Source organism: Nestor notabilis, unplaced genomic scaffold (assembly GCF_000696875.1).
Source record: "Nestor notabilis isolate BGI_N333 unplaced genomic scaffold, ASM69687v1 scaffold1663, whole genome shotgun sequence".
NCBI classification, from domain to species: Eukaryota; Metazoa; Chordata; class Aves; order Psittaciformes; family Psittacidae; genus Nestor; species Nestor notabilis.
The window spans coordinates 1-52,532 of record NW_009921293.1 but is presented as its reverse complement, the minus strand read 5'-3'; the positions used below and the strand labels follow the sequence as shown (position 1 = coordinate 52,532).

General features: G+C 39.6%; 1 protein-coding gene across 1 annotated transcript; it reads right to left on the bottom strand.

The window, feature by feature from the left end:
• Positions 1-17,140: 17,140 nt before the first annotated feature.
• Positions 17,141-48,218, bottom strand: HAAO (3-hydroxyanthranilate 3,4-dioxygenase). The gene is made up of 10 exons (XM_010011077.1): positions 48,121-48,218; positions 44,192-44,270; positions 35,575-35,658; positions 34,421-34,527; positions 31,540-31,629; positions 30,853-30,896; positions 21,060-21,205; positions 19,859-19,927; positions 18,606-18,688; positions 17,141-17,348 (listed from the first exon to the last, which is right to left on the bottom strand). The coding sequence occupies exons 1-10, from the start codon at positions 48,198-48,200 to the stop codon at positions 17,270-17,272; spliced, it is 861 nt and encodes a 286-aa protein (XP_010009379.1). The 5' UTR covers positions 48,201-48,218; the 3' UTR covers positions 17,141-17,269.
• Positions 48,219-52,532: the final 4,314 nt, after the last annotated feature.

Below are 52,532 nucleotides of genomic sequence, written 5' to 3'. Positions count from 1 at the left end.
TTCCTGCTATTCGCTGGACATTAGCAATAATGAATGTCTTGCTATGAAAGCCAAAGAAAGTGATGATGGATGGGGCAACAGTACAAAAAGTGAGCCCACCTCTGTGTGATTAGTAGAATGAGCCCCTTCCAGAAAATGAATGGAGTTAAGGAGAACTTTCCAGAGCTTGTGGAATGTGCCTGGTTTAGCATTACACAGAGGTGCAGGAAGGCTAAGAATTCATGTAGCTCTTGATGTTACCTGGGAAATATCAACAAGAAAGTGCTGGGTGATTGAACAAGTGATCTAATCCATGCATCTTTGTCATGAACAAAACTAAAAGCCAAAGGATCCACCAAGTCCAGCCTCTTTGTAGAGGAACGAGAGGGAAAGAAAGTTATTGGTAAACTACCTGGTAAAATGTTCTGTATAAAGAATGAATCATTCCGTTTCCAGTTAACCAATGTAATTACACAGTTATTATATATAAATAAATAAATATAACTTGCCTGGACATGAGTGAGGAGGCAGATGAGTAGTTTTGCAAATAGTCCATGTCTCAAATAATATTTATAAATGAATTATACTCTGAAGCCAGAGCCCTGCCCCCCCAACCTGATTATCTGCCATGACCATTCAACAACCGCTTACCCTGAAAAATGTTCCTGCTTACAAATATGGGAACATTCTTGAGCTGTTTTAATCTGGTCTTTGTTCAGTGGCACTGAGACACTTTCCCCAGAGATCTCCATGGAAATGAAGTACCTTGCTTTTTTTGCCCCTTTCCAATATCTGTTTTGTTTTATTACTATGACAGAGGCCACCACCAAGATGAAATCAGTGATCCTTTTCCAATGACAATACTGGTAGACCTTGTATCCAAAGCTCTCTTTCAGTGTGTAGTGCACATACTTTGGGGGCAAAGGACACCCATCCCAGCCTCCTCCAGGCTGAATCACAAGTTCTCTTGCTTTGCCATTCCTCCCTGAGCACAAAACACTTTATCAAAACCAAAATCCTTCCTCATTCAAATCTGTAATCCTGAGCAACAGGCGAAATGCTGTATTTATTATCATGTTTCCCTGGCGCATGGTATTGAACAACTGTTTCTATGTTTTTTAGGAGACTCTTTAGTTTTAGATGATTTTAAAATACAGATATATTTGGCTGCATTTTAGTATCATGTTGTCAACTCAGTTTCTGAAACTTCCCTAGAACACTGTAGAGGAAATGCGTGCTCTATGATTTGTTAATGTGTTCTCTATGATGCTGTTAATTTGGGTACCTGCTGAATGTGATTTCCAAAACAGCATTGTCACTTGCTTCCTAGAATGCCACTAGGGCATCCCATACTAGGGTCTAGGGCTTGGAAACTTACATCTCTTTTAACCATTTAGCTGCTGTTACTGGAAAGGCAACACCTATTCATATTTATGGCAGTATGATATTCTTCCATGTTTACCAGTAATAATTGCTTTCTTCAGTGTTAAACCTTTCAGCCCTGTAGCAACCAGTAGAAAAGGCTCTTGTGAAAGCCACTGTTGTGATGATGCAGTCATTTTCAGTGGGGTTTCTTTTTGCCCTTTCTTCTTCATCCCTGTTGCCTGATTTTATTCCCCTCTTCAAACATGATCTTCAGTCTGTGCTTGTTCTTTTTCTTCTGTTTGACCTGGAGGATCATGAACTATTCCCACTGAAACTGTTTCTGTTTACCTTTCACAAGTGAGTGACAAGCATGAATACAGGACTGTTGAGTGTCCTTCAGTATCTTCACTGGTCCTGAGAAAGACAAGACTTGTCTCACACTGACCTCAGTGATCTCTCCTACTCCTCTGCCTGAGACTGAAGAGCATTTGTGTGACCTGAAGAAACAGGGCTGTTGAGAGAGGTAGTTCATCATGATATTTTAGGAATTTTGGTCTGGCCTTGAAGGATGCCTAGTCACTATCATAGAATCATAGAATCAACTAAATTGGAAAAGACCTTTAAGATCATCAAGTCCAACCTTTACCCCAGCACTGCCAAGTCCACCGCTAACCCATTATTATGCTGTCTTTCATCAACAGAGACTGTGGTAACAAACATATTACATGGTTATGAATTTTATTTGAATGAGAGAGGGGAAAAAAAGTCTCTCTAGAAATCCTAAAGAAAACTTAGGTAATTTTCATGTATTTTAAGGTTTGGTTTGAAAACTTCTGGCCCTCTACACTCTAATATCTTCCATTGAGGAACTGCACACATTCTGCTGCTCACACTAATTATTGATAAGGAAAAGGCAGGAGAGCTTAATGATGAAATGTTTCATGCGTTTGTATTTCTTTTACTAAGCCAAGTTCGGCAAAGCTGGCAGCAGTTAGAAAGAGTGCCTTCTGCAATCAGCCCCCTCACTGCAACCTGAAAAGTCCTTCTCTTCTTTCCATCAAAAATACCAAGGTCGAGGCTCGTGACTTGTCAAAAGGGACTTCACATGCTCGTGTACCAAGTGGCAGGCAGACAGTTAGGCAAGAGTTAGGCAAGTAAGTAAAGAAAAGGAAAATTGACTAATTTCTTCAGCTTTGCTACTCACTGTGAAGATTGAGGGAACAGATGCTTTTATAATATGAGGAAAGGGAAGAAGAGACAGCTTGGCTGGATTATGGTCTTGAACCCTAGACACCCAGTTTGTCATTTTAATTCTTATAACCAGGATTGCCAGCTCTTCTTCAGTCATATAATACTTGGCAGTGAGACAGGGACGAATAAATTCCAGCATATTTCCTGCTTCCTAGACATCTCCAGCTCTTGAGAAAATGCTATAAAGTTTGGAAATGAGATGTAAAGTAGATGGGTAAAATTGGAAATATTAAATACTTCTTTGTTTTTACAAAATATGATTTTAAAATCAGTTTATGGATTAGGGTTTTTAGTATCTGAAGTACCAATATTGACCATTAAGGGCTGAACTCCGAAATTCTTGCAGAAGGCAACCTGTTCCATCTGAGATAATAGACATTATACCAGATACAATGAAACCTTTGTAAATGTGTACTCTGTTTAGGAACTGTATTCTGATACAACTTCCTCCTGTGGAAATCAGAACTAAGTCCCTTAACTTTACCTGGTCTTACTTTAGATTTACTTTACTAATAAACTGGGCCAAATAGTGAGGCCAAATTTAGGTAATTTCCATCTTTCTGTATGTCAAATCAACGTGCCTATAAATATTTAAAAATCTAGACAAGCTTAATACGTACATAGCAGCAGCTGAATGTGAAGAGTCTTGCCTGGAGTTTACCAGGATTTAGATTCCTTTAAAAAGAAGGCTAAATTGCCCTCTGGGGAACGAACCAGTAATTTATGTCCTCTTGAGCTGCAGTGGCAGAATTAGAAAACTTGAGTGGAGACTTTGTTATACTTCAGCATTAACACTGGCTGCCCCTTGGCCACTTTGAGGTCATTTTCATTTAAGATTCTTGTTTTTTTCTTGGGTAATGTTGGGTAGAAACAGCTTTCTTCTTGTCTGTTATGACTTAGATGGTATCCGTATGGGGGGATGAATAGGTCAAGTCTTTCTAATTCGAAGGCTCCATTTGAAGAATGGCAGAAAGAATAAGCACCTGATACAGAGACACTGCTTCACTAATCTTAACTTTGCAGATTTTATCAGCATTAAAATCAATATTCATGTGGAGAATTGGCTGTGATTTGTACAGCATTGAATGCATGGCAATTTTGCCAATCAACGGCTAACAGTTTTATTCACTATCTTATTCAAATAGTTTTAAGTATTGCTTGAAATTCAACTGAGAGTATTTTCACCTCGACATTACTTTCTTGACTCTCTCCTATATGAACCAGTTTCTACAGCCTCGACATTACTTTCTTGACTCTCTCCTATGTGAACCAGTTTCTAGGGCCTTAGTGCGGTCAAAATGAGACATTTGCTATTTCTCCTTCATTTGTCTTGTTTCTAGAGGGAAATTAGATTGGCTCAACCCAATGGTAGTTGTTACTAAGCTGTTCAAGCAATTGTAGACTTATGCATCATATGTATTTTAGTAGGAAAATTACTGGTTTGGTCCACTGCTCTGTGCTGAGCAATGAGAAGACTAATGAGGTATAAAAGGATTCTTTAGGAAAAATGGAGATCTCCATATACCATACATTGCATCAGTAAGACCTGAAGATCAAACAAGGGGGACCATTCCTGCTCACACTAGGGGGAAGTCAAAGATATTTATTAGATATATAAAACATCTGGATAATTTTCTTTGCTTCTATTGAAATACTCTTTAGAATAGTTGATGGACCTAACAAGAATTAAAAAGAAGATGTTTTCAGGAAGCTCAATGGATGTTTTTCACAATCACATAGTATCTGGATGCTGCAAATTTTAAGTGTGGTGAAACAACCCCATATTTACTTATGTGGATTCAGTAGCCAAGACTGGACTATAGAAGTGTTGTAATATAGTGTGATGGGTGCATATGGAGTTATAATATCAAAATGTACTGCCAAACCTAAACATATCATGTTACTTTAGCAGTGCAAAGAAAGACAAGACCATAAAGAGACAGGTAGCAAACTATCTGTATAGCATTATTAAAGAGACCATAATGTGGTATTGATCATTCAAAAGGTTGTCCAGTGAATCAAACTGAAACACTTTTAAAGTAAAGGCATAAATAATAAGGGAAATAAAAAATCCAGCATTTAAGGGTAACAGACCAAGAAGCAATAAGCAGCATGAGCTGATGATGGAGGAAAAATCATATCAGGTAAACTTGGTTAGTATTTTGGAGATTGAATTACTGATGGCTGCAATGGAACATGTGTAATTTGTGTGGTTGTCAGATCCTGCTCCTATTTATACAGATGAAAATCCCAACTGACTCTGTTGACATCCATTGAGTTTTTGCTGACTGAAATCAGAGAACAGGGAACACATCCTTCACCTTCACTGAAGCGTTATCATTGTAAATATTCTTTCAGACATATGGCTGTTCATATTAGCATAGTCTGGCAAAGTTATATGTCATAGAGAAACAACAAATGGATAGATCTGTGGTTCTGGGGGAAGTGGGAAATGAGCTGTGGATAATAACAAAGCCAGCTTGTTTTGACTTGAAAATAAGATGGTCTGTATGAGAACTGCCTAAAAGACAGTGTGTTTAGTGAGAGGACATGGTGCGTTTCAGGAGCTTGTGCACATGTTTTTTGGTCTGGGATGTCGTGTGAGGGTGTGCCAGGAGTGATGGAGAATGCAAACCATGGTGGGGTAATGTCAGATGACTGCAAAGGCTGGAGGGAGAAGAACCTGTAACTTCAGTCATCCTGCAGGGAGTGGCCTTTAGGAGTGCTCTTCCTTCAATGCACTCGCTAATTTTGAAGGGCATCATCTGGAAAGCCCTAGAACAGAGCTGCAGGTTGAGACTGGGAACAGCTCTTCGTCTTGCTTCCAGCATTTCCCTGTTCAGTCAGAGAGATGCATCCTGAATCACAGGGTAATCCAAGACAATTTACTGAATGAACTTGTGCTATGCTCACAGTGACAAAATGTGCATAGTTTCCTTTTGCAATGGGAATTAAGATCCCCATGACAATGTCTAAACAGCTGATAAAGTATGTACTCAGATTATGAAGGATATTAAGGTGTGAGGTGGTGGCAGAACAGTAATATTGGAGAAACTGATCTGATTGAGGTAGAAATATGGGTAAAAAAGGACAATTACATAAAAGTTAAGTTTTAATGAGAAGAAATATTAAGATTATTTTGAAACTGATTGGATAATGCTGGGTTTCAAATTCCCTGTAGCAGCTTCCTGTGGAACGTGTGAGAGAGCAGCAGTGTATAAACACAGGTCTTGACGTACCATTTTGGCTCACTAACTCCCTGCTACTGCCACCAGGCATGGCATACTGTTCTCTCTATAAAATGGAAACACAAGTGCTGATAAGCTTCACAGTTATGACGTTAGTACAAAGGGATAGAATAATTGGAATTTAATAGTGTCTACAGCATAGGGGTATTTTTAAGTATCCTCAATGCGGAGTGTGCTAAATACTGAGGAAAAGATAGGCCAGGAGAGCACATAGTTGTTCTTATATAGCTGGAAGGAACAATTTGATTGCTATATTACTGCTCACCCTGAGAATATTGCTAATTCGATGTTTACACACCAAGAGGTAATATGCTTGCTACAAAAGCAGTTAAAGTGGCAGGAATCTTTCTCATAGTTATTTCTGTTCTACTCTAGATGTCTTTTTCTCAGTCAGCACCTCAATTTTCACAACACAGCAATTAGAGAAGCAAAGTTTTAACACGCTGTTTAACTCAGAGCACTGTTTCTCACTGAGTCTTTGTTTCTCACTGCTGGATACTGAGAATACAGACCTGAAATGCCAGCTCTGAGAAGAAGCAAACATATGCTGTGGGTGAAGGCAATGGGAGTGCTAATGAGGCTTTTGTCAGACGACTTTGCTTGTTGCGTAGCTCCTTTTTGCTAGCTTTCTATTCAGCCTACAAGCCTCGGGAAAATAGATTGTCTCAATCTAAGTTTTTACAGTGCCTTGCTGAGCATAGGAGCCTTAAATCAGTATTTGCTTTATTGATCACTCAAATATAGCCAGATGTGCTTTCTGTGCGGCTTTTCTTTTCCTTCCTCGTCTCTAGCAATAGCACAAGCCTAAGCAGAGAGAGGGCAGGGAATCCTCCTCTGAGCATGCAACAATAGCAATCTATCCAAGCCACATAGAACCATGCTTTGTCTTATCCACATGCTTTGTAGCTGTATGTGGTAGTGAAAAACCCACACATAGCATGTTCAGGATCTCAGTATTTTCATCCCTGGTGAAGAAAAGCGCTTAATGTTCTCAGTGGGAACGAATAAAGACAAGGACGATGTGCAATACTCCAGCGCTCAGCTTGAGAGGAAGTGACAGCTCTGGGAGACAGCAAGAATAAATATCCCCTCCCCACTCAGCTCTGGCAGTGGAGTTGTTTCTGTGCCCAGCCCCTGCTCTCAGGACACTGGCTGATGAGTAGGTACTGGAACTTGTGCATTAACTCTGCCTTTGTTCTTCTCTAGCGTGGCTCATCCTTTCCTTTGTCCTGGTGGAAGGGCACCCGTAGTAAAGGCTCTGCTGCCTGTCACTGCCATCCTGCCACAAGGCCCTTCAAACTTTGCAATCTTCCTTTTTCCCAAGAGAGTAAAAGTTAATGTATTTTTCAGTGCTAAGAATAGGCAGAGTAGAATTATTCAGGGAGTTCATGTGCAGCTTGGATGTGTGTGGCTTCCTCGAGCTGACGTGGCTGCCGACAGTCTGACTCATTGCTCTTCCTTGATATGTTTCTCTACCACTATTATGTCTTTCATGAATGAGTCCTTAAATGTCCTTTAAAAAGAACAATATGGTTTTGTCATTGTTTGACCAGTCAAAGGATAAGAAAATGAGATGGTATATCACAGAGAACATTTATTTCCAGTCACTTTTGCTGTAAGAAACTGCCTCTGAGAGCGTAGCTCTGAATAATAACCCTTATAGAAAAAAAAGGACATCTGTTCAGGCCTTCCATGAAGTGACAGTAATATCAGCTTAATGGAGAAAACTTTCAACAGGAGACTATTAAGCTTTCCTGGATAAATTAATGTTATGCAGTTTTAATGGAGGTCTAAAATAGATGTAAGAATTAAACAGAACATAAAACCTAGGTATTCTGTGGAACTTTACTTGACTTGAAAAAAAATTCTTTCTTTCAGATGATTGTGTAAAAGTAAACTATTTTTCAAGCTGGCTTCAATGATCTGTATCAACTGCACTACATTGCAGGAGAGCTTTTAAAGTATGACTTTAGCTGATGAGTAAAGGTATTGGCCATCAGCTCTGTGAGGTGAATACGTTCAACTGGATAGAGCAATCACCATGAAGACCAGATCAGCTGGGGCCAAGTGTTTTTAGGACTTTTTTCCTATCAGCCTCACCCCATCCTAAATTAACCTTGGATTGAGTTTATGCTGCTTGGTTGTGATCTCTGAATAGTCTGCAGGTTGGAATTGGCAGTGTACTTAATTCCTGCCCCAAACATATGCCTTGTAAATCAAGACCATGTCTGGAGGGAAGGGAAATAGATGTAAAGTATCTGACTGCTTCAGATTTGTTTTTGCTAAGACAGGTATTAGACTGTTTTTAATTCTTCTTCTTTGCTCTGGTGCAATGCTTACTAATTTAGGTTCCACTCTTTACTGCTATATCATGCCAGAAGCTTCAATATACTGGTGAGTACTTATTTTTTAAGGTATTTTAATGACCATTAAGCACTCTGAATTTCAATAGACTTGGGAATGTTCTGTGAAAGCTGGCTTTGTGCCTCTTTGGGTTGACTGTGATATAATCTTCTTCATGTAGGCTTTCTATAGGCTACCTGGATTAGTACTGTATACTAGGTAATTTAACGAACTCATTATTTCAGCTGTATGTGTCTGCATATACATATGTATAAATGCTTTATTGTTTCTTCTAAGAAATTTGATAAAAACCATCAGTGTTTTGAGGTTCTTAGTGTTGTTTTTATTTGTTTGGGGTTTTTTTTGGTTTTTTTTTTTTGGTAAACTTCATGACCAATTCTGAAGTTGGTTCCCACAGAAGAAAAGGGAAGTTAGTTTACTTGGCCCTGAACAAAAGATCCAATTCCTGTACATGTGGTTTACGTGGTATTATTACTGTAACTAATGATGTCCCTGGGCTCTCAATTTCAAAAACGAACACATACATTCCTCTAAGTAGTTGCCATGGAAATCCTCAGCATGAACCTTTTCAGTGAAGGCCTTATGGCAGATAACTTATGTCTATTATTTCCCTAAACACGAGGCACTACTGTGAAAGGGGTTTTGTGAGCCTTTACAACACATGCACAAGGACCGCTACTCGTTCTAGAATGCTGTCGTGGTTTCAGCCCAGCAGCTGCTCACTCATTCCCCGCTTTTTCCTCCCCCTGCTCCCGGAGGGATGGGGAGGAGAATTGGAGGAATGTAACTCCCATGGATTGAGATAACAGCACTCCAGTAACTAAGGTATAATACAAACCACTGCTGCTACCAATAATAATGGTAATGATGAGGGAAATAACAAGGGAAAAGGACACAACCGCTCACCACCCGCCGACCGATACCCAGCCCGACCCGAGCAGCGATCTGGGCCTTCCGGGTCACTCCCCCCAGTTTCCATACTGGCCATGACGTGCTGTGGTGTGGAATAGCCCTTTGGCCAGTTTGGGTCAGGTGTCCTGTCTCTGCTTCCTCCTGGCTTCCCCTCCTCCCTGGCAGAGCATGAGACTGAGAAAGTCCTTGGTCAGAGTGAACATCACTGAGCAACAACTAAAAACATCGGTGTTATCAGCGTTGTTCCCAGGCTGGAAGTCAAACACACAGCCCTGCACCAGCTACTAAAGAGGACTAAAAATGACCACTGCAGCTGAACCCGGGACACATGCGTTTCCTAACCTTGATTCTTCAAATCGGATAAACGAATGTCAGGTTCTAATACTGTGCACTTATTTGAGAAAGCAATACAATGAATTACAGAAATACGTTTTAGCTTCCAGTCCCCTAAAGTATTTCAGATGAACCTCTTTGTTTTTTAAAGACTTCTTTATGCTGACCTTTTAGGCATACAAATATGGGAGAATTACAGGCATTTGAATGTGTTCCATTGCTGTGCGGCAGAGCAGATGTAACCTTTGCTAGGGCAGGGTCAAATGTGAGAAATGAAAATAGGAATAGTCTTTCAGTTGATAACTCTTCTTTGCTTAATGATCAACAGACTCATTTTAGAGAATGCTTTACATTACTTAGTTTTCAGTTGAATTCCAAAATAATGAGAAAGAAGTTGGTTAACTGGCTTTTTTGAGATGTTCTCCCGTGTTGTCTTTTCCATGTATCTGGATGTTAACACTGACATCTGGAAGCTGTTCCTTTTCAACAGAATGCAGCTAATAATTTCTGAGTTCTTCACTTTCCTGTAAAGACTCACTCTGCTGTAATAAGGGTGTTAAATCACTGAACGCTTTATTCTGATATCTTGAATCACTATTAGACTGAAGCTATAAACTGCAGATTAGATGTGTTATATCAGAGTGTACCATTTGGTAAGCAACCTTCATGTGCTGATGCAGCTTCACCATTTTCAGGCTTTAGCTACAATCCCTGTGTAGACAGAGAGCCAAATTGTCCTCTGTTGCAGTGCTGTGAGCCCAGGGTAATTCCATTAGCTACATATTTACACAAATACAGCTGAGAATAGCATTTGTCCCAGTACAGACATATGAGGAAATTGATAAAATGGGTTCAGTGCAAAATGTTACAAAATAAATATGGAAAATAGCAGTTTAATGACAAAACACACGGGCTGCATAAAATAAGCCATAACATGGGTTTTCATAATATTTTCTATTGTTTCTATGCATCTTGTTTTTAACCAAGATGAATATTAATTCCTTTCACAAAGATGATTTTATTAGCCCTGCAGGGTAAGGAACTTGCGGATGACTGTTCGTGTGATCATGCAAACTGTATTTATCTCTGTCCAGCTCCCACTGCACTGATTTGGATGTCCTGGAAATAGCAGCTGTGCCTAACTTGGTGCCAATTGCAGCAAAGGCCAGTCTCAAATACGGGTGGAGAAGGCACTTGTGGTGGGTTAAAGCACACAGATGAACAAGGACAGGAAAGAAGTTTGCTCTGCCACCTAGCAGCTCCCCCCGTTGTAGATAAAAGGAGTACTTCATTCTCCTGAGCTTTCAGTCTGTTTCTCTCCATTCACTATGTTCCCTTTAAAAACTGAGTCTGTTTAGCTTCCCCTGCCAGACACTCTGGCACGGTTCCTCAGGCACTTAAATATCATTGTGGATTTGGGCTTCCGAGCCTACATCTTATTTCCCGCTGAGGGGGAGGAAGCTTTGCAAGTAGAGTTAATTTTGCTATAGAGGAAATAAATGCCATGAAACCTTTCTATTAGATTATAGCTGATAATAAAATAACAACCCTTGGCCATCCATGAGGAATGTCTGTGAGCTGCATGGCACTGCTGCCTGGGATGCTGTGAAAAGGCTGGGTTAGGTGGAGCATTTAGTGTAGTCAGCTTCCAGTGAAACCCAGGATAGTGCTTCCCTCTTGTATGATCTGCTTTTTCTGTCCTCCAGCAGTATGCATGGAGTGAATCCAACCCGCAGAGAGCACAGATGTAGCTGCTTCATAAAAGCTTCTGAAACATCCTGTGTCTGACATAAATACAAATGACCTTTCGTTTCTGTCTCTCTTACTGCCAATAACGGGCTAGTCATGTAACAAAACGCCAAGCACACACGGTATGCTTGGCACAAACTTCACCAGTATGGGCAAGATAGATACAACTAATTACTGCATAAAAATACCCACAAGTTATATATATAGGTGTGTTTGTGTGTATATGTATGTTTGTGTGTATACACACAATATAAATAAACTCTATGCAACCATGCATAGGGGTGCTTTGGGGGATGCAGAACACAGCAAAGCAACATTTGCATTATTGTAGTGTTGCAGCTTGATTCTGTTAACATGGTGGCATGAATCAAGGCAGCTGCATCTAAAGTGGCAAAGATGCAAGTAGTGGCAAATTGCTTTAAGTGACAAACTGGGTGTGAATTTCCTAGCTTATATCCAAAAGATGGAAGAAATAGCTTTAGATAGCTGAACATTGTTGTCCATATCGGAAATAGAAGCCAGAGGAATTACCCTCTAGCTCACTAACAACACTGTTGTGCTTCCTGCGTGGCTCAGTTGCTCTTGCTGCAGTACTGTGGAGCTGTACCAAAGTGGGAGGAAATGCCTCTAACAGCAGACCCTGTGACTGTGATGTTCTTGCAGGACAGCAAAGATGTGAGCTTGATTTCCTTCTCCTGCGGGAGTTGTTTCTGGGGCTTCTGGTCCTTGCAAGACTGCTCTTCTCCTGGAAGTATTGGGTCAAAATGAGGTTATAGATCTCTGGCTGTGATTTGCAGGAAGAGAATGAGCTTTGCTTCATTCTTGGAAAAATAAAGTATGGGGCCCTGTGGCTCTTCAAGGTGGCTGGCTCCCTGAGAGCAAAGTGTGCAGGGTGGTATATAAATGACCCTGAAGGCATTTCTTTGTGGTTCAGCCATGGACAGCCCTGTGCTGTGTGTGCAGCTCTCTGCTCAGCCTAGCAGTTATGTGGAGTCTATCTGGAGGTGCCCAAATGTGCCTTCTGCACATAGTCCAGGTACTGCCCTGCGGCTTTCAGAGGAAGAGCAAGACACCAGAAAGCTAGGTAAGGTGCAATGACTATATTCCAGGATGAGACCCCAGTGGTGTTGGAAGTTCCAGCTTCAGTTCTAGACATTGTCATGTGTTAGTTTCTTTTCTCAATTGGATCATCAAATCTATTTTCAAACCATAAAAGCATACAGTTTGAGATTATGGGAAACACAATATAGAAGGCTTTAAGTCTGCTATGGGTAAAGGACAAGCTTCATCACCTACATGCTTTAGCATTGCCTTCTAAGCAAACTAGTTCCCTTCAAGGGGAAAAACATTAAAACATGTTTAAATATTTTTGCTCTGGTTTTTCTCTGATGTAGTAAAGATGTACCCGAATTCCTTGCTGAGCTGCAAATGTGCTTATGCTTAGAGTACTTGGTCATAGCCGTGACATCTTTCTGAGTGGCTGATAAGGTTATATGGCATAGAGTTTTTAGAACCCAAATAATTTTTCTCCAATTTCAGTGTATTTTATCTCCCAAACCAGGGACATAATTTTTCATGTAGCTGTTCAGTCACCATGTACATGCACCTATTTATCAACTCTAAGAATACAAAGCAGTGTTCAAATCTTCTAGCATGTGGTTCTGATGCAACTTACAATGAATTACCAGGCCAAAGATCTTGGAGATGTACTTAACCTAGAGCAACAGCAATTCAGAAAGAGTTGTTCTGCCATTTATATTACATTAAAAGGGAGACTTTTTATGCACTTCCACACTTTCTGGATGATCACTGAAAATACTGCTGACTGGATCCAGCATAAAATCTTTCTGCACCAGATAGTGCTAAGACCTGAAGGTCAGGCATTTACTCTGAGTGGCAAGGCAGATATTAACTTCGATGTCTTCATTATTATTTTAAAATCAACAGGTTTTCTTTGGGTCTAAACAGCTATTATTCTGCATACTTTGATGTTGAAGAGTAGCTCTACAAGTACTTGTGTATTCAATCAGAAATGGACCAGGAGGTGATGACCTTCATTAGCCTGAAGTGCCCATTCAAGCACACTCTGGATTATTAACTCAAAAGACAGCCCGAAGCCCTGAACACTCTGCATTATGAACACGAGCTGGTTTTGCAGGAATTTGTCAAATAGCTTAAGTAGTTTTTCTTCTTTTACTCATATGCAGTGATGGTGGGAGGGTTGCTTTCTGTGCATCTGTTCTATAAAATAAATGTGGCTGGAGAGCTGAAATTGGAGTACAATGAATATTTTGAACAACAGAATGAAAGCATTTACATTTTTGTGCAACAAGATACTATTGTTTTGCAGGGGTAAATGCTGTGAGGAAAGTAATGACTACAACACACCTGATTCTACCAGTTTACTGATCTACCTAGTCTAGTTCTCTGCCTCTGGTAGGGTTTGTTACTTCAAAGGAACAAGCAAGATCTAAAATTAAAGCAAGCATGGAGGAAGAAGAGTTCCTCTCTTGACTTTTACAAGCTGTCAATTTATGCATTGCAAGATGAAATGTAGTTGGCATTAGATCATTGTCTTGTCTTAACTGTTCTGTGGGGGGTTCTTTTTTGTTTGGTTGTTGTTTTTAAATTGGACAATCTTGACCTCAGCTGTTGATCTCTGGTATGTTCACTACATGATCTGTGAAAGTCATTGTTTTCCTTGTAGTTCTCTCAGACCCACAAACATACATGTTTTGCATGAAGTTGGTTTTTGTGGGCCTTGTTGCAGTATTACAGAAGCAGCTGGTGAAGACTCAGGCTTTATATACTGTAGCAGGATTATTTCTTTGTTCAGTATTATGGTTCCTTCAAGCAATACTAGTTGATTTGAACCAGTGCTGATGTATAATGTAACCATGCCAATCAACCTCGTTTTGTTATGGTCTCATACTTCAGGGCTTAATAAGGAGGAATATAGTGAGACGCTCTCAATTCGTTTCCATAATACATGTAAGGCAGCATAGCTCAAAATAAGAACAGAAGTGCCCTGTCAGGTCAGACCTGTCAGCCTAGTGGCAATAGGAGACAGTAATTGCTTTAAATATTTTTGATCTATATTGCTAACTTACATGAACTGAAAGAGTGACTGTAAGATGTAAATTACTTGCTCAATTTGTAGTAATATAATAATGCTTATATTGCTCATTATATGATTTAAATGCTATAATAATAGAAAACAAAATATATCAATAGATAAAGAGGGGTGATTTATATTTCTCTTTACAAAGTTTAACAGTTCTCTCATAGGGATTAAACACTTTAAAGGCACTGAGCAACCACAGCCTTCCCTGATACTTTACTCAACTGGCAGGATTGGGCCACGTCACCTTTTCCCATTTGAAGTGAAGGGGAAAGCTCCTGCTGACTTCCAGGTTAGGTGAGATTTAGGCTTGGAATACCTCTCTGCAGATAACTGTAGGTAGATTCAAACTCTTTTTCATGTCTTTCTGAGCTCTCCAGGTCACCTCCAGCTTGTGATTCTGGATAATCCTGCATGTGTTTGAAGGTAATAATTAATTTCTGAAATATGGTGTAGGTATGGCTTCTGGTATGTGTAGGTTTTATGGCAATACTGCTTAGAATATATATTTGTATAAAGCCTTTGCTTTTGAGTCTTGGCAAATCAGTGAGCAACAGATGGACTGTCTGTGCAATACTGTACTAATGAGGTTAACACAATCTGCCAAAATGTAGTAAGTTTATTAAGTATGAACTGACACTATAATTCTGATAGAAAATGGATGCCCAAATCAGGGTATAGGTGCACTTTGTATAGAAAGAGCTCTAAAGAAAATGTCTTGTGTATGCATAGGACATACTTTTGTGCTCATGTGTTGTCATGGACATGCATGAACAAGCATGTTGTCAACAGGACTGCATTAGGAAATGTTGCAGACAACATACCTAACTAAGCTTTTGCCACTAACCTAAGTCTGAAATCCATCTTTGTGAGCAAGATTAGCAGTGAAGTCCCCACAGTGTGATTCCAACAGCTCTGGTGACAAAGTACCTACTGAGGTAACCACACAGACAGAAACAGCTCCTAACAGCTAAAAGCACTCCAGGAACCAAAATTCCATCTGGCCAACTTCCTCATAAGCAGAGGAGCAGGAGTCCATCTATTTTAAAGGTGCCATTGTTGGGGCAGTTTACAATATGTGTAATACAGAGGAAGAACAAAACACCTGATAAAGATTCACTGACAGATCAGGAGCCCCTGCAACTATTTGAAGACTTGGAAAAAGAGAAGTTGTAGGTTTCTAAATCACAGTGGTTTAGCACCTTGGAAGAAGTAAAAGGCACATTCTCTCTGTGCTCTCATTTGTGCTCTGGTCTGGTTCTTGCTCAGATTTGAAGCACACAGCATAGGAAGTGGGTAGAATTCAGGTGTTCAAGCACAGGCTGTCATAAAAAGGCTTCATCATAAATGTAGTTTTAGTGGGGCCTTAATTGAAAATCCTGGGAAGTATCTAATCCAGAGGTGCCTTAATTTTTATTTCTGCTTCTGGATGGGTAAAGAGCTATTGATTATTCTGGACATTGTTCTACACGTTCCTGTGGTTTATGCACTTATTATTTGGTGTGAAAGACAGAAATATTTCTGTGGTTACCCTCTAACTGAAGATATAACATCTTGGTACCCTAAATTCCTCAATGATAGCTGTTTGCTGAAGGAGAAAGCAATTCTGCACATGTGCCACTAGCAAAGGTAATCAGATAAATGAGTCCCTTTTTCAAAAGGAACGTTGTAGCTCCTTTTCATGCATGACACCCCTAATAGCCTTAAGGACTAGGCTCACTTTCTCAAATTAGGTCCCCTGTTGTTAGGAGGATGTAGCAAAATTCTACTGTATGCTTTACTAGAAAAACCACTGAGCTTACATGTAAGTTATAGATTAAAGCCAAGCACCTGAGTGTTTCCCATCAGAAGAATGAACACTTGAACATGACATCTCAATTTAATGAGCTTTGTAGGTGATAGATGTATTTTCTGAACTTCATTAGAATTACAAAAAGAAAATCAAGGAGTGGTAACTTTTTGCTCTTTTTGACATATAATTGGTAATATCTGCAGACGTTTAAGCAACCTCTTTGCTGATGTTAATGTGAAGGACAAGTGAAAACAAACATGCAACCCAAACCCAACCAACCAGAACCATCTGCTCTCTTGTTCCCCAGCACACTGCTTGGGCTACTTTGACTTGAGATTTCTGCTGCACAGGAATGCTCATGACCCGGGTACTCCTGTGTTAGTTATATTGCAGTGCTATGTTCTTGATAGTGCAGTGCAGAGGCAGCAGCCAGCATGGGATGTGTGGCATGTCACTGTGATTGATACTGCATTGCTGGAGCTGGTAAACTGATGCTACCTGAAGCCAGTATACCAGTGATCCAGGTAACACTTAATGTTGCTGCAGGTACTGCTTCCCCCTTTACTAGTGCACCTTCCTCTCATTCACAAAGTGCTGAGATCCTCAAGCAGTGTTTTGGTTTTTATAGGGCCTTTTAGCCAAATATCTCAGCAAATCTGCAAGCTACTGCCCACTAAAGCTTCCCCACTGTGGGCTGGGTAACTAATGTTATACCCTATCTATTAGAAATTACAAGACTGAGACAAAGAAATGAAGACTGTTACTTAAGCAAGCATAAAAGTACATGTCCTATCTCCTTTTCTACATCTTATGGCAAAGACTTGCATTTGAAAAGCCTTTAGCTTATTCTAGACAGCATCGTATATATTATTACATAAATAATCTTGATACTTGGATCTGTTTTCATTTCCTGTCAGATAAGAATTATTGTTCTGTTTGGTTTTTTAAACAAAATTACTGATTTTAGATTTTGCTGAAACTTTAACTACTTGGGGGGAAAACAAGTTTTAACTGGGCACAGGACTTGACTCCACTTAATTCAGTGTAATCATTGGCTTAGACTAGTCACATTTCCACGCGTTCTGACTAACAGATCATTAAGATAAGACAAGTAGATTAAAACTTAGTTATCATCAAAGTTGGCTGACACAGGAGCTAGGGATAAGGCTGCTTGCGTTTTGGATCCTGAGCAATGCAGAGAGCAACACATTCTTCTGTTCTTTTCCAGCAGTACCTAGAAAAATAAGGAGATGATCCAGTGTGTATGGGGGGAACCACATGCTCAAACCAGTAACTAGACCATTGATGCTACTGAAAAGCAGAGGAAAACAAACAGGTGGTGTTCTCTTTGCATATTGGCCGATCTTTTGATATTTAAGGGAATTATTCTGTACCATCACCAACCTAAGCCAAACATCATGATGTGGTGGGGAAGAATGTATAGCTATTTATAGATCAACCAAGGAGGAAGGTATCTATTCTGATCTTGGTGACATGAGGATCAGAACAGAATCACCTCAGTACAGGTATTATCCTACAAATTCAGTAGTATTTGCCTTGTGGTCATCTCTCTCATATTAGCTGTTTCAAATGACCAGAGATCAGTCAGTGTGGAAGCGATGCATACAAAAGATGCCTGCTGCAAACATCTGATAAATGCCTTAATGGTGGCAGATCTCTGCACGTGCAGCTTGCCATGGCTTAGAAAACACATGTTCCTCCATTGGACTGGAGGACTAGGGATTAATTTAAGTGATTTCACAAAAGTGATGGCAGTAATGGTGAAGGGAGGAGGTGGCTACATGTTGGAATCGCAGGTGCAGTTTCAGCTCTTTTAGCAACTGTTTTCAGTGCTGGGCAAAAGATGCAAACTGCTACTTATGAGATTTTTCCTGTAGGAAAGAAGGCCATTTTTGTCACCTGCCTATAATCTCCTGCACTGCATTAGCAGTGAGTATACATCACCCCTCATCTTCATGGTGGGCATTTTATCACTTACAGCACTCATCATAAGAGCTGGCATGTCCTATCCCTTTCCATTTTCTCTGGAAATGATTTTTTTTTCCCTTTTCATATATCATGTGTGTCATGATTATGGAACAGCCACATGCATGCTGCTCCAGGAAGAGAGCTGCATTCTTAGTCTGAACCCCGAATCTTGCTGCATTGAGATTGATTGAGCCTGGCCTGAAGCTTAGAGGATCTGCTGTGACTGCCAATGGGTGAATTTGTGAAGTCCACCTTTATGCATGGTCTTTTGCATGCTGCTTTTTCTTGGTAATGCATATCTAGGTGAACTAGAATCTAGCTTTGTTTCCTCCTGAAGACACTTCTGCCCTGAGGAATAATGGAGGCTATTGCAGATCCATAGCCTTCACAGGTACTGTGTTTCTGCACCAGCTGATGTGCAGCCTAGTGTGGACCAAATACACAGCATTTATTTTGTTGGAAGCTGGGAAATCATGCATTGAACCACTTAATCTCTACTCACATAGACTGGGCACGGACAAGCAGGCTGTCACCAGCAGATAGAGTTAGAGTTTTGCCATCCATGGTAACAGTTGATGTGCCCTCCTGAAGGGAAAGAATAGATAATCAGCTTTTAATTTTCCATGTCCTGTCACTAGCAGAAAGAAGATGCTGCAGGTAAGTAAATCTTTCCCACTGAAAGAGCAATTTAAATCTGCTCTGTTTCATGAGGCTTAGCTAAATATTCAGCTGCTCCTCCCTGTCTGGCACTATTAGCATCAATAAAAATACAGTTCATTGTTCCCCATCATAAAGCAGCTACTCACTGCCTGGCTCTTGGGGGTACACTGCTACCAATCTAACCTAGCAGCCTGCAAGCTCTGGAAATAACAACCTCCTGGCACAGCTCAAGCTCCTCTTCTACTTTTCTGATTCCTAGTGTCTTGTTAAGTCTTGAGAAGCAGTTCACAAATCAGCAGGGAGCTGACAGAAATCACTCATAGGAGCCCATCCACACCGGAATGGACTCGTCATTATCTTGTCTAGGAGAGGAGCCAGGTTCATGCCAGCAACAAGATCTTGATTGCAGAGATGCTGTCTGCTGCGGTGTAAATAAATGTCTTTCAATATTTTTATGTCTTTAATTAGTATTTGATGGTCCCTGTGAATTTCAACAGAGCAGGAACTGATAGAAATATCCCCGCCCCCCCACCCCCCCCAAGCTAGGCTGACTGTGAATGATAACTAACTCTTCCCTGTTTTCCCCTTGGGCTGCAAATCTTTCCTAGAAGCCAGCTGAACGAAGGGCGTGTGGATCACCTCCCACTGTGCTTCAGTATAAACATGTTCTCAGCTAGACTTTTTAATTGGTGTATTTTACCTGCTTTCAGTTTGACTTCAATATGAGGACAAATGCTTTAAGGCAGAAGTAATAGGTGATGCTTTTTCATCACTTGAAAGCATTCTGATATATTTACAGGATATCCCTGGGGGTGTATGTGTGTATATATTAAAATCCCCACCAAGACCTGATGGTGGATGCCAGTATCTCTGTCCTCAATGTAGAAGATGAGGAAACAGACTGTTTTTATGGTGGCAGTGGTTTACAGTTATTTTTCATGATAGTTTAAAGCTGAAGGCTGGTGCTTGTTGATGATCTTTTCTATGAGAAGGTAATCATCTTAATTTCTGTTGCTGGTGCTAGAAGTCTTTACTACTGTTCAGTCTGAAATGAAATGTGAACTCAGTGGTTAACAAATGTTAATTGCCACATACCAGCTGCCATATCCAGATATCTGAATTCTTTTTACTTTTCTCAGTTGTTCCCGGTCCATAAGCTATAACCTTGAAAGAAAATAGGGAATAAAAGTAAGGGATTCATCCCAGTGACCAGTGTGTACATATTCATCTTCCAACAGGATCTAAAACATTCTATTTTTAAAGAAAAATATTCATAGAAGATGACATTATTTTTACAGACATTAAAATTCACATTATGTTTGGTTATCTTGTATTGATTCCTACTGATAAAAAGGGAACTGATCACACCTGCCACTCCTTATGCTCCTCTGCATCCTCACTTATCTATTCCTTCTGCCTCCTCCCACTCTCAGCTTTGCATCTCTAGCCTTCCTGCTTCTGTTCTTGGAACAGGCACTTCCTCCTCATGAACTCTGGGCCCTGTCAAGAGCCTGTTGAAGTAGGAAAGATTCTTCTTTAAGCATTAAAAAAGCTGCAGACTGGACCTTATTTTTCTCATTATCTGCCCTTTCTGTGTTCTTCCTGACAGCCCCGCACTGTCACTATGCTGTCAAATGTATTGCATTCTTCAGAGTGTGACTCCAAATAACCCTGGGAAAGAACATGTTTTGCAAGCTATTGTGCATACAGCACCGATATCAAATGGTGACAGCTTCATTTACTACCAGACTTAGACTGTGTTTGGCTAAACTGAGAAGCGCAATGCTTATCGCAGCCCAGGCTCTCTGGTGCTGTCCAGTCTTCCTTATTTCTGCTTTCTGTAGATTGAAGGGGATCAAAACAAAAATGTATTGACACCCCCAGCTTAGACTTGGCTACGTTATGCTGTTCCAAACACACAAGGAAACCAAGCACGCTTGAGTAGTATTTGCATCATGCTGGGTATTTCTGATTTGGGAACTATGGAGGGGTTGGGGGTGGAGTGAGCAAGCTGTTTCAATCCCGGAGGAAATGAACAGAAATAAGGTTCAGGTTAATTCTGTGAATGGAACTATCTGAGTTAGGAAGCCTCTACCCTAAGCTAGTCAAATCAGTGGATGAAGACAGGCACTTCCAAAGGGCAGGGCAGGCTAAGACTGAGTTGTTCCGTAGGGGTGTGTGACTTGGCTGACCGCGTGTTGTTCCTAGGCTTGGATTCACACAGTCTGGAGAGTAGGCACCTACTATCTCTCTTTAAAAACACCACTCTCTTTCAGAGAAATTAGATCCCCCCTACCTCTGTTTCAAAGTTATCTCCAAACATACTCAAGGATTTCTTCTGCTGTATTTCACCACGATGATCATTTAGCCAGCCTGGGAAGGAAAATGGCTCCATAACAGAGGTGGAATTTAGAGGGAAAGGTGTTTCTTTCAGGAGTTCCTCTGTAAGGAAGGTGGAGGGTGATCAGTGACACTGGCTTCCCTTGATCTTTGCAAACATTTTACTGTTGCTTACAGCTTGAAGGGTTCAATTTACAGATGTTATCTAATCAAAAGTCAGTTGTAACAGTAAACGGTGCTACGGTCATCAGGTTGTAAGATGTCATGTATTATGTGTGTATCTTTCATGGAGTTACTTCTTCCAAGATGTTGTCAGAACTACTGTGTATCCACACTTGTTAAAAATGCATTCAAACACAATGCAATAGACTACATAGTTCTTGCTGGCATAGTCTTAATTTTCTTTCAGACCAGCTTTTGCACAGATAAAAGTGGGCCTTTGCTAAGTGACCCTTGTATATCCCCATATATGGGGAATTAGACCTATAGAACCAGCTTACTTTACGTCATTTACACAGTTAGTACTGGGTTTTATGTTTCTTCTCCCCTCTGTGTTTTTAAATACACTGACCACAGTGAAGCAAACAGGTTATCACAACCTTAGATTTCATAGAATGCCTTTTTTGTGCTGTTTCTGGAGTTACAGCTGGCTTTAATTTCCAGTAATTCTCCTTCATAACTGATTTGATTTTAAATAGCTGGATGACTGAATGCACTTCCAGAGTAGCTGGCAAAATGCAAGATTTGTGAGGTGTGTTATTGGTAGATGAAATTAGCTTTAGTTATTTACCAGCTCACAGTGAAGCGCAGAGGCAGTGCAATTGCCTTAGCGATCCCAAGTAGATTGTTCTGAGATGCCACAGGGGAACACCCTTGGAGTAATTTCAAGTAGTAAGGCCAACTAGATGCCAGAAAAACTCACTTAGATGGCTGTCTCCCAAGTGTATTGAGGTAATAAACTCTCAGCCAAATCTTAGTCTTGGTACTAGTAATAGAGTAGGTCTTTTTAAAGTATTCACTATGCAGTGTTCTTCTGGTTCTTTTCTCAAGTTTTCTTTCACTGCTCTGCAGTGCTCTGAACGTATTATTTCAGTTTTCCATGGAAGGCCATTTTGTGTGCAATATATAGTCATTTTTTGAACAATATGTGAGGCAGTCAGTGCCTCCAAGGGATAGCAGCGTACTGAATAAGCTACTGCTGTTTAATAGATCAGAATAAGCACTGGCTGTCTATATCCATCTCCAGACAATCTGGATGGGATGAATCCTTTTGTTGCAGAAACAGGTTTTTGTTATTCAAATGTCTTCTCTCTTCTATTAAATGGAAGAAGTCAACATGTTTCTGCAAATGATTTGTCTCAGCAATGCCTCCTTCAGGACAAACTGAAAGCAATCTGAAGAAATCTGCAGCAAAAGAAGACATTTTTTGTTTGAAAGCTTTTTTCTTCAGGGTTTTTGTTTTAAAGAAAACTTCCTGCTTTTCCATTATTTCACTCCAGTACTTAGCACACTTTTATTGAGAACCAGACTCCTCCAGAAAAATGAAGAAGGACCAGAAGGAAAATGAAAATCTTTACATTAGGTTTATTCTAATCTGGGCTTTGAAATCTTAACAGGATCTAGTCTGAGCATTCTGTATTTCATGATTTGATAGTACTAGAAAGCAGTTTTAAGGTCATTGGTGATTTATTTTCACCCTGCAATATGTCTGTCACTTTTTGGTTTTTCTTAATTTTTACAGGTTTATCACATTTGCTTTGGAGGTAATTGGGAATCTTGTACGCTTAGTCCTGAAGTTATGGATATGCTTAACTACAGCTGTATTGGAACATTGTTCTTTGGCTAGGGTCAGACAGAAATTAAAGGTCTAAAATGTTATGACATATCTTCACACACAGAAGAGGAGAAGAAAAAATGAAGACATTTTATCAGGAGGTGCTCAGTGAATTAGTATTCCAATAGATTATATTTTTCATTAATAGTAGCACTCCTTACCTCCTGAAGTAATACAAAGATGACAGAGTTCTGGGTTTTTTTGGTATCAGAATAAAACAGGTTACTCCTGAATTCAGAAAAGCCTTTTTGAATACAAGAAAATTACCCTTGGTAAGGCTTTCTACTAAAATGTGTGCCCTAGGTGAGGTAGTTACCCTGTGGGGCAAGAGAGAAGTACCAAATGCCATGAGTATCCTGCTCAGCTCCAGGGGATACATCTCCACAGGTCAAAAGAATTCCAGGATCAAGCTTTAGATATTGTTGCATGTATTTCTGCTTAGCCTGTACATTAGCTTTGAACAATATCTCAGGTTATGTACAACTGATGTGTTTCCAGAGTTCTTATGTTTTAGTAGTACTGCGAGACAACATGTTTAATTATGGTACAGGTGAAAATATGCCAGCAAAATGCAAGAAGACAGCAGTTGTAAGCTAGTTAGCTGAAGGTCTCATGTATCTCCAAGTAATGCATCACTGCGTGGAACATCAAATCTAGTATTTCCTCACATGTTCAGGAGATCCAAGTAAATAGTTCAATAGTAAAATCTGGTTTTTGTAGATCATTACTATTAAATATTCATATCACGCAATCTATTCTTTATGGTGTTTACAGCTCTTTTCAGCTTTCAATTAGAATGTGATGATACCATGTTAAGCTGAAAAAGACAGGTTCACTGAATGAGTTTGTAAATATTTTAAAAAAGGAAATGACAGGTCTTAAAGGCAGTTGATTTCAGTGAATAGAGACTGTACTGAGGCTGAGAGTATGAAGCTGTGCAAAACTGGAGTGAGCACCTTGCAGGAGAACAGCCACTGAGCATACAGGTAGTTAGTTCAGCCTCACCAGAGGACATCTAAGGAAGAGTTTGAACTTGTTGGGAATACTGTACTTCTGATAGCAATAAAGAGGACTGCCACTGGCCTACCAGGTAGATGTGAGTGTATTTGCTTACCACAAACATTCACGTTTCATGGAAGTTCCCTCTTCCCTACCCCTGTGACGTGCCTAAGCTTTCTTCCCAAGAAAGGAGACCACGTCATTCTCCCAGAGTGTTTCTTGAGACCTACTATCCCCAAGCTCTTCCCATAGCTCTTTCACAAACCTTGTTTCTTCGAGATTTATTGCAAAGGAAGAGAGCAATAAAGCACATGAAATACAATATATTGAAATAGTGTCAACTATCAAACTGATCTCATGCTGGTTTTATGAAATGCTATGTTTTTCAGTGATGTGCCATCTTTCACTTATAGGCAGCACATTCTAGGTGGAAGAATCTTTATATCACCTTATATGTTCTCACTAATTCTGAAAGCCCTTCCATTCTAAGTCACTGTACTGCCTCAGAAAAGGTCTGTCCTTGCATGCTGTGGCCTCATCTCCATGCAGGGATGCGAGAAAGTCCCTTACAAATGGTGCCTCCCTCTGCCAAAGCAGAAGACATCCTTATCCAAACTGAGCAGCTAGATCCTCTTTACCTTTTTATCCTTTTAACTGAGTGTAAAATGGTCCAGGCTGGGGATAAAGAGCTCACAAGTTATTTTAGCATTATGTATTCATTTATTTCTGTCTGCTTTTTAATCATCCCTTCTATCTCTTAAAGAATACTATATCATAATGAATAGTTCTGATGTGGCAGTTTTGCAGCAGCTCACATTTAATTGCCAATGCCAGCAGTAATGTATACCGAGGTGTTTTTCTCATATGTACCTACCTAATTCCTAGGAAAAGTCTGCTTTATTCTCCATGTTAACAGAAATGTCAGTGAGACCAGTAGGAATTTAATACCTCTGCAAATAAAACCTGTGGACTGAGGGATGTAATTTCAGGTTTGCAAAACCAAGTAGTTAGTTCATTCCATACCACAATCCAGTGTGAAAGCAGTGATGGTGACTGATTACTTTGGGGGTAGTTTGTTCATTTTGCTGATGTTGAGGATAGATGCAGAAACATTTAGCTGAAAACGCAGCACTCATTTGGTGTAATCATACATTTCCCTGTGTAATTGTATTTGTTTTTGGAGCATGCCCTGAGAATTGGCATGACTGGTAATTTATGACTTGTCCCTGGTAATTATTTCTAGGCACGTTTCTCTGTGTCATTAAATCTATGCTGGAAACAAAAGAGCAATCTTTCTTTTTCTAATTGAAACAAAGAAGTTTGAGGGAAGCTTTGAAAAATACTTTTGCAGTAAAGAAATACAGCCCCTTCAGAAGGAGATCTCACCAGCCAGAGGAAAGGGAATAAATTAGAACAACAACATTGCAAGTCTTATGCTGTAATTCTGTTTAAAGGCTTTTCATATCTAGCTAGGTCAATGTGATTAAGAATGATACATAATGACAACGTTCCAATCCTAAAATCAAGAGTATTAATTTTTGTTTCTGAACCTGTCTTTTATATAACTGCGGGCACTTCATTATTCGTCTCTGCATAACTTCTGCTTCCATAGGAGAGGAATGTGATATTTCATTTTAAAAAGTGTTCAGACCTCGCTACATTTGTGCAACAAGGATTTGTACAGCACATGTGAGCTATTCCTACCAAACAGTCTTAGAAACACTAGTGAAAATGTCAGACTGACTCCATTAGTGAGTTTTCTGTTTCAGATGTTGCTGTCTGGGGAGCATTTAAGAGCGTAAGGAAGAAAAAAGCTGTCTTATTAGAGAAGACATACCTGCTGTGAAACTGCTCTGAGCTTCATAGCTCTTAAAAATATTAGGGTTTTCTTTCCACTAAAGTCTGAACAGAAAGGAAAACAACTTTATAAGGCATTTTTTCCAATTTCCCTGATAGGATTATTATATACATTATCTACTAAAGGTCAGTAGTGACTTGGTTCCCATGGTGAAGCATTACGAGAGCCCCTGAAGATTACAGTTTATGTTCTGCCTTTCTTTGAGGAGGCTCAGCTGAGAATACTGTGGGAGAAGCAGGCTTCTTCCTGGAGATTTTTGGGCCTGTTTTTGTTTGACTGTTGCAATTTGCAGTTCTGGGGTCTGGGAGCCTGAAGTTCATTAGGCTCCCAGAGAACATGCAACCTGCAGTTTTGGTTTTGGGATGATGCGTTGTAGTTTGGGTTTAAAAAGTTTGGGATTAGAAGTTTTGATATGGCAAATTGTAGCAGCCATACTCCAGATGTTGTAATTCTACTTTATTTGTGCATTAAATGTTGGTGATAGGTTGGTTTGTCCAAGCTTTTCATATCCAGTGCTGGCTCACTGGAGACCAGTGCAGTGAGGAAAATTGTTAATATGATGGGAGATGAAATAGATGAAGCCAGTGAGAGATTATATGGATATGCAGAATTGGAGGTGTACATTAGATGATTATGTTCCCTTCTACTCTTTGCAGTCCAAGTGGGCTTCAGGAGAGATATGAAAATGACTTGGGAGTTACTTAAAGCATTTAGGTATGACGGGATAAAGATGAACGGTGTAGTTATGTTGGCATTTTTGCCAGAATAGAGACCATAAGGATGATGTGAAGAAGGAGTATATTCGAGTTGTTGATAAGTTATCAGGACAGTGCTTCAGAGAACTGTACAATGATGGTGTGTCTAGACAGTTTAAAACAAGTGTTGCTCTTTGTCAGTTTGAATACTGTCCTACCCTGGAGACCTCCTGGTGGTTGTTTGCCAGATAAATTCCCTAGAGGAACACTCAATATCTAAATGATTATTTGCTTTTAATACAAGTATTCAAAGCAGAAACAAGTAATATAGAAGGAGCAATCTATCTAGATACGTTGGAAGTCCTTAAAAGATGAGAAGAGAATCAAAAAGAATCAAACATTCGGTTTTCTAAACAGCTTCATAGCAAATAAAACTTTAGGTTTTTCTTATTTTCAGCTATTAACACTCTTCTCTTTTGATCTGCTTGTTTTTACACACCAATGAAATGAGACTACAGAGGTTGCACTGGATTAGCTACAGAGGATTAACAGCACAGAAGCTGATTGTTACAGTGCTGAGTTCACCCTTGTGACTTGTTTAATAGCACTTCTGAAACCAGAAAACATTTGTTTATAGACCATGCCCTTGGCTATATGGTATTTCTACTCCAACTGACTGAAGAAAGCAGCCGGTTTTTCGTACTCTTTCAGACCCTTAGGTTTTGTCTGCTCTGAATCACAAGCATCAAACTGTGCTGTATTCGAGCAGTACTAACCAGATTTTAAGTTGAGCCTATAAATTACCCTAGATACACCTCTAATTGAGGAAAGCTTTGCTAGTGAAGTCACTACAGGACTGGTTCTTTTTTGTATTGTAGATCTGTATGTCCACTGACAATAAAGCTTTCATGGGAATTCAAATTTCATTCATAATTAGAAGTAGACTAATTTGGATAAACAAACCCTGCCATTCTGCCTACACCACTAATGTTCTTGAGGATAATTTTTAAACGGGCTTAACCTAGGAAATGTCTTTTCTTGCACTTTTCCCGATCCAATTTCAGATGAAAGAAGCCTGGATTAGTTCAGTGAGCATGGCAGAATAAGCTTTTGAACTTCTGGATACTTCTGTGAACAATATTCAGCCATCACTGTTTATTAGAATGAGGGTTTGTCTGTCTGAACTGTCTTTGTCCTCTTGAGTGTAAAACTGGGATGAAATAGAAATCATGAGAGGACCTTGCTTCCAGCCAGATTCAGCAGAAAGTTACTCTACAAGAGTTGCTTTGATAGTCTGACTCTTCATGTCAAAAACTGTGTAAACCAACCCAACCTATATCCTGAATATATTCACCCTTATTTATAATAGGAGGGTGAGCTTTCTCAGGCTTTGTTTCTACATGTGGCAACAAAAGAAGTGAGTAATTCAGTACAAACCAGTGCCAGAGAAGATGCCTCAAGTAAGGATTGCATGCAATACATGCTTCTGATTATATTTCATCTCATGGTATTTGAGTTGCTCTTCTAAAAACATATGTTTTTAATAGCTACTGCTTTCTCTTCATATCTTCTGAGTACCCTGCTTTCTGAGGGACTTGCTCTGTTGTTGGCTGAGTCAGAAACCATAAATAAATCAAGAAAAGCTCAGGACTTGGGTGTTCGGTGGTTTTTTAAAAGCAATTGGAGCTTGATTGATTCCATTTATAACTTTGCTCTATGAGTGAGGTGCAATCAAGGGTTTCGTTTGAAATGTTTTCCTCCAGTTTTGTTCCATCTCCCTTAAAAAGGTGAGGCCCTTGTTCAGGCTTATATAGAGATGAACCTGAGAGTGTTTCAGTTGGCACTTTTAAATGGATGGGATTCTGGGGTTTCAGAGGAGAAACTGAAAGAAGAGGCTGAATGCCAGCCCCCTGCACAGGCCAGCTCACATCTTGTTAAGATATATCTGAAGCGAAACATCAGGAGAAACTGTTGGTAGCTTGTTATGCGTTACAAGCATCATGCTGGTAGTTGAATTCTAGTTCTTAAAGACAACAGGAGCTGCTGAGGGAATAAATCCAGAGCATGATTTCTCTGTCAGTTGAGTATACCTTCAGAAGGAACATATCACCAGCTTACTCACATCTCAGTTTGCTGGTCTGGGTTTTTTTAAACGAAAGTCTCACTGACAGGAGCTGCTAGCTGAAAGTTCTGTAACCAAAAAATGTGGAGTATTTTCCTGGTGTATAAGATATCATCGAGACTTTGAGCTTCTTATTATCCATAAGAACTGAAAATTGGGGAACTGGAGCTGTTCCCCAGGCTGAAAGCCTGCCATGTAGCTTCGTTTTGCTTACAGCAGGAGTTAAGCCAGGAGTGTTTCAAATATTTCTTGTCTTGACTTGGTGGTTAATCCAAGAGGAGAATCCATTCAGGGGTGAAAGATGTATTGATCTCTGAGCACAATAATTATGTTTACTTGTTTGTTTTTCTTTTCTTGTCTTGAAAAACCCTCTTTTTTCATTTTTAATGGAACTCTCTCATGCCTTTTGGGCTTTTTACAGCTTTTGAATAAATTGCAATGAAAGAGCTTCTGTACTGGATTTATCAATAGCAGTTTCTCAGAGTTCTGTGTTCAAACGCCAAGTGTCAAGATGTATCGTATCTTCTGATTGTCAGGTTATTTAGCTCTAATCTGAAAAAATATTCACAATATAAATCTTTCACGTTCTTTTTTTCCTGTACTGATGTAAATAATTTGTTACTGACACATAAGCTCTCAACTGGGACTGCTGAGGGATGCTTATTGGAAATCACTGTATCGAACAAGGATAGTATGTTCAGTGAGATGGTACTTTTTTTATTACAGCAGCATCTAGAGGCTTCATCTGAAACTGTATTTCCTCTGCTAGACTATGTGAACACACAGCGAGAGACAGCATCTGCCCTACCTATGCCCCCACTCCCTACTCAAAACCCCAACTAAACCAAACCATCAACACCCAACCATGTCACGCAGGTGACATGCTCAAATTAAAATAAGATCAAATTAAAATAAACACATTTTGATGGTTCATATAAAGAAAATTAAGGTCTTGATGAGATTAAGGACAACTGGTTCCAAAACCTTTTTAGAGAGGGGAAGGGCAATTTAACCTGTGGCGAGAGCTATGGAATTTAAGTGACTGAAGGATGACATTAAAGTTTGTCATGCAGTTGTAAGAGTAGCGTACCTGGGTATTAGAGCTGTGCATGTGTGCACATACAGTGCACCTTAGCCTTAAATTTCCTGGTTGGTGCAGGATGTGCACCAGTCAGTCATTTGCCTACATGAAACAACAGACTGATTGGAAATGACAAACTCAGTAGAGCAGTGGGATTGACTCAACTGGTGGCCTTCACAACAGCATTTGGTTAACTGGTGCAGGAACTCTCCAGGTGGGAATCTTGGGCTGTACTGGAGATCCCAGAGGCAGCACCTGCTGCACTTAAGCTGATTAGTATTTTTCCATGTTTTGATTAAGAGCCTAGCAATGTCATGGAGACTTTCCAGGTAGTTCCTGCAACAGAACTGACCAGGCTGCACTGAACTAAAACGCTTGCAAATAGTCCATAGAAACACTTACTGCAGGTGCAGAGACGGTCACATAGTGTAGTCTTTTGTGCATAGAAAAGACAGGTGGGTGGTATTTTGTACCTAGTTTATGTTAATTGACAGCAATGGATCATGCACACGCTGGATGTTCATGTGGAGCTGGGGCCAACAGGATTGTAAGATTTCAGCAAAATAAGTTTCCCACTGAAGGTAGTGTTGCAATAGAGACTTTGGTTGCCATGTAGAAAGCAACCATGTTGGAGACATCTGATTCCTAAAGATACTAATAGATTTGTTTTCTTTGACAGTCTCTCTGTGTCCTATGTCTCCTTCCCACACCCTCAAAAGAGGAGTTATGACTGGACTATTTGCTCCAGTGTGGAAGTTGCAATCACTATCCACAAACAGAAGCAAAATGAAGAGTAGATCACAGTGTATAGTTATAAGGAGTAAAAGTACATATAGAATGTGTAGGTTCAACTCACAAAAATCTCGTTCTGCACAGTCAGAAATGCAATTTTGTTAGTATAAGGCTGGAATGGCATGCAAGGGTACAGAGATTTAGATTTTTACATTGTGCAGTTACCTGATAGGTCAGTATGATGGCATCATATGGGCAACCAAGCGTGTGTATGGATTTTACTCATGGTTTGGGGTAATGGAAGGAATTACTTCCCAAAGTATCTTTAATTTACATAATAAGAACTCCAGAAATGTGGTCATTTTCTGTGGAGAGGATCACTGCTGATCAATGAGCAATTTTCTTATTCAGAAATGAATTTGCATTACCTGGATTTGGTTTTCCAGTTTGATATTGTCTTGAATTGAAAAACCTGGAATAGAAAACATTTAAACACCAGTAAAAAGTCATGTTCATGGTCTGTAGGTTAACAGATACTAGGCAGTAATACTGGCCATTAAGCTTTGTGCTGAGAATGGATGTGTCAGATCCTCAGCTGCTATCACTGTAACTACAGAGGGTTTGTCTCAAAGTCTTCCAAAATTTCTGTCAATAAACAATTTCCTTGTTCATCTTTAGGAAACAATAAACAAATCAATTGCTGATACTCACACATTTCCTAAAAAGTGGCTCTCTTTTGCCACAGTCCTGATTATTCATTATTAATATCAATTGAAAGTACAGGGATTAAAGCAAGAGTGAAAGAAGCCCCAAGGCAATTTAGTGTTTTACCTGGTTAACCTAGCATCAATCAGTGTTAATGTTTCATTCAGTTCTGGTTGCACTTAGCAGAAGTGTGCTTTCCCTTGTTCAAAAACTATGTTCCAGACAGATGTGGGGAACCCTTGATATGTACAAGATATGATTAAAAATTTGTAAAGCAGCGATTAAGTTTTAATAAGTCTGTGTAAAATGCAGCGTAAATCGAACCTGAACTGGGTAAGTCACAGACTGATGAAGACCTATTAGATCATTTTAACCATTCTTCTAAAATTTCCACAGGGAAAAAAACTTACTCTTGAATTATTGGTGCAAGTTGAGTGCCAAGGTCTTCACAGTGAAACCATTTTTCAAAGAGGACATTAGCTGAATCTCCAACATAGTATCTGACAAAGTAAAACCATTTGTTAATCCTCTTATTAACTAACTGATCAGGCCTTTTCAGGCTTTTCAAGAAAATAGCTACTTTATGTTGTATACGAATGTGATATTCAGAAGCCTGGGGTACTTTGTCCTGAAGAATGGTTATATTTAGGGAGTCTGTCTGTTTCCCTGGTTAGCTGACTTGGTGGGTGGGATGCTCAAACTTCTGTGGAGGGCCTTGTAGTTCTCTTGATCAGCCACAGATAAGTCACCAAATTCCTTTAAGCAAACTTTCCATATTTAATCCTAGGAAGGATTGGTGCCATAGTCCCTTGGGACCAGTAACTCACTTTGGATGTAGTTACTTCAAAACTAACTGTCTCCAAATACCTTTTCCAGTAAGCACTTCCATGCAGCTATGACATAAATGCTTGTATTTAAGAGAGTCAGCTTGCTTATTGCCCATGCGTGGCTGGCAAGAAAACAAGGTGGCTTCTGGACTTGGTATCAAAAACATAGATGGTTGTCTCCTGTGTAAATTTGGGAAGTGTTGTTTAGCTCACCCATCCGAAGAGGAACTTAGTGCTTCTTGCATTATTTTATGTCTTGAAAAGTAAATATTGTGCTGAGATCAACGAGCCAAGGTTGCTCTAATCTATGGAATGGCACATACACAATTTACCTACAGATTTAAAAAAGATGGCATGGATTGGCAAGGCAGTGATGCTCTAGTACAGTCATATTTTGACTGAGTGTATTTAGGTCCTATGTGCCCTTTTAGAGGGAAACAATGATACTGTGCACGTTTTTGTATTCATGACTGTCATTTGCATCTATATACATGTTGTCCATAAACTTCCTAAGAGCTCTCTGTCTCCTCAAGTTTTGCAAAATCAGGTTCCATGGAAAAGAACAAAGTTATTAATACCTCCAGTATGGGAAAAGCTGTGCTACAAGCACAACCTTTGAACACAGAGAATCTACAGACAAGACAAGAGGTTACAAATGTCTTGATTGGGGAAAGGCTTTGCACCTGGGAAAGACTTTGCACCTTACTAGGACCACACAACTAACATCAGACTTGGTTGTTCCTGTATTTGTTTGCCATAGGATTAAGATTAACTAGTGGGCTTTTTTCTTATAGCACAAAGCATGTAATCATTACTTAGGCTGAAACACTGGTGCAAGATACTTATTCTTCACTAGTATGGTAATCAGCATGCTGGAAGCTCTGATTTATGACTGAGACTTCAATGCAGGATAAATAATGGAACAGTAACATAATATTAGCCCTTGAGTCAGCATACTTCAAAGTTTATTATGACTTCTTGTACAGTGCTGCAGATGGCTGGGAGGAAGGTGGTTTGAGAAGATTAGAGGTTCTAGTCATAAATCCCAACCAATCTCTCCCAATAGCACACAGAGAGACAATGTAGGTTCAAAAGTATATGATTGTTCTCTTCCAAAACTTCAGGTGTCTTTGTTCATCATGTCAGTATGAAAACAAGCACACTAAACCCAGTGATTTCTCTTCAATTAAGAGTGTGCTTTGTTAATACATTTTTCTTCCACCTGCAAACCATAGCTTTTAGTTTAATTTCTCCACAAAAGCATGACTAATTGGACTGCAAATCTCTACATCTACCTGGGATCCCCGAAAGACCATTTGACATTTAACTCCTACCATTCATGGATTTCGTGTTTAGGTTATTTTACCTAAAGTTACCTAAAGCTACTTATGTTCCTTAATTACAAATAAACACTGTTATCTGAGTCACTGGCCAATTGTTTCCAGCTTAAAATTCCTTTTTAATCATGTAAGTGTTCACAATCCACAGAACTGCAATGAAAGGAAGAAAAGGCACAAGGGCACAGATGAACAATGTTTTAAGCAATCTGTATTTCTCTTTAGCTTGGAATCCAATCGGGTGGGTTTTGGGTTTTGTTCTTTTTTTTACTGATTGGGTTTTTTTTTTGAATGGTTCCTTTCTTAGTTTCTTATTTCTTTCTTTAGCCTCTCTGGTTTGAATGAAAAAGTCTATCTTTCTGCATATGTGACACCACCCATATGGCAACCAAAAAGATAGGCAAAAGGACAGAAATGGTACATTAGATATTACTGCAGTTTAGCATCTTTATAGGTTACATGAATAGCTGTAGACTCTCTTTTGTCAACTGTTATCCAGTTAATATTAACACAGCTTTTCTAACTTAATGTTACTACTGTGACTTGCCTTCTTAGATTTATGAATTCTTGTACAGGACAAGGCTTAGTCCTGCTCCCACTAGAATACAAAGTAAATCTCTCATTTCCCTGAGGAGATTGTTCTGATAAGGCAATAATAGCTAAGCAGAGGCGTGCACAATGTAGAGGGGTTAGTGTTAAGAAAATTTACTTATGTTTCCAGCTTCCCACACACTTGCCAAGAAAGCTTCTTCATCATTTTGCTTTCAGTGCTTACAAAGGGATGAATATTCTTTTTGCCAGAATTGATAAACTAGTAATTTTTTATTTGTGTTACAGAGCTCTCAGATTTTAAAACTTAAGGTGATACGAGTAGCTAATACATAAGTAGATAAAACTACAACCTGCATTTAAGACATTTCAACATGTTCGTTGCTTAACTGAATGAAATGCTAAATGAAATCTCTGTTTATGTGTGTATAGATAAATAGATGTGTGTATACAATTAGTACAAAATTTCCAGTGTGAATGTGATAAATTGTCAGGAAAGTAAAACACAGTATTGTATTGACATGAGAAATTAGTTTATATGGCAAATCCTAAGAGATTACCAACAGTTTATACTTCACCTGAGCCCATCAATTTCTGTCTTTAGTCTTTCCCTCTCAATCACAAGACCCATAGTGTTTGCGTATCTCTGAGGAGAATGAGGTATCCTAGCAGGTAGGAGGAACATCTGTTCAAAGAAATGGGAAAGCATCAGTGTCAGGAAGTCTTTGTTCTTTGTGTTGTCCTTCCCCTGCCCTGCAACCTGCAAAATCCTCTGCTCTTTGCCCCTACTCTGTTGATCCTGTGTTGCCAGTCATTACAATTTCTGGCTGCAAAACTAAACTAATGACTGTGCTTTACCAGGACTAGTGTCAGTCTTCCCACTAAGGATATTGTATGCTCCTTTTTATTAATGCTTCTGGTACATGCCAAGATGTCAGCTTGATGCACTTCTCCAGTGTGAAGTCTCACTGTTTATAGGTTTGAAAATGTAGATTTTCTTGACTGAAAATGTCATAATAATTTTAATGACCTCGAGTTACTGAGTCTAATATGTCTTCCATTTTAAAGGCTGGCCCTGCTAGATCTAATAATCCTTTCAAAGACTGAGTGCAGTTCAAGCTTGTGACAATAATAATGAGTGGCAGTTGTAGTGCATCTAATAACCTGTAGTATTACCAAGTAAAATATCTAGTCACACTCATTAAGAGCACTACAATCTATGCTTTAGCAAGTCCACGAGTATAAAGAGAAACAACTGAGTGCAGCTGGGTATATGTTATCCATAAATTGTTCTTTTTAAACCATTTTTGTATTGTGGTGGTTGCAGAGGCTGGTTGTGAGGACTCAAGAAGGTTGAAAATAGCCCAATCTCTTCACTTTCTAAGTCCTAGGCAGTTTGCTTAATGGCATGTTTAGGTGAGTGAGCAGTATGTACCTGACAGTGTGTAAATAAGACTGATCCACTAGATTCCACATGGCAGATTCCATGGCATGCAGGGAACAACAGCTCCTCTCAGTGTATTGCTGACTATCTGCATGGGTATCCCAAATGCTCAGAAAGATTTTGATGTGTTATTGAAATCAGGAAATGTTGAACACGGTGTTAATTACATGGATTCTGCTATACTGCATCCAAGGTATTTCTCTGGCACAGCAGGGATAAACTGATCTTTAAATCCTTTCTATAAACTATTCACTTAACAACAATAACAGAAAAACAACCCTGTTTTACCTCCCCTTCTCGGATGACTATGTCTTTTCGTTTCCCATTTTCAATTATCTTCAAACACATCTCTCCTTTGACCTGGTAAAAAAGCTGAAGGAATAGGAAAATAACATTAAGGTAACTACTTCAAAACATTCTGTACTTCATATTCTGTATATAAAGGATACATGTATAGATACATTCAACCTTAATTGCAAATATTTGCAGAATTTTTTTTACAATAAATAGACTCCAATCTTTGTTGATTTGAAAATGTTACTAAACGTATTATTTCCATTATCCTGTATATATTTGACAAACTAAGAGGTCTGTAACTGCTTACAGAGCTATTCTGGGAACCCAGTGGAATTCCATTGTGCTGTCTTTACTTCTGGCATTACTCTTTGTAGGGATGGGATGTTATGGGTCAGATCTCTGCTAATTACACAGTATATAAAGATTCATTTTGGATATAGCAGAATCTTCACTATTGCATTCAGTCAAATTAAATGTCACTTTTCCAAACAAGCTCCAAACGCACAGGATTTTTGGGTGTGTGTTTTAATTTTTTTAATGGAGCTTTCTCATTTGGGAATAATTGCTTATTTGGAAGCTGTTCTGCTTTTTTTCTACAGATACTCTCGAAGCCCAGCAACAGCTGCTGCTCTTCCTACTGTGTATGGAAAAGGATCACATTTGAAGTATGTATTCCTTCTACCTGACAGGAGGTTGTAGTGAGGTGGGGTTGGTCTCTGCTCCCAAGGAACAAGGGATGGGACAAGAGGAAACGGCCTCAAGCTGCCCCAGGGCAGGTTTAGCTGGAGCTGAGGGTGCCCAGAGGGTGCTCAGGCATTGGAACAGGCTGCCCAGGGCAGGGCTGGAAGGGGAATCACCATCCCTGCAAGTGTTCACACACCGTGTAGATGAGGCCCTCAGTGGTTAGTGGTGGCCTTGGCAGTGCTGGGTAATGGTTGGACTGGATGAGCTTAAAGGTCTTTTCCAACCTGGTTGAATCTATGATTCTATAAGGACAGACCCAGTGAACCCATAATTCTGTCTTCAGTGACCTTTCTACAGCTCTGTTTTCATAGTAGCTTTGCTGGGGCTCTGAGGTGCACAGATCTAGCCTTATGTTTCATGGCAGGACTGTGCTATGATCTGTAAGCAGGTCTCTCTTTGACCTGGAATAATGGGCACATTTTTCCTTGTTTTATGTAATACAAAGTCAACTTTACTTTTCTGCCACTTTGCGAAACTTCTATATGCTCTCCTTGTTCTCTTTGCCATATCTAGAAACCAAATAGATTAATTCATATAACTGCTAGTGCAGCTAAAATTGTCTGATACATGATTAAAAAGTTAGAACTATAATGAAAATAATTTTATTTATAGTAATTCACTACAATTTCCTTAGCAAAATGGAAAATAAATAGGGGAAGGAAAAAAACACTGAAGTGTATGAAAACCCCCAAATAAACCTCTTTCAACATTAGAAAAGCTTAATCCATTTTCTGAATGAGCATTGTTACCAAAAGAGTTTTGAAATTTTAATACATGCCCTTGAAAATTCACCTTTATGAACATAAGAAAGAATAAATATGCTGCTGAGGGAATGAAACAGTAGAAAGAACTGAAGATGTACTGGAAAAGGGCTCATGCTGAGAGCTGTTACACAAAAGTTCACCTTGTGCCAGGGACATCCCCATGGATAAATAAGTCCTGTCTAGATGGCCACTGTGCCAAGCTACTTCTCCTCCTTGTACTCCATTTCCCCAGGTTCTTTCCCTGTCATTTTCTCTGGTGTTATTGAATGACCATATGAAATGCTGTAGTAGCCCTTGTTACTGAGTGTGTTGGGCAGGACTAACTGCTCACTGTACATCATCAAGTGATTTCAGTGGGGAAGTGTTCTCTCCTTCATTTTGAAACAGACTCATCTCACACCATTAGATCCTGATGGATAATCACACAGGCCACTGGTAATATGGCACTGGTGAAGCTGAAATCGAAAGATTCTATTTGAAAAGTTGAGCTTTGGAGTGTTACCTTCCCTGTAACTACCAAGGGAGCTATTCCTGAACATGCACAGGGGACATTTAGGAGAGAGAAGGCACAACAGAGGCAGAGGTTTATTCTGGTAATGGAAGGCTGGAGAGGGGAAAGGGCCACCCAGTTCACCAGTCGAGCATCACAGTGATAAGGAAATATTCTGAACAGTAAATTTTGAATGAAAAGGATTGTTTTGCAATGGGAGAAGAGGAGTGAGTTGGGCTACGCATTGTCAAGGAAAGTGTTCTTCTGACTGCATTTAAATAGTACCTTTCACTGTAAATTATGGCCTATTCTTCAAAACTTCGAAAAATGTCTGAGTCCTTCAGTTATCCATAAATCATCTGATGTAACTGTGATCAGTACGAGTGGCTGTAACCACTGGGTCTACTTCTGTTCTTCTATTATACCCTGAACTTTTATCAAGAAAACTGACAACTGTTTAATACCTCAGTAGTTACAGCCCATGCCCATCTCACAGGACAGGTTGGCAATAAACTACTATACTATTTTCTGTGCTAGAATGTTATGGTTTTTCCTAAATGCTGACTGAGCTCTGCCTCCTGGGCAAACATAACCTTTTTCTACATATCTCCTGGAAAAATAGACAAATACACATGCATATATAGGCAAGCTTCATAATTGGTCTGTTTTTAATGGGATAATCTGGTATCTATTCACCACAATAGCAGTGAAAACTGAGGAAATGTGCAACATTTTTACTCCATTAGAATCTTCATTAATGACAATGTCTCTTGTTACATGTAATATATGTATGTCCTTGTAGAGAAAAGCCTAGATTTCTGCATTGCTACTGCATAATAGGTCAAAATCAGACATGGATTTGTCTTTCTGGGTGGAAGATGTGGTTCAAGGAAGAAACAAAGGTGGTTCACTACTCGTTTTATCCCTTTTGTTACTAAATGTGCTGATTTGTTAATTACTATCCTTTTTATACCTTTTCTTCCTGTCATTTTCCAGACCTCTGCCTGTCATTTAGCTTTCCTGCTTACTATGTGGCATCTTCTTGTAATGATTATGTTAAAAAAACCTCCTTTTATTCTCTTATTCTCTTATTCTTGCCTCTAAAAGTTATTCTCTTTTTTGCAGAATGACATCCTCCTTCCTTACTCTGCTTTACCCTTCTCAATCATGCTTCAAACCTGATAGTACTGTGTTAAGCGACAGTGAAAGGCAGCATGACCAGTGCTGAATCATTGCCGAGTCTATAGATTGGTTTATCACTAACAAAGGGGTATTTCACTCAGTTACGAAGACTCATATAATAAATTATGCAGGCACTTCTGGGCACACTAGATGGGGATGCAGAGAGATGGGAGTTCACTGTTCCCTTCAGAGGAAGCATCACTGAAGCTGCTTGTCTTGGTAGGAATTCATTTCAATGGCATAATAGAAAGTGTGAATACTACCTTGAAAAGAGTGCTATCATCCCCACCATATTAACATGGTGAGAATTGTATTGCTACTTCATCCAAGTATGTGTGTCCTAGCAGAGTAAAGAGTAAAGAAGGAAACATGTAGTAGGGGAAGAACACAGAATTTATAACTGGTTTGTATAGGCCAATTGAAAGGTTCACTTTTTAATGTATAGCAATGTATACAATTTAATTTAGATCCACCTTTGATATCAAACTCTGCCTAGATGTAAGACCCCATAGCTCTCTGAGGGCTTTTGTAGCTGAGAGCTTATTCACAGACTTACAAAGATACCTGAAATTTTCAGGGTACTTTCAGTGCTGACTGCTTCTGAGACTGGAATTTGGGATTGCTCAGCCACTTCTGGGATTAGGCTCTGACTTGGCATATCCTGCCTTGTAGTGCTTTGCAGACTGGTAAGTACTAAATTAATTTGCAAAGCAAATCAAATTTGGATTTAGGAGTAGAGCCTGGGTGTTCTCCAGGCTTCAGCGATGACTATCTATTTGAACACAGAAAAAACCAATTCTCTCCCTTTCTCATCACAAGGTTTTTCAGCCCTGGAAGTCTGGAAGGCAAGCACTGAGGAAGGTAAAGAAAACTATGTGGTGGGGTCTTGTGGTTTGGGGTTTGGTTTTGTTTTTCTCCTCTGCTCATTTACATGTCATCTATGAACCCTGAGTACTAGCCAAAACTCATCCCAACAATATTTCTGAAGACACACTCTCTTCCTGATGTAAAAGGATCATCGCTCCTATTACTTAGTTTCTTACTAAAATATTAAAAAAGTTTTCACCAGATAAAGGTAGGGGGATTTTAATGTAAAGAAACAAAAAGGTTTCTGTTGCTTTGCTGTGACTTGTGCTTTCAGTTTTATTTGGGAAATGAGTACCACAAACCTACCTATTGGAAGGATCACCTAGTCCCTTTTCTTCTCCTTCTAATATCCCCTTACAATGCAAAGGGAGAGTTGAGGTGCTAGGGAAGAGCATGCTGACTAGAGAGCAGTGTATGCAAGAAGGAGGGGGTCAGGCTTCATTTAAGCAGGTAATTTGTCAGAAACGAGTGTATGTGTGAGGGGAAGAAAAGAGAAATCAAAACTGTTTAGAGAAACTCATGAGCTGTGGCAGCTGTGACCTCCAATCTGTATCACATTTTGAAGCAAGATGTACTATAGATCAATCAGACCATGTAAACATGCTAGAAGAAGCTGAAGAGATTGTTCAGCGTGATCAGAGGAGAGGGAATTTCTGTTCTGAGAGTCCTCTTTGGAGCTGCAGTGTCAGGGTGTTGATCTGTGGGGGCTGCATCAGTACTTAGGTGGCTCTGTCCATAGGAAACAACTTAGGTGCTGAGTGCAGGAGCTTAGGATAAAATACACACAGCACAATCAGTAGCAGGGCTTTTAAAACCAAGCGGAATATTGTGCCAATGCAAATGTGTTGCAGGTGGTAGAAGAAAGGCTGATTTGAATTGCTGTGCATGGAGCTGCACTGGTTTATGTAAGCTCAACATCAGAGTATAAATTCTTAAGAAAGCAAAGTCGAGTAGTTGCGATTCATTGCGTTGAAGTGGTGGACTGAAGTGAGTGAAGAGACAGGAGCCTAACAACTCCTGTGATCCCAGATTGCTGGTGTATCTCACTTTCTACCAAAGCAGCCCGTGTGATGCAGTAAATAAAATCTGATGGTTTTTTACTATAGCTAAACTTTGTTATGATCATAGGCTTTGTCTGTTGTTACCTTCCTCCAGAATATACAGCCCCCTCTAGTTTTCATCTACCTTATTTCTTTGGAAGTTACATGATGAATTTTTAAGATAAGATTAGGAGGTTCTCTCCCCAGGCTTTACAAGTAAGCACAAATGCAGTAAATACACCATGAAGTCTGCGAGCTGTGTAAGCGCTGAAACTCTTTGTGTCATAAATGCTACTGTACGATGAGAAGTTCAAGAGACAAAGGTATGTTGAGACAGTTCCCTGGTATCTGGAATGCACCTGGTACCCGGAATGCACCTGGTACCCCATAGCCATGAGGGGTTGAGCATCCTGTCAGGGCCACTCAGAAGCTTTCAGTGGTCTCATCAAGTTGACTACACAAGACTTGTAGTCACTAGTCCATGTCATCCAAAGATCTCTTGAAAAGAGAGATACATTGGAATAATGATTCATCTGAAAAACTCACTCTATAGTGCAAACACTTTATTTTTAGTGCATGTCAAGAAAGTTGTGTCTGTATAGCTATATAGGTTCCTTCTCACAGCAGGGTTTTTGCAATGTTTCAACACAAGAGGCCTTTCCCAAAGTATTTCAGTTTCATTTTGAGGATGACTTTAATGTAGAGGCGCAGAACGCCCAAGTAGGTGCTTGTTGACTCCCTCTCTGTTTTGATGGAGAAGGGAGTAAGGGGCAATTTAACTTTTACAAATAAGAAAAAGGGTGACTCTGTCATAGTGGTAAAGTCAAGCCAAACAAGGTGAATGATTTACCTCAAGGTGCAGCTTGATTTGGCTCCTTACAAAACCTGTCCAATGGCAAAAAATGTCCCAGGTATGAGGCAGTAGTTTGGTGCAGAAGGATGGCGAATAAGCAGTGCATAGAAAACTAAGAAGGAAGAGAAATACTACAGAGAAAACTAAGAGGAAGAAAATGTTGAGTTACATATTTAGGAAACTCCTGCTTGCTGAGAGGAAAAAAAGTTGTGCAAGACTGGCTGTTATTTTCACCTAAATGGCTGTTCAGGAGCCAGCCCTAAAAGGCTTTGAAGAGAGTCCAAATCAAGCCTCCATTTTTTTCTCATAATTAGGCAGTCAAAACTGTTATTCTTGATGCACCTGCATGTTAACAGTGCCAGCAGAGAACAGCTTGGGAGTGAGAGGATGCTCCTAACCCTTATCTCTGCATGTGAACCCCTTGCTGCTCTGAACTCCAGGCTGGCAAGCACAAGTTGTGCCACAGGACACGCTATAAGCTGTGTGATAACAGACAGAAAATAATGAGTGAACAGATACAAACAATCCTAAATTTAGCTTTCTTTTCTAAACCAACCCTTCTTTGCTACCAGAATAATACTATTAGAATGCTATCAGCTGCATTTGCATAAAGGATTTGTGGGTTTTCACTTTGTGATTTGGCCTTTTAATAGAATTCCTATAAAGTTTGTCTTCCAAATTGTCACTCAGAACTATAAATGACCTTTTGCCTGCCAAAATAATGAGCTGATCATGGTTTTGAATGAGGTTTGGGTTTTTTTTTATCCCGAATCTAATTCAGGAATATGCCTGTTTACTAGGATACTCTGTCTCACGATTCTTCTCTGATGAAAAACATGGATTTAAATTTGATCACACAAAGGTGCAAATGTGTCTGATAAAAAGCTGTCGTAACATGTAATGTACGACTATCTTGTACCTCCATGAAAGTGACCAAAATTGGCTCATATGTTAAACTGCTATGTAATTGATTCCCACAGCAATGGGTCAGGGATGAAGGATAATCCAGTATGAAGTGGGAGATGCAGGGAGAGACAAGATTGTAAAGACAAGGACAAAAAGATCTATATATTTCATATTATAGTGCAAACTATTGTACCAGTTAAACTTCAGCTCAATTTTGTGTGTTCCTTTCTTAGTGTATAGCTCTAATCAATTCTTCAGAGCAAGAAATAAATTAATTGTGTTAAAACAAAAAATTTGACTTACAGAAAAAAGATATTTGGAATTGTCACCTTCCATCTGAACCTCAGTGTCATTGATCTTTACAGCAAAAGTCACTCTTTTTTAATGTAATATATAATACTTTACAATATTCCATAACAACAGTGAACAGATTAGCTATTCATCAGTGCTTTCTGAGCAGCCATGCTGCAGATGTGATTGCTCCTTTCCCAAGGACATAACCATGTTGATGAAACAACATTTTGTTTTCCCCAGCTAAGTATCTCTGGGATTTCCTTGTAATATAGAATGGATGCTAAACCCTTCTGGGTAGCAACAATCACTTTACATGCACTGCCCTGAGACCTGGTTTGCCTCCTTCCCAACTCGAGCAACCTGCCAGCGTGGTCCTGGGTGTTGCCAGAGCTCCCCCTGTGCAGCCCAATGGGAAAGGACATAATGGAGTGTGCTGGGTAACTTGGTAGGTGATGGAGGTGCCTTTATCCACAGCCACGGGTGGGCTGTGAGACCGTGGTGGCAATCCAAAGCAGGCAGGAGTCAGTGATAAGGTAGCATCTGCTCTTTCAGATACGGTTATAATGACTACAGACACCTGCGTGGCACAACTGTAACAGAGAAGTAACGAAGGCTGTTGTGAAATGCTTGGGTTGGCTGAGAAAAGATTCAGTGAGAAGCAAACACCTTTTAAAAGTGTTATTTTTAAAAGGATTTACTGAACTTGGCTCGCTTCTGCCTTGAACTGTAGACGCTGAGGCTGGGGCTTACAAAAGTACTTCCCTAAGGGTGCCTTCAGAGCCAGTTCAGATACCTCTGACTTGGAGAAGTCCTCAGGACAAGTAGACACTTCCATAAGAAAGGCAGTAAACAAGGTAGGTATAAATTGTTACATCAGATTGGTTTTTACTCTTTCTTCCTATATTTTGCATTTGGCACAATGGCTACAGATGTGCAGCAAAGGGGATTGATGTGAAAAGTATTTAGAGATTCTATTCTTTAGCGTTCCAACCCTGAATGGAAGCTGAAAATGCTGATATTTTCCCCAAAGTCCAGAAAAAAACCCACCATAATTTCAGGACAAACAAAATACTTAACTTTGGTGTTTTTAATTTCAGATTTACTTTTGAAATACAGATCAATCTCTTCTGCAGCAAAATATTACTTTAAAAATATCATTACCTTTCCAAAGTTTTGCTCCAAAATGTTAAAATGAGACATTTTGATGTGTCAGAACAACTTTCTCTAGTTTCCTGTTGTAAATGAATTATGGCAAAACAGATCGGATCTCATGTGCTTGTTTCAAAGGAAATGCACAGATGGTGTATGGTTCTGGTGAATGATTCTGTCTAAGTCTTTGAATAGATCTAATAAATACAACATCACTGAGGCTGGCTTTGCTAATCTGTAGCTGTAGCTTCAAAACTAGCTGCACTTTAATCATTACAGATCAATTAAAACAGCGAAACTTAAGCAGCCTATGGGTTACCTCTTCTCCTTCTTCAATATGATAATCCTTCCTTTCATTTGGCCCTCCAACAAACATCACACTTAATTGATGGTGATGCCTAGAAAAGAAATTGACATTTTAAAGCTACCTCCACTCCTGATGGTCTTTATTTCATACGAGATTATTTTTTTGAATACTTTGAGGACAGTGAGTCAGTGAAACAAGGCTGAATGACAAGCAACATCTAGAGTGAGAACTCAAGAGACTTTGAATGCATGTCTCTGCTCTGCGTCTGTCCTGCCGGGTGACCTGAGGCCAGCTACCTCCCTCCTGGTGTTTCAGTGCCTCCAGCTATGAAAAGGGAATGAGTTACCAACTGTGAAGAATGCTACATAAGAGGCTGGAAAATTTCTTTCAACCTGAGCTGATTGGATCAGGATCTGTAAAGGTAAAACACTTTTAAAGGTTAATAAAAGTAAAAACATACTCACCCCCCCATTGGTAGAATTACCAGGCATACAATGGAATTATCAGCTAATTTCTCTTCTATTTATACTGGTTTTGCTAAGGTGGAACATTATTATTGTTTCATTGTGGTTGTAGCTGATTCAGAAAAGGAAGTTCAGGCCCTTTATCTTAACTCTGCCCCTTGTAAGAGAACAAATGAGCACTTCTCTCAGCTGTCAAAAAGAATAGATATAACCCCAATTATCTATCACTGCACTTACACTAATAAAAAGGTAAGGTAGCAGGTTTTCATTTGCTACAACCCCCCCCCGCCTCTCTCCCTTATAAATGGTGCCTGTGATTCAAAATTTGTTCTTAACCTCTTTTTGATATGAGAACTGAGGTGTGTTGACCTCTGCTTTTCAGTGAGGAGATTCTGGGCAATACTTGAGCTAACAGGAGATGCTAGTAACACAGAACCAGCAGAGCCATGTTCCCCCGCAACACGGAGAAGAACAATGTGTCTGTGTGTTAGCAGCTTGCAAGCCTTAATTGAGAGAAGCTATTCTGAATGGCTGAACATACATATTTGATCTGTTACCATTATCTTGTTTACTTTTTGGAGTATTAAAACAATAATAAGCAACACAGTAGAGACTAGTAAAGCAGAAATAACAAGCATTGAACGCCAAATTAATTGGTCAAATAAAAATCTAAAGAATTAAATTAGATTACAGTTCTTAAACTGATCATTTTCACTACAGGAAGCTGTATATATCATAGCACTTGGCTTCATGCATGTATCCTAAAATAAGGAACCGAAATCAGATCTGTTCGTACCATGCAGATTTAATGTTCGGTTTTGAGAACACCCTGTAATACTTCTGCATTAATAAACACTCCTACTAAAAAAGGGCAGGAAGACCAAAACAGTAACAGCACAGCTAACAATTAATGAAATAAATTCTAATCAACTCTGGAGAATAAAAGAAAGACAATGAAAAAAGACAAGAGAAAGGGTGTCTTGTATCCTGCTACTAAGAGGGGTTATTTTTTATCGAAACCCATACAGTTCTGTTACTAATTCAGTAATTAAAAGTGAAAATATTGCTCTAAAAATCACTGTGGCATAACTTGTTGTTTGGCAAGTCCGCCACTAATTCTGTTACCCTATGGATTTGGCTGGGTTTTACACAAGAAACAGGCAGCTATGGGTTAATCATTCTTATCACTAACAAGTATCTGATTACACCACCAAAAAATTCCAGCTATGACAAACAAGCAGGAACTCCAATAGGTTTGTTTGTCTGTATTGCTAAATAAAGTTGTCTGGTTAATACAGTTGGATTAAGTTAAGAAGAAAAACCTTAGGAAGGAAAGCAGTTCCAGTTCTGATGGCCAAAAAGCAGTTAGAGGATTGTAAAGGTCTCTGAGGTATGAAAATTACTTGATTATACATTTTTTAGAATGAGGTCCTAATCAATGGCCTATTAAGTTTTGTGTACTCTTATATTTCTCCTCTTAACGATATAAAGAAATTGATACCAGAAGGCATCTCAAGATCATGAAGAATCAGATAGTCCATAACCACAGTTAGGTCTCCTTATGGTAAGTATCAGATTCTTGAACTCAAAGAAGAGCTTTAAAAGTGCCATAGCTACCCTGTAAAATACATCTATGTCAAGGGTTCTGACTTTGCACTAATTGCTCATTGTTGAGGTTAACAAGCATTTAAACTTGCAAGGTAATGTCATTAAAATACATCTAGTTAACCTGCAGCTCTTACACTGTGTCCTTTTCTTGACTCCGATACAACTCTATGGAGATGGTGATCCAGGAACTGAAATCCCAAATAGGTATTTAACAGTTTTGATCCTCTCAAGTGTATGGAACACAACAGAATAAAAGCCTAGTAATAAATTGAGACACCAAAAATTCTACTGATTTGCTGTAAGACCTAGATTTTAACTGTTAATTCTCTCTTGAAATGTAGGATCAGAAGTTACTTAAATGTTTTGAGGCAGCTGCCTTCCAGTGATGTAGCAGGCAGTGAGATTTCCTTATACATCTCTACTCAGCACACAAGGGATCAAGCCTTTGAAAAAATGGTGGAAATCTATGAGTTACTTCTTGGAAAACTGCATTAAATCTTTTTGGAAAATTCTAAAGACACTTAGGTAGCACTAAAGCAGGTGGTGAGAGAATCCAGATAGTAGATGGCTTTCCTCTCCTCCCTCACAGGCTGAAGCTACATTGGGAAAATGGGATTTATTTTTTTCAATCTATGTATTTTTTATAACAAAAATTGTTCCTTGTTTCATTGTGCCTTCTTATAACATTCTTACAATGTTTATGGGGAAGACCTCTGATAGATGTCAAATTCCAGAGATACTTGAGGGTTACACAGAACTACTGGTAGGAGGTACAGAACAGCGTACTCAAATGATTCCTGTTACTGATGAGGAAAGAAAACCACGAATACTCCACATATGAAAACCACTAAAATTTTACTGCCACCATTGATAAGCTTTAGAAATGGATATGCTTTACAAAATGCTTCCCAAATCCATTTTTGAAATGAAAGAAATGATAACACTTACAATGACACCTCTGAATGGAAATTAGTATCGCTGGTACAGTACTGCCCATTCAGTTGCTGACTACAGGGAGCATTTCAGGGTAGGGCAAGAAGCCTGTTCATTGCTGCTTTCTTAATGATTCAAATTGTAAAGCAAGATTATTATTTTTAATTTAAAGCAAAAAAATAAAGCTTTTCCTTTTAAAACCTGGTTTTATATTACCCCTTAGAGAGAATCCTTTCTTATGAAAGCCTTCTGTATACACAGTTTTAGACAAAATATATCATCCTCAGCTTCACTGAGAATAGGCATGCTGTACAACTGCATAGTGCCCACGCTTTTTCCTTATATCAGTTGTCTCATTCAGAACACAGTTCATAGATTCAAGCTGCTTCTTCAGCCTCCCTGCCCTGGCCTTGACAGCTCTGGAAATGCCCTGGAAACCTACTCCTCTGGTGCCCCTTCCCTTCCTTTCTCCTTATCTTCCAGTGATATGTCCTACCAGTTTTGATTGCTTGTGCAGCTTTGGCTCCTCTGCGATGATGGAATGACTCTCAGCAGCTCTAACAACTGTTTCAAGTTGTAATTTGGTGCCACTCTGTGCTACTAAACCTTATCCTCTGCGGATGTGGATGCCACCTCCTCTGATTTCAATGAGTTTATTGTCACAAGGCCTGACACAAATCCCCTTAATTCAGTTTAACTGCCTACAAGAGACTTTAAGTTGAGGCAAATATACTGTGCTTGAGTTGATCTTTACAGCTTCTGCTGAGTTATTGCAAAATAGGTATCAGTCACTTCCTATTCTTTGAAACAGCATTCTGACTGCACTCTGAGAGGAACTACAGTTTCTTACTGATTTTACAATGTATGCATTTTAGCAGCTTTCTCTTATGGCTAAGACTATAGATCTAAAAAAGAAAAATAACTTCATTTACTTACATAAGCTTATTGCACACAGGTGGCAAAAAGGCAGATTTGTTATCTTCTATCCATTTTCTTACATTTACAAGGAGCTCCATGCTTCACCAGCTATGGGACTTTTGATGGGGATACTTGAGTTTGCAGAGGGCTTTTTCTGTGACCAAACTGCACGTGACCCCATCCCCACAGCTCAGGGGATTGGTTGGTAGAAGAGGTGTCTTCAGGCTTCAGTTGCAAAGGGGACGGGTCCATGAGTCAAAGGTCACTTTGTGAAGAGTTCTAATGCTCCAGCATCTTAGCTAATAATTGACTAATGTCTTTTAAATATGTATTTTCATCAAAGACTGATTCTGCCCATAGGAAGTTTCTTAATTCTCTTTACTGCATTGACTTGAGTTTACAAAAAGTGCCTTGTTACATAGACAAACCGAGAGCAAATTGGGCAAGACTTGGGCATCCACATCCTTCAAGTTTAACACAGAAACAGGTTTTAAAGCTAAATGCAAGTTGAGAGCAGTTGCTCAAAGTTTAGTTACATATAAAAAGTATTTTTATACATGCATAACTATATATAGGTAGTTCAGGCTTGGTAACAGAGCCTCATTTTCTTTTCAGCACCTCCCCTCAAACCTTCTTCAGCTGAATGTTTGGGGGGGTGTGTGTTTGAAAATAGTGGGATCTTCTTCTGCCAAATAGCAAAAATAAAGATGTCTCTTGCATTTGTAAGACCATAAGCAGCTGCCCGTAAGTGCTCATTTTAATTTGATCCACTCTTTGCCAGTGTTGTAGCAGGGCTTGCTGGAGAGCTGAACCTGCTCTGTGAAGCCCTTTGTGGAAATGCAGCACATTATTGTCATCAAATTATCAGCAAACAAGAAACTGAGAACTACCAGGCATTCCAGACCTGTGTTTGTCTTTATTCCCTCCTGAGTTCTTGTTCAGCATCTACACAGTTCCTACAGGATTGCTCATTCTGTTCCCCACCACCCCCATTTTTAAATAAGAAAATGCATAAATATTTATTTTCAGGCTTGAAATACATGAAACGGGTGGTAAACAGAAACCCCAAGATATTTTAGCACTTTTCAGTTGCTCCTGACATAGCTTAGTCTTCTGACTATATCTACGCCATGCTTAGTCAGTGAATGTGTATGGATAGAAGGTTCTAATATGATTTGTTTAAAAGTGAGTAGTACAGCCTCCATGGCTCGTGCATATGAGCAGTGCAGTTGCTGTAAGAGTCAGCATGCTGGAACAGTACAAATCTGGGAGTTCTCACAATTCTCTAGTGGAAAAAAGCAAGAGTGTGGGTTTGGACTAGTACCATGCTCTTGTCCCTATATGTGTATGGGGGGCTGTTTTACCTTCACCTCTAGCAGTTCTTTGCAGTTTAGTTTAAACTAATTACATAATTTACCCCCCCCCCCAATTTATTTTGGGATGAGAAGATCCACGTGTGGATCAGAGTTCCACTCTATCAGTACGATCACAATGTGACTAGCGAGAATTTCCTCTGAAATAAGCCCAAAGGAGTTATTATTTCACTCAATTACATAAAAAAAACCCAAACCAGACCCTACGTTATTTATTTAGCACACGAAATGTCTACCATCAGAATGGCTGTGGTGAGACCCCAGTGCACAGCCAAGTCATTAGGCCTGGGTTTGGACCTACAGACAGGAACATTTCAGTGCTTTTTTTACTGTAGGCTACTGGCACAATACTGAGCTGCTAAGGAAAGAGATCTTCTCTTTAAAATCCACTTTCACTTAGGGGATTGTGACCCAGCCTGGCAGGACCAGGAGAACTGGAGGCTGTTTTAATGACTTTAATTCATCATCAGTAACATGTCCGGTGGAGCAGAACTCCATTTGTGGGGCATGAAAACCAAGAGATTGTACAAAGCCACAGTAGGAAAAAACACTGGAACTGATAGAATCAAGCCTTGCTCACCACAAAATTAATGTGCCAGATTTAGCTGCAGGGCTATTGTCTGCAACCCCCACTCTAATCCCTAGTCTCCACTTTTTTCCGCTAGGCAGAATACAAGATATAGAGAAAACTCTCTCTGGCGTAGGCTGATAAATCCGTTTTGTAGCTGGAATGAGGTAAGAAAACCCAGTAGCTAGACCTACTCAGGGAGCAAACACGAAGTTCACTTATAAAATTCACCATCAGTATGAAGCTGGGGTTGCTATTGCTGGATAGCATTTGCTGCAACCTCCTGAAATCAATAGGTTTTGAAAAATGTAATTAATGGCTTCTCCATAATAAGAAATGGTCTCATGGCCTATGAGTACTGGGCCATGAAACCCTATTTCTGTGAAGTATGTTGGAGAGGCAAATAAAAGGGCCAGCGTCGCAGTGTCTGTGAGACTCGAGTACATACGTATGCCTTGTGGCCTCACTGGGGACTGGATTTTTCTTGCTAGTCTACTTCACAATGACTCTTCGTGTCCATCAAAGCCCATTCCAGCAGCTGGGGATTCTGCTCTCATTTTCTGCTCAGATCCTTCCCTTTAGGTACAGGTAAGGACTCGATTTGTTAGCTTTTGCTGCCAAAGAAGTGCAAGACTACTGAAGCACAGAACTGCTACACAAAAGTAATCCATCTTCTGCACTGAGGGTACAGGAAAATAAATGGCCCTGGAAAAAAAGTGAGTTTAGGATGGCACCTACTTGATTTTTCTACTTTCCTCACCCACCAGAACTATTAGAGACTTAAATATACTAGCCAGTGTGCTGCAAGCAGGATATGTTAACGTAAAGCACATAATAAGCTAAATACTATGTTTTCAGTTAGAAGAGGTATTCAGGTTCATTGGCCAGGATTTTTACCTGTATTAAAGTGACAGAATCATAGAAACATAGAACCACAGAACGGTTTGGGTTGGAAAGAACCTTAAAGCTCATCCAGTTCCAAGCCTCTGATATGGGCAGGGACACCTTCCACTAGAGCAGGTTGCTCCAAGCCACTGTGTCCAACCTGGCCTTGAACACTGCCAGGGATGGGGCATAGTATTTATTTTTCTGGAATGGTTGTCCCATGGGAAGGGAAGAGGGAAACAGACCATACAGCCAGCAAGCATAGATGCTGCGTGCTCCACTCCGCCCATTCTACTCTTGAAAACAAACAGCATTGTGAAAATTGGCTCTTAAGCCTTGTTTTTTCCTACTTAGTGCTAACAAGTGTTCTGAAAAATCTTCACCGGGGGAGGTGAAGCAAGTTGAGGACAAAATCCTTTTAGTATCAATTCAACTTTGCCTTTCTATCCCTGTGCAATACAGAGACTGACTTAGCTACGTTGGAGCTACACTGACGTGATAATCTGGAGATTCCACAAGCAGCAGGAAGCAATAACTTTCTGTGCCATTAGGACAACTTCAACTTCTTTTATGTGAAGAAATGGGAAAGCAAAGACATAGATACAAAGAAATAATGATTTCACCCAGCTGAACATGCTTCCTCTTGCTGTGATTTTTCTGTTTGTTCTTTGAGAACAAATACAAATGAAGCACTTTCATGTGAATGGTTTTTCATTAAAAAATACCCACAACTATGTTCAGATCAGTAACAAACCTACTACTTGAACCCAAGTACAGCCGTGTTCCCACAGACTAATCCATGTGGACAAATTTCACTGCTATATTCATAAACATACCATCAAGGGCCTCAGTCTGTGGTAACATAAGAAGCAAGTGTAAAGTGTATCACAGAGCACAACAGAAGAGTTAAAGATCCCACAAAAACTACCAGAATCTTCACTGTTACCACTGTTACTTTTATGGGAAGGTTAATTAAAATACAACAAGCAGTGATCACCATCTATATAAACACCAAAATTAGACTTGCTGAGTCCTCCCTCTTGCCAGAGTCTAAGGTTAAATCTGCAATAAACAGCTTGTCTCTATGTTCACAGCTTCAGCTTTGGTTCCTCCCGACATTCTTGCTTTTGCCAAAAAAGCACTTGTTTGGATGAAATTATGTTCACAGCAATCTTTGCGTGGGATAGAGTATCTTATTTTCTAGTGTAATGATGCACTGGTAAGGGTAATGAAGGTAGTTGCTGTGTTCTGGTATGCCAACTAAAACCCATATGAGGATGGAAAATTTCTCTAAGGAATGAACTCTTTTTCTCTTTTTCTCCATGCCAGACAGCTTCACCAATGGTCAGATACAGCAGCTGCATGTTACTTTACCTGTCCACAGTGTATACCACCGAAACACATTCTGGGTAATACCCAAAGTAATAGTACCAACAGCACAACAACTTCTTTGACTAATGAGAAGCACCTTGTCTCCATTCAAAACAGACTCGAAAGGTTTCATCTCATTTATGGATCAGAGATGAGGAGAGGAGGTAATGAAGTCACACGTAACTGCCACTCCATCTGCCAAAAGGAACAGGGTGCCCAGAGAAGCTGTGGCT

What these genes read in the sequence shown, in the direction of transcription:
- HAAO (XM_010011077.1), bottom strand. Translation starts at nt 48,200, where the DNA reads ATGGAGCTCCTTGTAAATGTAAGAAAATGGATAGAAGATAACAAATCT. An exon ending in CCTGTGTGCAATAAGCTTAT is followed by an intron (nt 44,271 to 48,120) that starts GTAAGTAAATGA and finishes TTTCTTTTCTAG; the next exon opens with GCATCACCATCAATTAAGTG. An exon ending in CTTGCACCAATAATTCAAGA is followed by an intron (nt 30,897 to 31,539) that starts GTAAGTTTTTTT and finishes TTTCTATTCCAG; the next exon opens with GTTTTTCAATTCAAGACAAT.